Consider the following 72089-nt stretch of genomic DNA (forward strand, 5'->3'; position numbering starts at 1 on the left):
CCCTCCTCATAGTATCGTGACTTTAACGAAAAGTCCTTAAGAAGTTTTGATTTATTTGATGGTTATCCATGACAACTACGACGATCATTCTCATTATTTCCGATGTTTATTTGAAAGTAGGTCATGTTTTTTTTTCAGGGTATGTATTATTCTTTATAATAAATGTAGTGATATATTGTACGATCATGATGTTTACTCTGAGGTCATGAATCTAACAAGAGGGCCATGATGGCCCTGAATCGCTCACCTGACTAACCTTGCTTCATAAACTTAAATTTTATTAGACCCATATACAATCCCAAGCCAAATTTCATTAATTAATACATTCTGACAAAATTTCATTAAGACGTGATGAAAACTGTGACCTCTTTCATATACACAAGGTTTTACTAGAATTGGCCCGGTGACTTAATTTTTGACCCCAGATGACCCATATACGATCCAAAATCAGATATTATCAAGATAAACATTCTGACCATATTTCATTAAGATCATATGAAAACTATGACCTCTATTGTCTTCACAAAGTTTTTATATGATTTGACCTGGTGACCTAGTTTTTGACCCCAGATGACCCTAATACAATCCCAACCCAGATTTCATCAAGATTAATATTCTGGTCAAATTTCATAAAGATTTAATGACTGTGACCTCTACTGTCTACAAAAGTTTTTTTTTAAATCTGACCTAGTTTTTGACCCTAGATGACCCAAATTCAATCCCAACCCAGATTTTAACAAGACAAACATTCTGACTCTATTTCATTAAGGTCTGATGAAAACTGTGACCTCTATAGTCTACACAAGGTTTTTCTATTATTTGACCTAGTGCCTAGTTGCTGACCCCAGATGACCCAAAAACAATCCAAACAGGGCTCCCCTGGCCCAAAAATTTCTGTAGCCAACTTTTTAAACAAATGGAATTTTGTGTAGCCAAATTTTAGAAACTGTAGCCAAAGTTTTAGCAAAGCATTTGCAGGGGTCAAAGTTGGATATTTTGAAAATCCTGAACTTAAAGCTGCGGGCCAGGGGGCCGCAGGGCCCTCAGTGGGTCCAGGGGACAAGGGGGCCGGAGGCCCCCGGAAGCTCCTGGATTCGACGCATTAAAAGGGTGCCTGTACCTGTTCTGGTGATTCTATTTTCTTAAAAAAAAAACATACACATATATTTGAAAATCTTCATGTATTTGATAAGGAACACACAAAAGTTAGTCAAAAGGCAATTCATTCACATGCACCCACTGTCTGGCATGGACTCGACTGCATGTGTTGCTTTTGAAGAACCCGGTCAAACCTGTATCAGTCGTTACAAATTATTATATTTTTCACACATACTTTAAAAAGTCAATAATACATGTTTAATAAATGCAGAATCAAATGTTTGTCACCATTTATATTCACAGAATCATGCTTCCAGAAGCCTCCACATTCACCTAAGAAAATTGGGTATGGTGGCTTCTGCTCAACAGTTAAAATTGAAAATTTCAGCATGGATTCCCCTAGTTTTTATCCCTATCGTTTTGTTTGAATGCTAAATAATTGTATCCCGGTGTGACCCAAATTCAACGATGTAATGGTTACATGAAGCAATATTTAGCAAATAATTAAAGAAATAATGAAATGTTAAATAGCACAAAATAATAATTTTAAACTCGGCTGTTTTACTTTGAAATGATTCCAAGACAATAATTATCCATTTAATCGATAAAAATAGAACATCGTCGAATTTGGGTTACGGTAGGTTGCCCATGTTTGTTTTACAAAAAGTAAAAAAAAAAAATTCTTGCTGCTGGGCTCATATGTTGGGGACAATAAAACATTTTATTTAACTAAAAAAAACCTGTCCCTGTCAGCAAAAATGGCGTATTTGATCGTATTTTCAATTACTGTTAAAATTCTTTTCCTGTTTTATGCTTTATTCAAAGGTCAAAATATTTTAAAAGCTCACAATCAATGAATCAAACGTTATTAATAAAAACAATTGGCAAATTTGCTAGATCTATCTTGCTGATTTTTGATGCAAAAAAAACTAAACAATAAACTTTAGCAACAGAAAATACGACCAAATTCGGGGTGTTAGTTTAAAAAAAATAAAAACCCTACCTGGTTGGTCTTGAGGGTCCTTATATTCTGTATGTGATTAGGGTCCTCTGCGTGGAAACGACATGCCTTCTTCCCACAATACTGATAATTTAGGGTTTTCTTACAAACTTCTCAAATCGCTTTTCCACAAGCTTCCACTTTTATCAACTATTTCCCTCACGCCCGTAGACTACAGCGTAGTCTTTCTCGTGTAACCATTCCCAGCGCCACTTATTTTATGCACCTTCAAGATCTTTCACCTTATATCCAACAGGCAAGTATCTCGTTGCCATTTTTGTCAACTTGAGTCTAAACACAGCTTCCCATTCGGCATTAAATATATGCAAAAAGTACTCAAATTGATTTAAATCGGCAGCAATCTTTAATCTTTAATCAGATGTAATTGTTTATTTAAGCCGCTTCGATGTACAATTTGTTTTCACATCAGTAATTTGTCTCGATGACCGGTGTGTATGCCGACTGCGTATCAATTTTTCAGCTCAATAACACGGCGATGTATTGAAGCACAATCTACAGCTTAAAGCGGTTAATATCTGGGACTGCATGTCAGGAAAAAAATCAATACCGATATTTCGCATTGTTCAATAATTAAGCAACGATTAATAACACTTATCCTTTATGGATTTTCATGAAATAAAAACCATAATAAAGAAAATTTTATTCTCTTTAATCTGATTTTAAATTATTATAATACACTTAGTAAAAAACAATTAATTATGCTGTTAAAGGTTTTTCTATTATTTGACCTTGTGACCTAGTTTTTGACCCCAGATGACCCATATACAATTCCAACCCAGATTTCATCAAGACAAACATTCTGACCCAATTTCATAAAGATTAGATGTAAAATGTAACCTCTATTGTCTACACAAGGTTTTTCTATTATTTGACCTAGTGATCTAGTTTTTGACCCCAGATGACCCAAATACAATCCCAACCCAGATTTCTTCAAGATAAACATTCTGACCAAATTTCATACAGATTGCATGAAAAATGTGGAAGATTTTTGAAAATTTTCACAAAATAGGCAAAAACGAATAAACATGCAAAGTTCAACGAGCTCCTGCGGCCATGTTTTTTGACGAATCAAATTTCTTTGAACAACTTTTTCAGGGACCCTTCAAATGTCATCCCTGTGAAATTTTTTGAAAATCTGATGAGCGGTTTCTGACAAGAAGATTTTTTAAGGTTTTTACCATATATGGTCATGGCGGCCATCTTGGTTATGTGATCAAATTTTTTTTAACAATTCTTTTGTCCCATGACCTAGGGATGCTCCACATGAAATTTAGTTGAAATTGGCTCAATGGTTTAGTAGAAGAAGATGTTTACAAATTGTTTACAGACAGACAGACGGACGGACGGACGCCGGACGCTGAGTGATCACAATAGCTCACCCCGAGCTATCGCTCAGGTGAGCTAAAAATCGGTTGGTGAAAACAGGAATTAATTGATCTTATTTTCTCATAGCCTTATCAATAAAGCAACTGGTTGTAGGCCTTAGGGAAAGAAAACAGTTTTTGATTCGTATGTATCAAGTTAACAACAGACAGATTTTCAAATTTGCTTTAGCGAAACGAACTTGTTTCTAAAGTTTCAAGATAAACAACTTCAATCAATATTTTGGGTTATTTCAGTTACTCAGGAACGTTATAGAATTTATAGCGTTAATTTAAATTAGGGATGCAAGCGGTTACAAAAAACATTAACCGGTTAACCGTTTGCAGTTACCGGTTATTAATCGGTTAACCGAAAAACCTTTAGCAGAAAAAGTGTTTCAGTATACGTTAAACATCGTATACCGCTCGTACATGTACTCTATAGAAAAGAAAGTAATCGCTTACGTTGATAACATATCATTTTCTTAACAACAATTTATTATAACATTTATTGAAATAATTTTGTAAATGTACGCTTTTTTATGTGTGTATTTTTCCTGCGTTAAAGCATATAAGTTGAAAGTAATAAAAACTACACCATGTTCATGTTTACGTGTCATTAATTTATTGTTGGTTGGGCCGCTTTTATTACGTTCGGGTCGTATCGCTCACAATATTGTGCTTTGTTCATTTTGTTTTAATTTCTTAATCTTAATAAACTTACTATTAAAATGTTTAAAATAATTGTTAAGCAACTGCAAAACTATCTAACAGTTCAAATAAATCAGCAAACATACATGTTTATGCAAAACATGCACAAAACAACAGTGTTCATTTGGTCAAGAAAATGATTTTGTCCAGTAGCTTGTGGCTGATTCGGTTGCGAGCATTGGTAACACGTTTACGATAACACTCACCCAGATGATTTTATTTCCCTCCCCCCCCCCAAAAAAAAAACATTAACTTTTGTTAATTGATATTTATTAATAAAATGAGTTTAAAAAATTAAATAACTGATAATAATATTAATTTCTGATAAAACAAATACGACGTCAGCTCGACAAGTATTTAACTACGAATGCATTTTTATTGAAAATGTTACTTATAAACATTTTATTTTCGCAATCAATGTGTTGGATATTTTTAACAAAATATCAATATAAGTCGTCCAATGTTTTAACTGATTTTTATCGCGTGTTAAATAGACGTGTCAATAAAGTCTTCTCTAATTGCCCACACGCCCCGCAGTTCGCTAGTTAAATTTTCGCGATAAAAAAACGATAGCGCCAACTATTAAAACATACTCCTTGTTGTAACCACAAAGGTACTGATTTACTGCTTTATAACTTTGTTTGTGGACACGTTATTTATTACCGACGATGGTGCGGAATGTTGTTCTAACTCGTCGCCAGCGCAAGTGGGCTGTCAGTCGCACGCAAAACGTCAAATCGTAGAAATTATTTAATGAAAATTCATATTTTCTTTCAGGTTAACCTTTTCCCGAAAATGTAATCGGTCAACTGGTCGTTCCGGTAGGTAAACCAGTAAACCGGTTAACCTCTTGCATCCCTAATTTAAATATATGTATATACATAAATTGTTCCTTGATGTTTAAACTGTTCAACATAGAAAGATTCAGAAAATACAACATTTTGATGATGAATCCTCTATGTTTCTGTAAATGAGACCAATTTACAAATGCATGGTATCTGCAAACAGTGAGCCTCAGTGTTAGTTTAAAATACACGAAATTACAGCTGGTATGCAATTTACTGTAAACCAACAAAATAAGCACACTTCTCCTGCGTCCCTCTATCAACCCAGATACTACACTTTGAGTGCATTATACCGCTGAAACTTAATATTTTCTGTAGAACGGTAATGGTTCAATCTGTAGTTATACCCTTATTTTTGATTCTGTGGATATAAACGCTAGTTGTTCAAACCCCTCATGCCCATTCTTGTCTTGTGTACAGTGGTCATCGGGGATGTATTATTATCCGCTAACACGCGGCAGTTGGAAGACAATACATTTTATTTCTGATCAACACCAACATGAAAGAGTTTCTGTGATTTTTTAAGGTACAATTTAAAACAAATGGATTTGTAATAGGTTGTTTGGTCAAAACTATTTGCCACTTATTTTGCATATGATGAATAATGCCAACTTTTTTAATAGTTACTTCCCTACGAACGTTACTGTGAACTATAACTAACAAAAATCAAGGACCTGGTATCAAAGGACATGTTCAAAGAGTTTGGTAAAATAAAATTTTACAAAATCAGCGTCCCAATTTAAAAAAGGATGTTTGCATTATGAAAAAAAAACAACACAATCTCACTCTTTACAAAGTAAATGTTAACAATGTGGGTTCCTTATTGGAAAATCATTATTGGAAATCTGTTAAATAATAAACGTTACGTGTGTAACGCTTTGCTTCGATAATTTGCAAAAATACTTCGAGTATTATTATAGCGGTAATGATTAATTGTTTATAACGAAAGGCTGCGTGGTGCGTTTGGAGCGCATTGGCTTTTGTTTCCAGAGGACCCAGGTTCGAACCCTGAAGATAGCTATATTTGTTTAATCTTTTTTTGTCTTATTATTATAATAAGTCAAGACGATTTATAAAAAAAATATATATTTGTTTGTAAACACATTTATAAGTTTCAAATTTGTGAACAAGCCAACTAAATACATTGCATCAATGAAAAATATTATTCATCTAGATCCAGCATGATTTTAAAACAATGATGACATGTTTTAAGCTCAAATTGAATGAAAAAACCATTATTTGTAATAACATTAAAAACAATACTAGAAGAATTAATACCGATTGTACATAAAGTTTTGACTTATATAGTATTAATTCATTTTCTGTCACAAAACAAATTTAATAACAATATGCATACATTGAAATGTCCATAATGGCTACACAATTGAACTTATTTGAATTAAACTTCTTTATTGTATGCTTTCCGATGGTTTATAGAGAAATATCAGTGAATTAAAACTGATATTTCACTGTTTAAAACAGTGAACATTAACAGTGGAGATTACCGATAATTTTCATTGTTTTTCCGGAACTATTTTAAGATATATTTTGTTTCCCCATTGTGACCCCCGCCACCCCCCCCCCGATTTTACCAAGGGTGACTACTCTGCATTGAATGCTGATAAAAAATACTTACATTATATAAGATAATGAATGTAAGTAGAAAGACTAATTTTACTGGCTATTTGTGTATAATAGTCTCCTGTATTTCTGATTTAGATTGGCCAATACAAGTTGTTATATATTTTGTGCATTGAATACTTGTATTATAGATGTTGTATAACACATGTATTGGATAAAACTTGAATAAACTAATAAACTAAACAACAAGTAATTACATTTTGGGGCGCCAAACGAAGAATTATAGTGTCCAGAATTTCAAAAAAATACAAAATAATAGTATGTACGAATAACATAAAAATTGTTAAATTTTGTGGAATATCGATTTTTATTCACCCGTGATCATAGACAAAATATGTTCACTATTAGCTGCGCCACTCCTGGAAAAAATATTTGTGTATGATCATTCGTGAATTAAAATCAATGTTTATCTAAAGCCAACAAATGTCCTCTACATCATACATGGTGAAATAGTTATTTTTGCATCCAGCCATAGGGCTTCATAATATTCACATTAAACAAACACATTCGATAAGGGATGAGGCAGTGTATAAGTAAAAGTAAATGATTATTGCATAATATGGTTAAAATTAGATAGCAAAATGTTAAATTTTGATAAAGATGTTTACATTTGTTGTACTTACATTCCATCACCTAGTTCAAAAGTCTTAAAAGATGTAGATTTTGATTTTTTCGAATAAATTGAAAATAACATAGAACAATATTGCACCTTAGGATACACTTTTATCGTAGGAGATTTAAATTCAAGAACTGGCTTATTATCCGATATATAAGAATACAATAAACATTTAGATGATTATAACAACGTTAATACAAATTCAAGTGAACTAAATTTTGGACACATTCCGAAGCGAATGAATGAAGATCATATAATTGACTTTCAAGGCCGAGCTTTAATCTCCATGTGCAAATCAACCAACCATATCATAGCTAACGGTCGTATGCCCGGAGATAGAACAGGTAATTACACTTTCACCTCAACACGTGGTCTTAGCGTAACCGATTATTTACTAACACACCACGACACATTCCATCGGAATGTCATTCATGAATTTGAAATACTTGATTGGACTGAATTCTCGGATCATGCTGGGCTCTATTTTAGTTTTCTAACAGTAAATAATATTAACTTACAAAACAACAAAAAGGAAACAAAACAACAAGAATTAAAAATAATATTTGATAATGACAAATCACAAGAATTTAACTTGTTAATAGATGAAAATATACAAGTATTAAATTCAATTTTTACTGAAACTAATGTTAATAATCAAATTAATATTCTTACACAATTTTTACACGAAAATAGCGTTCAGACATTTGGAAAAGTGTTTACGATTAATAACAATAAAAAGCCGCATCAAAAACCGCCAGAATGGTTTGATAATACTTGTAGAACAGCAAAATGCAATTTCCGTAACGCAAAAAACATTTTTAATAAGAATAAGTCCAACCCAAATAGACAACAATTTGTACATTACAGAACAAATTATAATGTAATTCGAAGAAAAGCAAAATATAGATACAAAATGAATGAAAGCACGAGGTTATATAACATTGCAAAAACACAACCAAGAACGTTTTGGAAAACACTCAAGAAATGCTATAAACCTAATAATAAAAATACAAATCAACCTAAAATTAACGAAATGTTCAATCATTTTAATGACTTAATCGGAAACGAACCAAGTGACAGTATAGATAATGAAATAAACGAACATAATTTAAATACACCACAAACCGTAATTGAACAACTCGATTCACCAATTACAGAGTCGGAAATATATCAAGCAGTTTTCAAACAAAACAATGGCAAATCTAGTGGACCTGATGATATTTCAGCTGAAATAATTAAAACAGCATACAATTCTATTAAACCGTACCTCAAAACCATATTCAATACAATATTTGATACTGCACAATATCCTGAAAGCTGGGGAAGTGGGTTACATCACACCAATATTTAAAGGCGGAGATCCGAGCGATACCAAAAATTACCGTGGAATAACATTAAATAATATTTTATCAAAGATATATTCTCAGGTACTTTTAAACAGAATGACTAAATGGTGTGATGAAAACAAAATTATATCTGACTGTCAATTTGGTTACCAAAAGGGAAAGAGCACAGTCGACTGTATCTTTATACTGAACAGTATAATCAACAAAGTGTTAAACTCTGGTCAAAAATTATATTGCATTTTCATTGAATATGCTAAATGTTATGACAGTATAAATCGTTCACTACTATGGCAAAAGTTAATCACCGAACAAATAAGCATTAAAATGATTTCTGCACTCAAAGCGATGTATTCGTCGGTGAAATCAGCCGTCCGGTTAAACAATGAAATATCCGAATATATCAATTCATACTCTGGTGTTAAACAAGGAGACCCTTGCTCAAGCATCCTATTCATGATGTTCGTTAATGACATTATCGAAAATATTAATTCTAATATTGAAGGAATCATATCGATCGACGATATAAAATTCTTTTTATTATCGTATGCTGATGACCAAGTCCTATTTTCAACTTCACCCACATCAGCCCAACTAATGTTAAATGACATTGAAAACGATTGTAATACATACAAATTAAAAATAAACATTAGTAAAACAAAAGTTGTTATTTTTTAAAAATGTAACCGACAAACAAGTTTCAACTTCACTTTATATGGTGAACCGTTGGAAATAGTCGCATCATTCAAATATCTTGGTGTAATTTTATTTAAAAACGGAAACTGGTATAAAACAATAAGATCAATATCAGAACACGGTAACAGAGCACTTCATCGCCTTTTTTTCTGTTGTAAACCAATATGAATTCCCTACTAAAGAAAAATTAAACCTTTTTGATAAATTAGTAACCCCCGTTCTTCATTACTCTGCGGAAATCTGGGGACATGATTCAGGAAAAGAATTAGAAATTATACATACAAAATTTTTAAGAAAAATCCTTTGTGTCAACAAATCAACAAATCTATCAGCACTGTATGGAGAATTAGGACGATACCCTTTATCAGTGATACGAAAATTACACATATTTAAATATTGGTTTAAATTAATATCATGTACAAATGATAATCCCATAAAAATAACATACTCATTCATGTTCAATGACGCAGAACAAAACATAACATACAACAATAGAAATTGTGCTTATCAAATCAAATCAATACTCGAGCAGCTAGGTTTAACTTATGTATGGAATAAACAAGAAACCCTGACAGAAAAATCTGAACAAACATACACTTATAATCTAATTAAACAACGATTATTTGATCACTATAAACAGCACTGGTACAGTGAAATCATTAATTCGTCAAGACTAAACACATACTGCCGCACGAAGAACACGTTTAATACCGAACCATACCTGGATATCATTACAACGAAGAAATTTAAAATAGCACTTACTCAATTCCGCCTATCATCACACAGATTAGAAATAGAACGAGGTCGATATCACAATATTGCACGTGATAACAGAAAATGTAAATTTTGTAATCTTAATGTTGTAGAAAGTGAATACCATTTCTTATTAATTTGTCCATTATACAAAGATATAAGAAAAAAATATTTAAAGTCATATTATCAAGCATGGCCAACATTAAATAAGTTTGATATGTTAATGGGAACACAAAATAAAAAAGAAATCATTAATCTTTCAAAATACATATATAATGCGAATTGTTTACGGAACAATTTAGAGACACATTAATTAATCTACGTAGACTATTTTTTTTCTCAGAATTCGATGAGCACTGATACGTATCGATGTTAAAGTGAAAATAATTTCGCAAAATAATGTATTCTGTGTCACATGATTTTATTACCAACAGTCATTATCGATGTTAAAGGAACATATCTTATGTTATAAATCAGTAAAATATTTGTGTCACATGATTTTATTACCAACTGTCATTATCGATGTTAAAGGAACATATCTTATGTTATAAATCAGTAAAATATTTGTGTCACATGATTTTATTACCAATTGTCATTATCGATGTTAAAGGAACATATCTTATGTTATAAATCAGTAAAATATTTGTGTCGTATCTTATGTTATAAATCAGTAAAATATTTGTGTCACATGATTTTATTACCAATTGTCATTATCGATGTTAAAGGAACATATCTTAGATTTTAAATCAGTAAAATATTTGTTAACTTCTTCCATTGCATAGTTTTCATAATTATAACCTTATTCTCATAATTATTATCATCCATGTCTTTACACGTGTATATTATACATTTGGCTAAAAAGCAATTTTATGCTTAAAAGCTAATAAATGTTGTTGTTGTTGTTGTTGTATAGTAATGAGGTCAGTCGATCAGCCTAACAAGAACATCATAAATCAGAAATATTGTTTGTTTAATTACGTGGCCCTGAGCTTTTAAATGATATGTTTGCGGGAAACAAATTATTAACATTAATTATTTTCTTTGTACAGTTGAGATTTCATTTAACAACATATTTTGAACACATGAATATGTTTTAACAAAATCATAAACATTACCAAATATACTGTTAGTAATAAAACAAATACAATACCAAAACTATGGTGTAAAAAGTGTTGATGTCTTAAAACACTATAAACAACAATGATATTTAAATAAGATTAATTTGGGACTTTATAACTGAATATGTAGCAAAAATGTAAAAGCGTCTTACTTTTTGTGGCCGTTTGGAAGTGAACATATAATATAGACTTAGACGAGATATGAGATTCCTATGTGATAACCACGTATAAGAAATTGTTGATAACTTTACTTATTTCGGTTTTGTCTTTTCCTCAGGGGGCTCTTTTTCTAAAACGTTTGTTAGTCTGTGAGGGCAATCTTTGAAAGCTATTTTTAAATTAAGAGAATAGCTGTCCAAATTTTATAACATTAAAATACAACACAGATTATAAATGTTTGATAAATTTATTTATCCGGTTTTAAGTTATGGGTCCGAAATATGGGGTTTACAGAGCAGTATAAAGATAGAACGAATACATTTAAATTATTGCAAATTATTATTAGGAGTCCGAAGGCTAACACAGAATAACTTTATATATGGAGAACTAGGAAGAACGTCTTTATCTGTCAGACATAGCATTAATGTAATTAGATATCGGTTAAAGATAGTAAAAACACATGATATGTTCCTAGAATTAGAAACATACCCAAAAAACAGATCTTGGGCCTAAATGGCAAAAAGTCTATTAGGTAATTGTGGTTTTAACGATGTGTGGCTGAACCAAGCGGTAAGGGATGTAGAAATATTTTTGAATTGTTTTTAGAGTAAGAGTTTATGTTTATACAAAATTGGAAAAAACCGAATTGAGTAAATCAACTAGAGAAAAAACATACATATTAATACAGTAGACTCTCTGTAAACCGGACGGTCTCGGGACTGGCCTGATCGTCCGGTTTTCAGAGAGTTCCGGTTTACTAAGAGTATGCATATTGCTGAAATATACATGGTATACATTGTGTACAGAATCATATAGAAATTAAACAAACCATATACATTTACATGTATCATGTGATAACTGTACGCAGGTATTGATGATGTTAATTGCATTTAAAAAAAAATGTGTTTTTAATCGATTAAAAGCAAAAAAAATCCATACTGACTTGTTTTGATTAATCCCAAAGTCAGCGTGGTGCTTTATACATGTACGTACGTGGCATTTGTCATATAGGCGAGTGACGACACAAATAAGATTGCTGTAGATACACGATTTATTATTCAATACATACATGTACCACATTTCATAAAACATACACACAAGCAAAAAACAGCGTCATAATTATTTTTTAAGATATTCATAATCTCAAAACCTACCAATTCTTGAAGTTTACGATTTCACGAAAAAGTCCAAGATCACTCTCTGCTTGAAAGCACATTTCTCCTTTACGATCTTATTTTTTGCAATGTTAAGGAGGGTGTCTGCCGTTGCTAGGAAGTCGCCATCCTTTTCATGTCCATGGCTATAAGATCTTTAAAATACCCGAGAAGATCACAAGAAAGTGATCGTCGCAACGGCATGCATTAATTTTTTAATTAAATTGTTTATCGTAGGCGATAATAAATAATTAATAAACGATCGAGTCAATCACTTTTTGGTGTTACCGCACATCTATTATAGACATTCACAGTTTGTTTTACATTACTTAATCGGACTCCCATAGCGCGGTAACGACTTGAAACCTTTATGGTATTTTTAATCCGATTATCGATAATTGCGCGAGCAAAACGTGTGACACCGCACTCGCTGTGCTGACTAGGTATTGTTATTTTCACGCCTCGGGCATCTTGAGAATTTAGACCGTCCGGTATACTCAATGTATTTTACGTTGAAAATGACCAAATTTACGGAGATACCCGTCCGGTTTCCGGTTTTCAGAGAGTTCGGTTTATTCAACATTTTTTAACAAAGAAATAGAAGGAGAAAATACGGGACTGGCCCGAATCGGGAGAGTTACGGTATTCAGAGAGTCCGGTATTGGCAGAGTCTACTGTATCCGATTTTAAATTTAAATCTTATTTAAGTGCTGTAATTATTCCAAAGTACAGAATGGCTCTCCCTAGATTAAGAGTCTCTGCACATAAGCTTGAAGTTGAAACGGGAAGATGGCAAAAACCAATAGCTATTCCTTATGAAGAAAGAAAATGTACTTTATGCAATGTCTTAGAAGATGAATACCACTTTGTTATGGATTGTACATTATATACTGATGTGAGAAAAGCTTATTTAAAACCTTATTATTACGTAAGACTAAATATGTTAAAGTTTATAGATTTATTGACCTCTCAAAATAGCAATATTGTTAAAAATTTAGGTATGTTTATTTTTAAAGCATGGGAAATAAGAAATACCTATAATACATATTCTGATTATGGTAGGACTTTTGTATATATTTATGCACAGCCTCTCGCTGTATATTGTCTTATATAAAATACCTAATACTTTGCTTTACAATGTACCGATATATTTTTTATGTATATGTTTCGAATGACCTGTGAATCTGTATTTTTAAATATTGTATGCGACATACCATGTATACTCATGGGCTTCTTGCCTACTGTATTATCAAATAAACTAAAACTAAAACTATAATAGTTGTACTCTTTTTTTTATAATCAAAATATATTTAAAAGACATACACGTGTTATTTTAAAGTCATAGTTTGATGCTGGAATTCATGGCTTTTGCGGTTAAATTAAAAAATGAAATTTAACTTATGTTTATGAATTCAATAACATGTACAATTTAATATAATGGAGTGAGAACGGCAATAGCTTCATTATTGAAAACCAATTCTATATTTTGCCCTACCCAACATATCATCAAATCTATTATGCCTCCATTATAACAACGTATATTTAAAAAGTAGAATGTGGTGCAAACAAAAACTACACATTATTGTAAATAAAAATAAGGAACAACCATCAGTTGAAGCACAAACAACTCAATATAATAATTAATGATAAATAATGGAATTGCATATTTATACCGTTTGTTATAACCGATTATGTATAAGTTCAGGGGTCCCATTACAGAATAATTCACAGGATACTTTAAACAAATAGTTTTCAGAATAAAATACAGAAAGTTCGTATGTTTGTTTGCGAACAAAATTATGACAATATAAAACATTTCTTCTGGGAATGTCCGATAGTTAATAATGGAAGAAGCGTTACAAATTCAATCCCTTCCTTTTATCCTACATGGATATTTAGCCTGCTCGAGCCATTTATAATGTTATTTAGTTTTTTAAGCTAAACGTAAAGAAGTCTAAACTGAATTAATATATTCCAACCATTAAATGAGCAAATAAATACACTTAGTATGAATATGATAACTTACGACAAATATAAAAGATTTTGAAAAATAATTAAAAACCCTTTTACAATAAATGGAAACTGTTTAATGCTATTGTTTACAACATAGTATTTAAATTAAATTTTGTTTGGGAAGTGTATACTGATATTGTTTCAAACACTTATCATTCGAATTTGATAATTGGTCTACTTTTTTTAATGCGGAACACATACATTTAATATAGTTCCGTTAATCAAATGAAATTAAATTTAGGACCTCTGCGTCGTAAAACACAATTAAATACATTTATCAATCATTGTATATGTCTTTTTCATATGTGGTTACAATTTATACATACATGTGCTTGTGTTGTGAATACATACTAGGATAAATCTTTTTTTTCTTAAGTGTTTTCCAACACAAAATTAAATTCAAGTGTGTTATACTAAAATATTTTGCCAGATTAATTGACGTGATAAATTACGGTAGCTAAAACAAGACAAGACAAGACACTTTATTGAGACTTGTACAGAATACATCGTCTAAATACATCAATAACATATACATACATGATGTCACGTTTTTAACATTTTGTTGAACATTGGGTTAATGGTTAGAAATAGGTTTACAATACACAAAAAACTACATATATTATATATTTATACATAACTCCATTTTACTTAGATTGACGTCTAAATAAAAAGTTTTTAAATTTAATTAAAGGGGCCTTTACACAGATTTTGGCATGTTTTGAAGTTCGTCATTAAATGCTCTATATTGATAAATGTAAAAATTGCATCTAAAAAGATCCAGTAAAAAACATGAATACAATTAAAAAAAAGAAAACAGTAACCCTCAGCAGGGCTCGAACCACTGACCCCTGGAGTCCTGGAGTTAAGGGAGATAAAGCCGATATGACCACTCGACCATCCTTCTTCTGTTTTTTTGTAGTAAAATGGTTATATATATTTCTTTCTGATACTGATATGTTAAGTACATTTACATACAAAGTGGAACTCATCTTCTAAATCTGATTCGTTACATAATAGGCAATGCCGCTCGTTTCTTGGGTTGTTTTGAGTAGCATACCTACCAGGCCGTATTCTTAGTGGAAGAACTGACAATCGTAATTTAGTAATGTATACCCATCAGGGATTAAGGAATATGATCAAGGTAATGTTCATATACAAAAACAGGTTTAAATACACAATACATGTCCAGAACCGGGCTGTTGTCGACAATCCTATGCCAGTCCTGGATATACGTTTCAATAACTCTACATTTAAATTGATTTTAAAATATGTTTACATCGACCAAATTCACGTCATCAAAAGCATGTTAAAATTCATATGTGTCTAACAGCCTTTTACCATTAGTAACCCAATTTATAAGCCACTAATGGCTATCTTGCAGGGCTTATAATTTAAATATACACTTTTTATAATAATATTATGAGATTTTGAAATGTTCAACCAGGATTTAACAATTCTAATAAAACGATTAATAAATAAAGGATGCCGACCCAACTCCCCATATACTGCTGCATTACAAGTGTTCTGTTTAACAGTCAGCAATCTTTTGCAGAATTTTAAATGCATTCGTTCTATTTCTTTTGACTTTGTGTTGCCCCAAACTTCGCATGCATAGTTAAGAATTGAACCAACAAAAGCATCAAACAACTAACATACCGTTTTGGGTTTTAAACCAAAGTCTTTACATTTAATGAATAAAATATTTAGTGATTTTAGTGCTTTACCAGCTAGATAGTCTTGGTTCAAAGAGAAGTTACCTGTATAATTATATACTGTACCCAAATAATTAAAATCATTGACAACCTCTATTGGTTGACCACTATATGTCCAATGTTCTGATGGTAAAAGACGACCACGTTTCCGGAAAACCATAATTTTCGTTTTACTAATATTTACCTTTAGTCCCCTGGTATTTCAGTATTCAAGTAAACGGTCCATATGAGATTGTACTTCTTCAGGCGATTTACCTATTATTGCCATATCGTCAACAAAAAGCAACAATATAAGTATAATATAATCAATGAGCAAACCAGAAGAAGAACTATCTTGTAAAAATAATTATAGATCTTCAATAAAAAGCGAAAATAGTAGAGGTGACATTACTTCCCCTTGACGTAGTCCGACAGCATAACTAAAATATTCTGAATAGGATGAACAATGCCTTACATAAGATTTGACATTATGATACATATTTTTTTATAATTCTAAGCAGTTTGCCTACAATATCACACTTGTATACTGTAAGCCATAAACCATTTCTATAAATAGTATCAAAACATTTTAACATATACTGTGCGTCCGAAATAATATTAAAGTTGTTACTCAAGGTTTCAATGCGTGCATTTACAACAGAGGTAAAAGTTTCGAGGGTCTTCTTTACTTTTAACAAGCTTGTAAGCTTGTCTGTTGACGATTATCATCTTTTTTTCTTGTTCTGTCATATTTTGTTATTTCAAACAAATATATACAGTAGACTCTGTGTAAACCGGTCTGGGGACCGACCTGATCATCCGGTTTTCAGAGAGTTCCGGTTTACTAAGAGTAGACATATTGCCGAAATATGAACAAACCATATACATGTAGATGTACCATGTGATAACTGTACTCATGTAAATGTTCATGTTTAAAGTATTCTTCAAAATGTGTTTTATTCGATTAAAAACAATAAACATTCCATACCGACTTGTTTTCAGTAATCCCAAAGTGAGCGTGGTGCTTTATACATGTACGTACATGTACATGCGTACGTGACATTTGTCATATAGGCGAGTGAGTCTTGTTCGAATTAAATAGCTCTGAATTAATTATGTTTTATTTGTTATAAATAGGAAGCGCCAAACGTCGTAGACAATTTTGACGAATTACGACACAAATACGATTGTTGTGAACACGCGATTTATTATTCAAGACATAACACATTTCACAAAACATACACGCACACACACGCACAAAAGAGTCATATTTTCAAGACATTCATAATCACAGCAAGTCTTGTCAAAACCTACACATGCGCAAAGTTCACGATTTCTTGAAAAAGTCCGAAATCACTCTCTGCTTCAATGAACATTTCTGCAGAAGTTTACAAGAAAGTGATCGTCGCAACGGCATGCATTAATTTTGTGATTACATTGTTTATCATGAGCCAAATAACACGATCGCGTGAATCACTTTTTGGTGTTACCGCACGTCTATAATAGACATGCAAAGTTTGTTTATTATTTAATCGGACTTCAATAGCGCGGTAACGACTTGACACCTTTATGGTATGTTTAATGCGATTATCGATAATTGCGCGAGCGGAATGTGTGACAAAGCACGCGCCGTGCTGGCTAGGTATTGTAATTTACACGCCTCGGGCGTCTTGAGAATTTGGGCCGTCCGGTGTACTCAATGTATTAAACGTTGACTAAATTCAAGGAGATATCCGTTCAGTTTCCGGTTTTGGCAGAGTTCGGTTTATTCAACATTTTTCAACAAAGAAATGAAAGGGGAAAATACGGGACTGGCCGACCGTTCGGAATCGCGAGTTTTCCGGTATTCGGAGAGTCCGGTATTGGCAGAGTCTACTATAATACAATTTGTAACTCATTTTTATCGACAAAAGTAATATTTTCACACTTAAAAGTATATAACATACAGAAAACTTTACATGAAGATGTTTTTGTCGAACAAATCAATTAAAGAAAACATGTATGTAGCCCCAATATAGTTGCTTTACTTCGCTGTATGTGATTTATTTCTATTGAAATTGCTTATTTCATAGGTTTCTTTTTCATCACTTATTGCATTTCATAAGTGTGTATTTTTCATTTTTTTTAATGAAAATGTATATGTATGAAAATGTATATTTATGTTTTGAAGTCCTTAAACTGTGTTGGAAAAAAATCATTATATCTGGAAATGGCCACCGCAAAAACTTAGTCATGCGCCTTCCCGCTCATACCTCGTAGGGTCTGAAAATGGAACGAACATTGGCCGTTTTGAGAATGTGCACTAGATAAGTCGGGTCAAAATTACAAGCGGGAAAATCAAAATCATCATTAGTAAAATTACGACCCAATCAAAGTCATCATCTGATTCTTTGACACAACTATCTTCTTAAAAGTTTTTTTATGATTTTTATTCATCCAGGTAATAGTAGTAAACACATGATTACCTTGCAAGTTGATAACTCCTTATAATTTAACAAAACACTGATGCCATTATTGACGATACATGTTTTAAAGAAATTTAGTAAACACAAACATACGCCATTGTTCTAAGCTGTACAGGAAGTTGGTAAATCGGAACTTCTCGTCCTTTCTCGAAAAAGCCGAGGTGAATGTATCAAAAGTGTTCATGGATAGGCCAAGTAATTACTATTATGCATCGGGACTCAGCACGCGTAAATCACATGTTCAATAAACTGTTTAACTCCACCTTCGTTTTTTGTAAATGTCGATAGGCGGAGCTATTTGATTTTCAAATAATGTCAGGAGTGCCAATGAGTAACAAGCACACGATTGGTTAAGCTATTTGATCGATATGCAAAAAAAGCCATTTTGTTTGACGAAAACGATGTTGATTTACGGTTAGACAACAGAAAAAAGTCTCCCTTTGATCATATCAAACTGTCAATTTACCTCAGGAAGTGATACAATATGCTTACGTTACAACGTATTTACGAAATTTGTGTTCACAATCAGAGATTTTAGTAGCCATAAAGAAATATTAGGAACTATTGGCTTATTTTGTTTCTGGTCAAGCTAAAAATGAATCTAAAAATTATTTACATGATAGAAAGAGTATATTAACAAGTTCACTATATACTTTAAAATGAATGATTTTAGGGTAATTCATACAAATTGCAAAACGGAGAGGAGGTAGAACAATCAATAACATGTTTTAAATCACTTTGTAAACAACATAATATTCATGCTCAAAAAACCAAAGAGTCAGCCAGGGTCTTATTGCTCCCAACCCCCTTGACATTGCAGAGTGTTGAAGGTCTGCAAACTGCTCTTCCTACGTCAGGGGGTGATGAAGTAGCTGGGAAGTTATACTAACATTCAAGAAACAGTACATGTATCAACAGAAAACAGTAATACTGAACGTTTGCTATGCTCTAAAATATCCATAATATGCATCTTTTGATGATTAAGAAACTTGACAACGTTGTGGTAAATTGACAACATTAAAAAATGTTTCAGATTCGCAAATTTTCGTTGAAGTTACGATATTTCTGAGGAAACAGTAATACTCAACATTTACCGCGCTCTAAAATATCCATTATAAGCATCTTTTGACGATTTAAAAAACTGAAAATTATAAAACGTTGCAAAGCGAAATGATTGAATAATTTGAAGAGTAATGTTGTTGTAGTTATATTTTGTGATACTACGAGGATTGCTTATATAAAGTATAAAATACATCACTCATTGAATGAGCACCGATGGCCGAGTGGTCTTAGCGTTAGACTTTTACTCCTGGGCTCAGTGGTTCGAGCTCGGTTTAGGGTTACTTTTTTATTTCTTTAAAATTATTCTTGCCTTTTTACTGTAGCTTTTTAGATCCAATGTTACATTTATCAATATAAAGCATATACTAACAAACAATACATACCAAAATCTGTGGAAATGCCTCTTTAAAGAATTTGGAAAGTTCTGTTGCTATCGTTTTAAATTGTAACATTACGAGGATCGCTTCTATAATGTATAAAATACACCACTCACTGCATGAGCACGGATAAAATACACCACTCACTGCATGAGCACGGATAAAATACACCACTCACTGCATGAGCACGGATAAAATACACCACACACTGCATGAGCACGGATGGCCGTGTGGTTTAAGTGCTAGACTTTAACTGTAAGGGTCAGTGGTTCGATGCAAGTTGTGGCTACAGCAAGGGTCAGTGGTTCGATGCCAGTTGTGGCTACAGCAAGGGTCAGTGGTTCGATGCCAGTTGTGGTTACATTTTATCTTTCTTTAATTCCATTCTTGTTTTAATGGAGTTTTTTTGTTCCAATATTTACGTTTCTCAAAATTAAAGCATTTAATGACAAACTTCAAAACATGCAAAAAAACTGTGTGAAAAGGTCCCTTTAACGCAAAAGAAACTGACAAAATCGTTATTGTTACATTTTGTGACACTACGTGGATTGCTTATATATATATATATATATAAATATATAAACTCGTAACTCACAGTATAAGCACAGATGGCCGAGTGCTTTAAAACTTTTACTCCAATGGTCAGTGGTTCGAATCCAGTGTAGGATTACTTTTTTTCTTTCTGTAAATTTATTTTTGTTTTATTTTTACTCAGTATTAAGTATACATGTTAACATCTATCAATTTAAAGCAAGTATTGACAAACTTCAATACATGCCTAAATCTGTGAAAAGGTCCCTTTAACATGATGTGTTTACCCCCCCCCCCTGATGGTTTTTCTAGCATTGTGTTATGACACCGTTTGATTTATAGGTAATTTAAGGTTATGACACCGTTTGATTTATAGGTAATTTAAGGGACATAACTCCGACCAATTCATTGCTATGTTCGTGAGCCGTTTCACCCCTTCGTATGCTAAAGCTAGGTTTTTGACATTGAATAAAACTACTTTAAACGGGTATACACAAGCTGTAATCGCAGAATTAAAAAACAACAACACGTGAAACGAATTGCATGACACAGACGACACCATCTGACTGATAGGAGTATTTGAACATACCACGAATCACGATGAAAACAGATGGGATTTGTAGGCGCTGATAAAGAGAGCGATAATGCAAATCGATAGTTTAATCACAGGTGGTTAGCGCGTGGCTATGATATTAATTAGTAAAAACATCATTTTAAATGAAAAATAATCAAATTAAAGCGAAAAGTCAACTATCAAATATATATATATATATATATATATATATATATATATATATATATATATATATATATATATATTACAAGGTATTCAACACAAAATGACCCGAAAGTGAGGTGCATGGCTTTGAACAGCCATGACTTCATCAATAGTGCAGCTATTTCCATGAACGCGGTCTTATTCAAAGCAGAAATGAATTTCCTTTCTGGAAATGTACATATCTTGTAATATTTGTACAAATGCTGGGTCAATTTTTAAGAAATAACACGACACACACCTCGCGTGAACTTCTCGTCATCGATCAGACCCGATTCAAGTATGAAATCTTCAGGAGTAAAGACACACCTTTGCGTTGGACCAATAAAATCACTCTTGTGTTAAAAATGTCGGCCAGTTGACATGCATGTAAATTAAGGTTTCAAACGGCGCTGGACAGTTAGTTTTGATGCATTATATAACTGCAAGAACGGTAAGAATGTTTTTTTCATACGTTTTATTGAATCATGGTAATGAGGTCCGTGAAATTAGCAGGGAAAATGCCCTTTATACTCCATGAATAGTTCAGTCTTGGATCGGGTCTGATCGATGACGAGTAGGTTGTGTATGGTGTTATTTCTTAAAAATAAGGAGATATAAGTTCAACATAATGTGATGTAGATAATGTTAGATTCATTAAGATAAATACAATAAAGTTTTGTTCGTGATTAACTCCTAATATTTCAGTAAGGTACTATAAGAACAAATTACTGATTGAAAAATTGATACGGCCTCTAACTAAATTACAGAATAATCCATGAACGGAACGGATCCGAAGTGATCTTTTATTGCAAATCACTGACATAAATATGTTAGAATGTTGTTTCTTAGTTTACAAAAGACACACTATATTAAACCTTTACAATCCGGACTGATGTTTTGTTCGTTTTACTAAACATCATTCCAACTGTTTCAGAGGTATCATCTTTATATTAAAACAACTTTTAAACAACTATTGAATTTTTTTAACATATTATTATATTTCCATATTCAATTGATACGCTACAAACTAAACTTCACTTGGAAATTAATCAGAAACATCTAAACTTTCTTAAGTATTCCAATAAACGATACTAAGTTTGCGAAGCGGTTATTTTTGCATTAAACTTAAATAGATTAAACGATTAAGATGATCAGTAAAATTCCAAAGCTATATGTTTGACATTTTAAATCGAATGGAATTAGACTCGTTCGGTTGAGCGCTTATTGTTTAAGCGGTTATTTTTACATTAAACTTAAATAGATTAAACGATTAAGATGATCAGTAAAATTTCAAAGCTATATGTTTGACATTTTAAATCGAATGGAATTAGACTCGTTCGGTTGAGCGCTTGTTGTTTAAACGGATCTGTCACGAAGATGCACAACCATAACCTTAAACACACACTACTTTACCTCTGTTTATTTCAAAATGAATTCGGTCCATGCTCTGTGAATAAAGGGGTTTAATGGTTGTGCGTAAAGTGTCGTCCCAGATTAGCCTGTGCAATTTCCGCTGAGAAGAGACTTTCTTTAAACGAAATGTATTATAAAAGCGGAAAGTGTCGACCCTGATTAGCATGTTCGGACTGCATTAAGCCCCCTTTTCCCAGAGCACTGCCACTTTCCAATACAACGAAGTGGTGGCTCTTTCGTCGTAGTAATACTCCTTCAATATAAGCTCGGTATAAATTATCTGAATTCTATAAATTATTACCAATATTACGAAAACATTTTTTATATATAGAATAAGTAGCATCGTTTTGTTTTGTTTATTTATTTTAGTTTTATTTTAAGTAACTTGGTCTCTAAATACATGTTCACCGCCAAACCAGAATAACTTTACAATATTCTCTAGTACGTTTACCGTCATTTTCTGCCACGTTTAATAATGTTAGAACAAAAACACAACGTTATATGGATGCATTTGTTTTATTGATAGCTTTACAAAGTTTCAAACAAAGCCATTCGCCGGCCGATTTAAATGCCCATGGTCGTGTCGAGCCACGACCTGTACGTGGACACTCTGGCGTACACGCTGGGGTACGTGGTGCCACACCCAGACACGCCCCAGGAGGTCACACCAGCCAGCACGGGGGTCGAGCCACGGAAACACACCATCGGGCCACCACTGTCACCCTGCATTCAATATAAGAAAAAAACTAGAACATAATTTTAAACCAAAACACAATATCGTAATGATAAATGACAAGTACTCATACAAACATAAGTGCTTGTGTGTTGACAATGGTTGAACAAATTTACCTGACAGGTGCCAGTGTTCCTGTTATTGATACAGATGTGAACACTGCCAGCGTAATTGGTGCCCCACGATGACGTGCACTCGCTGTTCGTCATGATGACCCCGTTTGTCTCCTGTAGCTGATCGGGAATCTGTTTGTTCGGCTGAGTGCCTTCAATAAAAAGTCAGTATGTTGGACTATGGTATAAAATCGGTTTGAAACAAAAATTGATATAGAAAATATATATGGTTGGTGACTTGTTATATCATGTGATTTCAGACGATGCGTTGGAAATGCGTTCTAGTGCGTAGAAAACGGCGAGGCTTATTTGCATTTACTTATATAAGCGACATTCCACAAAACAGTACATGTAATTCTCACAGTGGTCGGGAATAAACAAACATCAAACGCGTCTAATGTGTGCCGATGGGGGGATGAAATAACACTTTGAAATATTGGGTCAGCGTCTCCAATGTAACTGTGCACTAGTGGCAAAGAAAAATATGTTATTACCGGTGACTGTATGTCCCCATCCACTGATCTCACATGTTTGGCGATCAAACATGTTGCCAGTTCGATGGCCTTGTTGGTTCCCGACAAGTCAGCGTCAGAGGTCAGCTCTAGAAGGGCAATATCGTGGGGATAGGCACCACTTCCCACGTTGTAGTTCGGGTGCTATAGTAGGTTATGCAATATTAATTGATCGCTGTCAAAACCAAAAACCTAGTCGTTAAATAAACAACAAAGATATGAGTCGCGCTCAGATACAACGGAGCTTAATGCATGTGTGCAAAGTGTTGTCCTTGCTTAACCTCTGTGGACTGCACAGGCTAAGAGGGGGCAACACATTCCGCCTTACCTGGATTGTCGAGAAGAAAAGCCTCCTTTTTAATAAATAATACAATAATAGCAGAAAGTGTCGTCCCCGAATAGCATGTGCGGACTGCAAAGGCTAATCTGGGACGATACTTTACGCACATGCAATATGCCCCGTTTAGGAAGAGCTCCTCTCTTATGAATAGTTTATATCTTTATGACTTGTTTATTTAAGAATATATTTGCAACATTATACAATAATCCTGGCACTGTCAAAACTATGTGCGATATTGTTTAGTATGACGCGATGTTATGCTTTATTTTATTGAACCTGTTTTTAATTATTTAAATAACATATCTTACCATGATAACCCGTCTGACGGCGTATGATTTCCTGTTGGGATCTGACAAGAATCCGTTGGTCAAGACTACTTGGAGAGTAGACGCACTGAAATAGTTTTTTAGAAACTATAAAACGTGTTATATCTTTCGGGTTTAACATTTTTCGGTTGAAAATGTTTTTGACGGTGTTGTAAAGTGTTCACTCAAAACAAAGGCTTGGTTGTTAAATACTGTGGAAACATTACATTTTCTAGATGAAAAAAGAAAGAAAACGATGCTCATTTGGCAGCTGCAGCAGTTAGTCAACTTATATATGAGACAACCTTGTCTAACCAACCTGGAGCCTTCCACACAGTGTGCAGCGGTCACAACCCATTTGCTCTTGACGATGGACCCTCCACAAGTGTGGTACCAGTAACCTCCACTGGAGGTTGTGTACCTTTGCAGCGAAATCTGGTGCGGATGGGACGCAATAGTCGTCGGACTTCCGTTGATGATCCGGGAAATCGTATCTCCTACATTCACACAAACCGTAATGATTTCATTTCCAGTTAATAGATAGTGAGTAATTAATTGATTTAACATCAGTGCGAATAAGAAAATATCCTCGAAACTTGCATTATACTTGAAAATAGGTTTTAACCTTAAAACTTGATAATAATTGTTTACTAAATGATTAAATGCATGTGCATTGTTTGTCAATATATATTATATGTTCAGTACAATAAAATAGAATAAGTAGAAGTATTTTACAGTCACTTCCTCTGTTTATATATTTTCATGTCCAATAATATGAAACACCAAATAACATACCATTTGCCGAAGCAATAAGGAAGACGAACGCAAGAAGATACCCAACCATGATGATGCTGTGTCTCAAAGCAAGTATTCTGCCAGAAGCACTGGTTATGCTGGCGTTTCTCTACCCCTTATATAGGACAGGAACACAGCATAACGTAAGCCTTAATGTTAACATACCATGAGAATGCCGACATTTGGATGTTGTTAACTTTTATTTTTGACACGAATTACTGTCAAACTATAGTGGTAAATAACGCCCACTTCTCTCCTTATGGTACTCTTCATTTAATAATCGCTTCTCATAAATTAGCATTAAAGAGACTGAAAATTTACGATATTTACAATGAGCAAATGGCAATTAAACTATGCACAACAAAATACTTGCAAGATACGCGCTTAACGCACATGGTTTTATAATAAATTAATAAAAAATAATGTTATGACTTATTCACATATTACTATAGTGTACAGATGATCTTTATACTGTATTTGTAGATATTAAAATATACAATATGTATTTTATCTTCTTGATATAGTTTTTCGTTTTCTATCAATAATATTTCCATTACTAGATAACCCATTAATGTATAGCGTCTAGAAAAAAATGTCTTGGCAATCAGCGTAGACCCAGATGAGACGCCACATGATGCGGCGTCTCATCAGGGTCTTCGCTGTTTGCTTAAAGGAATTTCTGTAAGAAATATTCTAAATACATAAATAAATATACAAGACATCCCTAATTTTGGAAATAAATTGATCCAATTTAGAAGGGTGGGAGAGTCCACTAGGCATAAATAGGTTAACTTCATGCGTACGTTGCGGTATCAACACAGTGCGCGGAAGTGACGTTTCACGTTTCGTCCACCAGGGATCCTACGCAAAGTTTGGTACCAAACGTTGGCGGATCTGAAGACACGCTTTAGTGATATCTCGAGCTTGAGGGAATCATGTTTGCTTCAGTTAGATTCTTCAAATTGAGATTGCTGGATAGAAAGTTGTTTAAATTATAAAAAAACCTTATAACAATGGTTGATCATGATTTATTTCAGTCTGAACGTTTTAGCGGTAAGTTGTATGTGAGATGCGGTTTTTATGGTAAGAGGTGAAAGAAATTTCGAATGATATAACAAAATAATGATTTGCGGGTGTGAAACGTCGTTCCACGTGTGGCGGCTTTTTTGTTTGTCCGATACACAGGTGTTTAGCGTGTGGTTATGAAATTAATTTGTGGAAACATCATTTTGAATGATAAATAATAATATTATAACGAAAAGTAAACTCTTCTGAAGAAAAAATATTCACTATCAAATATATATATATTTGAAACCTTTGTTTAAATACATTTAAAATAACTGACATTTTAAACACACGAGTGATTTCATTGGTCCAATGCGAAGGTGTGTCTATACACCTGGAGATTTCATTCGTGAATCCTGTCTGATCGCTGTTAAGTAGGTCAGGCGAATTGTGTATCTTTTTATTTCTTAAACTTTGACCCATCATGTGTAGAAATATAACAAGATATATACATTTCCAGCAAGGAAATTCATTTTTGCGTTGAATGAGAACGGGTGCTTGAAAATCGCTGCAAAATTGATGAATGGCTGTTCAAAGCGACGCATCCTGTTTTCCGGTGATTTCGATTTGAATACCTTGTTGAATATTTGAATATTTTGTGATACTACGAGGATTGCTTATATAAAGTATAAAATACATCACTCATTGAATGAGCACCGATGGCCGAGTGGTCTAAGCGTTAGACTTTTACTCCTGGGCTCAGTGGTTCGAGCTCGGTTTAGGGTTACTTTTTTATTTCTTTAAAATTATTCTTGCCTTTTTACTGTAGCTTTTTAGATCCAATGTTACATTTATCAATATAAAGCATATAATAACAAACAATACATACCAAAATCTGTGAAAATGCCTCTTTAAATAATTTGGAGAGTTCTGTTGCTATCGTTTTAAATTGTAACATTACGAGGATCGCGTCTATAATGTATAAAATACACCACTCACTGCATGAGCACGGATAAAATACACCACTCACTGCATGAGCACGGATAAAATACACCACTCACTGCATGAGCACGGATAAAATACACCACTCACTGCATGAGCACGGATGGCCACGTGGTTTAAGTGCTAGACTTTAACTGTAAGGGTCAGTGGTTCGATGCCAGTTGTGGCTACAGCAAGGGTCAGTGGTTCGATGCCAGTTGTGGCTACAGCAAGGGTCAGTGGTTCGATGCCAGTTGTGGTTACATTTTATCTTTCTTTAATTCCATTCTTGTTTTAATGGAGTTTTTTTGTTCCAATATTTACGTTTCTCAAAATTAAAGCATTTAATGACAAACTTCAAAACATGCAAAAAAACTGTGTGAAAAGGTCCCTTTAACGCAAAAGAAACTGACAAAATCGTTATTGTTACATTTTGTGACACTACGTGGATTGCTTATATATATATATATATATATATAAATATATAAACTCGTAACTCACAGTATAAGCACAGATGGCCGAGTGCTTTAAAACTTTTACTCCAATGGTCAGTGGTTCGAATCCAGTGTAGGATTACTTTTTTTCTTTCTGTAAATTTATTTTTGTTTTATTTTTACTCGGTATTAAGTATACATGTTAACATCTATCAATTTAAAGCAAGTATTGACAAACTTCAATACATGCCTAAATCTGTGAAAAGGTCCCTTTAACATGATGTGTTTACCCCCCCCCCCCCCGATGGTTTTTCTAGCATTGTGTTATGACACCGTTTGATTTATAGGTAATTTAAGGGACATAACTCCGACCAATTCATTGCTATGTTCGTGAGCCGTTTCACCCCTTCGTATGCTAAAGCTAGGTTTTTGACATTGAAGAAAACTACTTTAAACGGGTATACACAAGCTGTAATCGCAGAATTAAAAAACAACAACACGTGAAACGAATTGCGTGACACAGACGACACCATCTGACTGATAGGAGTATTTGAACATACCACGAATCACGATGAAAACAGATGGGATTTGTAGGCGCTGATAAAGAGAGCGATATTGCAAATCGATAGTTTAATCACAGGTGGTTAGCGCGTGGCTATGAAATTAATTAGTAAAAACATCATTTTAAATGAAAAAAAATCAAATTAAAGCGAAAAGTCAACTATCAAATATATATATATATATATATATATATATATATATATATATATATATATATATATATATATATATATATATATATATAGTATATTACAAGGTATTCAACACAAAATGACCCGAAAGTGAGGTGCATGGCTTTGAACAGCCATGACTTCATCAATAGTGCAGCTATTTCCATGAACGCGGTCTTATTCAAAGCAGAAATGAATTTCCTTTCTGGAAATGTACATATCTTGTAATATTTGTACAAATGCTGGGTCAATTTTTAAGAAATAACACGACACACAACTCGTGTGAACTTCTCGTCATCGATCAGACCCGATTCAAGTATGAAATCTTCAGGAGTAAAGACACACCTTTGCGTTGGACCAATAAAATCACCCTTGTGTTAAAAATGTCGGCCAGTTGACATGCATGTAAATTAAGGTTTCAAACGGCGCTGGACAGTTAGTTTTGATGCATTATATAACTGCAAGAACGGTAAGAATGTTTTTTTCATACGTTTTATTGAATCATGGTAATGAGGTCCGTGAACTTAGCAGGGAAAATGCCCTATATACTCCATGAATAGTTCAGTCTTGGATCGGGTCTGATCGATGACGAGTAGGTTGTGTATGGTGTTATTTCTTAAAAATAAGGAGATATAAGTTCAACATAATGTGATGTAGATAATGTTAGATTCATTAAGATAAATACAATAAAGTTTTGTTCGTGATTAATGTTAATTTCCTAATATTTCAGTAAGGTACTAATTATTGATTGAAAAATTGATACGGCCTCTAACTAAATTACAGAATAATCCATGAACGGAACGGATCCGAAGTGATCTTTTATTGCAAATCACTGACATAAATATGTTAGAATGTTGTTTCTTAGTTTACAAAAGACACACTATATTAAAACCTTTACAATCCGGACTGATGTTTTGTTCGTTTTACTAAACATCATTCCAACTGTTTCAGAGGTATCATCTTTATATTAAAACAACTTTAAAACAACTATTGAATTTTTTTAACATATTATTAAATTTCCATATTCAATTGATACGCTACAAACTAAACTTCACTTGGAAATTAATCAGAAACATCTAAACTTTCTTAAGTATTCCAATAAACGATACTAAGTTTGCGAAGCGGTTATTTTTACATTAAACTTAAATAGATTAAACGATTAAGATGATCAGTAAAATTCCAAAGCTATATGTTTGACATTTTAAATCGAATGGAATTAGACTCGTTCGGTTGAGCGCTTATTGTTTAAGCGGTTATATTTACATTAAACTTAAATAGATTAAACGATTAAGATGATCAGTAAAATTTCAAAGCTATATGTTTGACATTTTAAATCGAATGGAATTAGACTCGTTCGGTTGAGCGCTTGTTGTTTAAACTGATCTGTCACGAAGATGCACAACCATAACCTTAAACACACACTACTTTACCTCTGTTTATTTCAAAATGAATTCGGTCCATGCTCTGTGAATAAAGGGGTTTAATGGTTGTGCGTAAAGTGTCGTCCCAGATTAGCCTGTGCAATTTCCGCTGAGAAGAGACTTTCTTTAAACGAAATGTATTATAAAAGCGGAAAGTGTCGACCCTGATTAGCATGTGCGGACTGCATTAAGCCCCCTTTTCCCAGAGCACTGCCACTTTCCAATACAACGAAGTGGTGGCTCTTTCGTCGTAGTAATACTCCTTCAATATAAGCTCGGTATAAATTATCTGAATTCTATAAATTATTACCAATATTACGAAAACATTTTTTATATATAGAATAAGTAGCATCGTTTTGTTTTGTTTATTTATTTTAGTTTTATTTTAAGTAACTTGGTCTCTAAATACATGTTCACCGCTAAACCAGAATAACTTTACAATATTCTCTAGTACGTTTACCGTCATTTTCTGCCACGTTTAATAATGTTAGAACAAAAACACAACGTTATATGGATGCATTTGTTTTATTGATAGCTTTACAAAGTTTCAAACAAAGCCATTCGCCGGCCGATTTAAATGCCCATGGTCGTGTCGAGCCACGACCTGTACGTGGACACTCTGGCGTACACGCTGGGGTACGTGGTGCCACACCCAGACACGCCCCAGGAGGTCACACCAGCCAGCACGGGGGTCGAGCCACGGAAACACACCATCGGGCCACCACTGTCACCCTGCATTCAATATAAGAAAAAAACTAGAACATAATTTTAAACCAAAACACAATATCGTAATGATAAATGACAAGTACTCATACAAACATAAGTGCTTGTGTGTTGACAATGGTTGAACAAATTTACCTGACAGGTGCCAGTGTTCCTGTTATTGATACAGATGTGAACACTGCCAGCGTAATTGGTGCCCCACGATGACGTGCACTCGCTGTTCGTCATGATGACACCGTTTGTCTCCTGTAGCTGATCGGGAATCTGTTTGTTCGGCTGAGTGCCTTCAATAAAAAGTCAGTATGTTGGACTATGGTATAAAATCGGTTTGAAACAAAAATTGATATAGAAAATATATATGGTTGGTGACTTGTTATATCATGTGATTTCAGACGATGCGTTGGAAATGCGTTCTAGTGCGTAGAAAACGGCGAGGCTTATTTGCATTTATTTATATAAGCGACATTCCACAAAACAGTACATGTAATTCTCACAGTGGTCGGGAATAAACAAACATCAAACGCGTCTAATGTGTGCCGATGGGGGGATGAAATAACACTTTGAAATATTGGGTCAGCGTCTCCAATGTAACTGTGCACTAGTGGCAAAGAAAAATATGTTATTACCGGTGACTGTATGTCCCCATCCACTGATATCACATGTTTGGCGATCAAAGTTCTCGCCCGTAGTTGCCAGTTCGATGGCCTTGTTGGTTCCCGACAAGTCAGCGTCAGAGGTCAGCTCTAGAAGGGCAATATCGTGGGGATAGGCACCACTTCCCACGTTGTAGTTCGGGTGCTATAGTAGGTTATGCAATATTAATTGATCGCTGTCAAAACCAAAAACCTAGTCGTTAAATAAACAACAAAGATATGAGTCGCGCTCAGATACAACGGAGCTTAATGCATGTGTGCAAAGTGTTGTCCTTGCTTAACTTCAGTGGACTGCACAGGCTAAGAGGGGGCAACACATTCCGCCTTACCTGGATTGTCGAGAAGAAAAGCCTCCTTTTTAATAAATAATACAATAATAGCAGAAAGTGTCGTCCCCGAATAGCATGTGCGGACTGCAAAGGCTAATCTGGGACGATACTTTACGCACATGCAATATGCCCCGTTTAGGAAGAGCTCCTCTCTTATGAATAGTTTATATCTTTATGACTTGTTTATTTAAGAATATATTTGCAACATTATACAATAACCCTGGCACTGTCAAAACTATGTGCGATATTGTTTAGTATGACGCGATGTTATGCTTTATTTTATTGAACCTGTTTTTAATTATTTAAATAACATATCTTACCATGATAACCCGTCTGACGGCGTATGATTTCCTGTTGGGATCTGACAAGAATCCGTTGGTCAAGACTACTTGGAGAGTAGACGCACTGAAATAGTTTTTTAGAAACTATAAAACGTGTTATATCTTTCGGGTTTAACATTTTTCGGTTGAAAATGTTTTTGACGGTGTTGTAAAGTGTTCACTCAAAACAAAGGCTTGGCTGTTAAATACTGTGGAAACATTACATTTTCTAGATGAAAAAAGAAAGAAAACGATGCTCATGTGGCAGCTGCAGCAGTTAGTCAACTTATATATGAGACAACCTTGTCTAACCAACCTGGAGCCTTCCACACAGTGTGCAGCGGTCACAACCCATTTGCTCCTGACGATGGACCCTCCACAAGTGTGGTACCAGTAACCTCCACTGGAGGTTGTGTACCTTTGCAGCGAAATCTGGTGCGGATGGGACGCAATAGTCGTCGGACTTCCGTTGATGATCCGGGAAATCGTATCTCCTACATTCACACAAACCGTTATGATTTTATTTCCAGTTAATAGATAGTGAGTAATTAATTGATTTAACATCAGTGCTATTAAGAAAATATCCTCGAAACTTGCATTATACTTGAAAATAGGTTTTAACCTTAAAACTTGATAATAATTGTTTAATAAATGATTAAATGCATGTGCATTGTTTGTCAATATATATTATATGTTCAGTACAATAAAATAGAATAAGTAGAAGTATTTTACAGTCACTTCCTCTGTTTATATATTTTCATGTCCAATAATATGAAACACCAAATAACATACCATTTGCCGAAGCAATAAGGAAGACGAACGCAAGAAGATACCCAACCATGATGATGCTGTGTCTCAAAGCAAGTATTCTGCCAGAAGCACTGGTTATGCTGGCGTTTCTCTACCCCTTATATAGGACGGGAACACAGCATAACGTAAGCCTTAATGTTAACATACCATGAGAATGCCGACATTTGGATGTTGTTAACTTTTATTTTTGACACGAATACTGTCAAACTATAGTGGTAAATAACGCCCACTTCTCTCCTTATGGTACTCTTCATTTAATAATCGCTTCTCATAAATTAGCATTAAAGAGACTGAAAATTTACGATATTTACAATGAGCAAATGGCAATTAAACTATGCACAACAAAATACTTGCAAGATACGCGCTTAACGCACATGGTTTTATAATAAATTAATAAAAAATAATGTTATGACTTATTCACATATTACTATAGTGTACAGATGATCTTTATACTGTATTTGTAGATATTAAATTATACAATATGTATTTTATCTTCTTGATAGAGTTTTTCGTTTTCTATCAATAATATTTCCATTACTAGATAACCCATTAATGTATAGCTTCTAGAAAAAAATGTCTTGGCAATCAGCGTAGACCCAGATGAGACGCCGCATGATGCGGCGTCTCATCAGGGTCTTCGCTGTTTGCTTAAAGGAATTTATGTAAGAAAAATTCTAAATACATAAATAAATATACAAGACATCCCTAATTTTGGAAATAAATTGATCCAATTTAGAAGGGTGGGAGAGTCCACTAGGCATAAATAGGTTAACTTCATGCGTACGTTGCGGTATCAACACAGTGCGCGGAAGTGACGTTTCACGTTTCGTCCACCAGGGATCCTACGCAAAGTATGGTACCAAACGTTGGCGGATCTGAAGACACGCTTTAGTGATATCTCGAGCTAGAGGGAATCATGTTTGCTTCAGTTAGATTCTTCAAATTGAGATTGCTGGATAGAAAGTTGTTTTAATTATAAAAAAAACTTATAACAATGGTTGATCATGATTTATTTCAGTCTGAACGTTTTAGCGGTAAGTTGTATGTGAAATGCGGTTTTTATGGATAAGAGGTGAAAGAAATTTCGAATGATATAATAAAATAATGATTTGCGGGTTTGAAACGTCGTTCCACGTGTGGCGGCTTTTTTGTTTGTCCGATACACAGGTGGTTAGCGTGTGGTTATGAAATTAATTTGTGGAAACATCATTTTGAATGATAAATAATAATATTATAACGAAAAGTAAACTCTTCTGAAGAAAAAATATTCACTATCAAATATATATATATTTGAAACCTTTGTTTAAATACATTTAAAATAACTGACATTTTAAACACACGAGTGATTTCATTGGTCCAATGCGAAGGTGTGTCTATACACCTGGAGATTTCATTCGTGAATCCTGTCTGATCGCTGTTAAGTAGGTCAAGCGAATTGTGTATCTTTTTATTTCTTAACTTTTGACCCATCATGTGCAGAAATATAACAAGATATATACATTTCCAGCAAGGAAATTCATTTTTGCGTTGAATGAGAACGGGTGCATGAAAATCGCTGCAAAATTGATGAATGGCTGTTCAAAGCGACGCATCCTGTTTTCCGGTGATTTCGATTTGAATACCTTGTTATATATACAAAATGTATATATTTGATAGTGAATGTTTTTCAGAAAATTTGATTTTTCGTTATAATATGATTATCATTCAAAATGATGTTTTCACTAATTAATATCAAAGCCACACGTTAACCACCTGTGGTCCGACAGGATAAAAGGGAACTTGTCTTTAATCAATTAAATTAAATTAGATGTTTGCGTTCAAGTTAATGACATTTTGCAATAAATGTTCAATTCACTCAGATTAGTTTTCTATACTTTCTTCGTCACTCCGTCCTAATCCCCTCGTGGTGAAAGTCACTATGCTAGTGGAACGGCGATTCATAACTAAATAATGATGATGTTGGCGTACAGCGTAATTAGGTATTTGTACAAGTTATTTGCTTCAATTTACATATGTTATCGTAGGAGAGCAAGTATAACTATAATTATCTTAAAACACATCAACATATTAATAGCTCAAAGTCAAATAATGTTCCTAACGTCAACATGAAAAAGAAACATTCTTGATAAGTTGTCCAAAAGGGTCATCGTAAAGAACAGAAACAATTATTCGGCATGCGCTTTGGCTTTAGTACAAGTTACTGACCATTTATTGACCATATAAACAAGATTAATTCGTCTTGTCAAGCGTGGTTTCGAGCATCTGGAAATCATGGTTATTTAGTTATGTTTCTTAATCAGTTGAATGACCACTTTTATTGCCATAAAAGGAGCCATAAAGTGACGAGTATAACGATACAATTATCACTTAACCCATTCATGCCTAGCGTCCTGAAAAAAGGACATTGCAAACAGCGTAGACCCAGATGAGACGCCGCATGAGCTGTTTGCTTAAAGGAATTGTAGTAAGTTATATTCTAATATAGAAATTAATATACTAGACACCCCTAATTTTGGAAATAAATTGATCCAATTTAGAAGGATGGGAGAGTCCACTGGGCATAAATGGGTAAAATAAAAATGCAATTTCAAATCTGATCAGCATGTATAGCTTGACAATATTTCACAGGCACTCCTTAACTCCATAAGTTAGAATAGAAAAGTTCCGCCTGAAATGTTACCTATTTGCCAACAGTCTCGTTCGTGAACGTTTTGCACAAGTTTAAAGCAAGTATATACATTATTAAATAAAAAAGACTTGACATAACTTTGATCATTACAAAACTAAAATAAAAGTTCAGATGAAGTAGTACCGGCCATCGACCAAATTACAACTTAAAAACATTTCAAATATTATTTTGTACAGTCCATAACACATTCATGTACACAAAACATGTACTCTATTCGAGGATCCTCTTTTGTGTCGCTGCGTTCATACGACATGGGCAAACTTTAAACGTGTCGGCATCGGCCTCAAGTGGTTCCTAATGAATCGTTTTGATGCAGCTATGTTATATTGCGATTCATTTGTTGGTTTAAGATTACAAAAATGAAATGTTGACATTAAAATCTTTTATACAAACTTTCATTGAGGCCATGACACAAGAGAGGTACGCTTCAATGCATTTTAAATTTATTAGAAAATATTCGTGCTAAGATTGCCTTAAAAGGAAATTTTCACAGATTTTGGCATGAATTGAAGTTTGTCATTAAATGCTTTATTTTGATAAATGTAAACATTGGATCTAAAAAGCTCCAGTACACAAAAAACAAGAATAAAATTAAAAAAAGAAAAAGGAAGCACTCAACTGGGCTCGAACCACTGGCCCCTGGAGTAAAAGTCTAACGCTCAGACCAATCGGCAATCCGTGTCCATACAATGAGTGATGTATTTTATACTTTATATAAGCAACAACACAACTCTCAAAAGTATTCAATCGTTTCGCGTTGCAACGCCTTAAAATTTTCATGTTTTTAAATCGCCAAAAGATGCCTATAATGGATATTTAAGAGCATAAATAATGTTCAATATTACTGTTTCCTCAAACATATTATAACTACAACGAACATTTGCGAATCTGAAACATGTTTTTTTTTTAATTTTGTTAATTTACCTAAACATGAAAAGGTCCCTTTTAGCCCAATGAAAGGAAATAACAAGTCCTCATTTCCACCCAACAGCCAAACCGGTCAAGGGGTTAATGATGATGTTGATGATGATGATTCACTTATTATTCTTGATGGACGTGTATGCCTTCTGACGCTGAAAATAATATATCGTAATTTGAACAATATTTAAACATATTGTAATCGACATGATTAATGCAAGAGAGGTTTCGTTTCTGATTCTACAAAACGTACACAGTGTAATACCCATGCCGATTATTTAACAAACGATCTATTTTGATGAAAAGACACGCTTTAGGACAGTTTGTTTGAATAATCAATATTGCATACATGTTCACTTCCATATGTGACCGTCTTCTAACAATCTCACGGTTTAAGTGGATATACGTGCTGCATATTTGTTATAAGAAGTAATCATAATATCGAGTGTTGTAATAAAGTTATTAAAATGACATGAATGCTACATTTTAGGCAGATGGCGGGATACATTTTGTAGTTTAGTTGTTCACATGAACTTGTAACGACGTTCGTAATAAAATTGGACCATCCTTAAACAAGAAATATCTTTTTAAAGATATATTTCGTTCATTTGAATAGTTTTTTACGATCGTCAATACAAATTAATAACATCAAACAGTTATGACTTATGACGGGAAAGTTGTTGTGTTCTTTTAAGAACAATATTTAGCCGCATGATATCTTTATATCTTATTGAGACCGAATTTATGTAAACGCACAACAAAGGCTAGTGATTGTGAACACAAGCTTGAAGATGAAAATGTGGCGTGGCACACTATTTATCAATCCATTTGTCCACCACATGCGCTCCAGGCACGTGTTCAAATTTATTCTGCCACGCGTGTATGGCGGTGGTGGTGGGTCAACATCGGTATATGATATTTATGAACGCATTGCTTCAAATTATTCCTGAGCCTGCTATGTACGACTTGTTGTTTTTCTTATTGGGTAACTGACACACGGATAATTTTGATCAATACCCGTAGATCAATATATTTGTGCGGCTTGCTAGAAAACAGTCAACAACAACAACACACTAAGATCTGCTAAAGTTGTGTATTGCTTAAAAAACATGTGTTTGATAAAAATCTGTATAGTAGAGAAGGTCTGTGTTCTGTCATCTCTCGATTGAAGCTTCTATGCCCGGAGGACTTATCTGTTGATAAGACCTGAAACAGCGAGTTGAGTAATTCTGTCTGTGCCATGATAAAGATTGTATATGGGCCGCGCTCTGTGAAAAGGGGGTTAAATGCACTTGCGTAAACTGTCGTCCCAGATTAGCCTGAGCAGTTCGCTAATCAGGGACGACACTTTCGGAATAAATTGAATTTTTGCTGAGAAGAGACTTTCTTTAAACGAAAAATATCATACAAGCGGAAAGTGTCGTCTCTGATTAGCCTGTGCGAACGGCACAGGATAATATGGGACGACAATTTACCCAAATGCATTTAACCCCCTTTTCACGGAGCTCGGCTCAATTATGTATGTATTATACAATATTAATACAATGTTAATACTAATATGCATTTACTCATTATTAATCAAATACCTATTCATATTTGAAATCGCTGGTTTGATATTCAATTGATATCAGCAAATGACAATAATGGTTTAAAATATTATAATAAATATTACGCTATATCGATATGTATCTACATTACCCTATCCTAATGTGTGTATTTCTGAATAAATCGGACAAGACCCAAACTGAAAATAATCTGTTTGCCATATATCTCAAATGTATATCGTCAACGACGACTTGTCTATACATCAGAGAACACACTTTTTGTTCAGATCGGTACACGTTTAAAGAATGGCTATATGTTTGCATGTACCGAATTTCGCAAAGCATTTTATTAATCGCAAGTTGACAGTATTTGCGATCGCAAACATAAATTATATGTCAAATGATTTACAATTTAACACAATACATGCTCTTGCGACGCCCACATTCAGAAAAGTGACTGAACCTTTATTACAGTCAACCCCCAACTGTTCACCGATTTGATTCAAAATGCATACAGTGACCTTGCGTTCTTGTTATTAAAGCATTACTCAATAACATTGTCAAGCCCTTCTTCAAGATAATTGTCAAACCCGTTTTTACTAATCGCTATAGGCCTTTGGAAGCAGATAGGGTCAAGCTTTCAAAACTGTTATCCCCTTCTTCTCAGTAGGTTAAACCGCTAAGCATTCATGAGATCACTGCACATGTTAATTTGGTAGAGATTCTCCCGGAAATACAAACCTACCAGCACCGACTGTAGGCCCGCGTTGTAGTCGCAGGCGACCTCGGGGCGCTGGTAGTTAATGAAGACTTTAATACATGCGAAAATCTGTTAAAAGGTTCCTTTAACTACACGTGTGACATTAAACTTTTATATGGAACACTGCTTGTTGGGCACACAATGTCATCAGATGTTGGTAACTATATTTGCTAAGTTATTTCAGAATCATAAAAGGGAGTGTGAAGTTATTGTGCGGACACCAAATATGCACAAAAGTTTACTATATTTAAAGAATTTTAAATTAAACTTTGACTTGGACCTTGGAACTGGGGATATTAAAAGTGTTTTGTCTTACTATGGTGACCAACAAATGTGTCATGTTCTCCTAAATTACTTTAATAATGTGTCATATTCTCCTAAATTACTTTAACGCATAAAGAAGCTATATTCCTGGTACAAAAAGACCTTCAGACATAAACTGTGACCTTGACTTTGGATGGGTAGTTCTTGCGCGCTACACATTGCCTTAATATATTGCTCATTTTATTAACTTCTGTTATATTGGCATCATGCATAAATAAGTTGTAGGCCTTATCACAAACAAAAGCTTTTGTTTCGCTATATTCCTATTAGAAATATCCATTTCATTACATTAAAAAAGTATAGGGTGCATTGATTTTTAAGCTTAGGGGAATGTAACATATTTTTTTCTTTATTTTTTGTGTGTGAAAGATTTCGGCCATACAACATACCGACACTCGGCCCATGTATATTACAAAATATCTTTTAAGTTCTTTTAATCTAATTTACAATATGGAATGAACAAAAGTTAACATAGAGGATATTTGTTGGATTCGGTGGATTATCCATTTTTATTCACGAGCGATCATAGAAAATAATATTTTCACGAGTGGCGCAGCCACGAGTGAAATATATTTGTTCTATGATCTCGAGTGAATTAAAATCGATAATCCACCAAATCCAACAAATTTTCTTTTTATGTAATGCCTTTTTCACAGTTTATATACATTGTTAAAGAGTTTAACTAAAAGGAAACGTCTTGAGGGGCATAACTTTGGACAAAATAATACGTTGGATGGTTCAGCAACGAGAAAATTTCAAAGGGCCATAACTCTCTAAATAAATCATCTAACAAGAACCCACTAATAACATGCGCATCTCCTCAAGGTAGTTTAGCTTCTTATAAAGCTTCATTGTATTCCAGTCAGTAGTTGGGGAGAAATAGCCCGGACAAGAATTGCACCATATGTACAGTTTATAGAAAATTTCAAAGGGCCATTACTCTGTGCAAAATCATCCGACCATAACCTGCTGATAATATGCACATCTTATGTTGGTAGTGAAGCTTCCCATAAAGTTTCATTGAAGGACAAGGGACGTTTAGGGTCGTTATTTGCCTTTATCCATATTATTTTCAACCTACTATCAACATAAAGTGCAGAAAGTCATCTTTTCAAAATATCCTCAATGCATGTATTTGTTCAAAACACGTTATCTCCAGCCCGAAACAAAGATGCCAACTTTTTTTTCCAATTATGACGTCGTTTTACGTTGCTTTTTACGGCAACGTCACAACTACGAATTGTATTGACGCAGATTGCCGCGCTTATTATTCAATCAGTATAATGATGATCCACAATGTGATAACATAGTTCGTGCCGAGCACGATAAACTTGATATTTATCCAAAACTAACATAATATTCTATTTATCCTATTATTTCCTCACAATTTTCCATTAATAACTGTCAAATATGGCATTATTTGACGATTCAGTTTTTCCGTAGTTGACAAAAACACATTCTCCTATTTTTGGAAAACCCCAAATCTGATCTAAAAATAGCGATAGTATATAGCTCATGTTTATACGATCGTTGTTATGCTAACGATTTTCATCTGGAAATTGTTCACAATTTTCCAATAATGACAGTTGATCATCATTATCATCATCTACATCATAATAATGAATACCACCACCATCATCGTAATCAATATTATTATCGTCATCATTATCATCATCTACATCATAATAATGAATAGCACCACCATCATCGTAATCAATATTATCATCGTCATCATTATCATCATCATGCGGATTATAATCGACCTTATCGTCATCATCCACAAAATCATGATCATGATCATAATCATCACCATGATCATGATATCATCATCATCATCATCATCATATCATCATCATCAAGTTGGTTTCCTACATTTTGTTTTGTTTGATATTTTTTTAAATGTTATATGACATGTTTGAATGTAACCAAACCTTAAAATCCTCAGTATTTTGATTGATGATGTGTTTCAGTATATTTGCATCTGAGTTTTTGCCATCCGCCAAGTACGGTCCCAAAATAGATATATGTAGCCAGTGGTTGACACAACAATCATTGGTTTGACAAGTGGCCTGTGCTTGTGCATGGAGTACGACCGACGTGCGAAAGAAAAGTTTGTATATATATATATATATATATATATATATATATATATATATATATATATATATATATATATATATATATATATATATATTCACACATATGGCCAGTTACGGGGTCTCTGATTTAGAAATAGGTTATGGGGTTCCCACTTTAAATACATGTATCTCCATACCCTTTTTTATCCGATATAAACACGAATTAAGGTATATAGGGGTACCTACTATTATTATTGTATATAAATACGTCATTTATTTAACGTCTTATACAAGGAAATATATAGCGAACTTATTTGCGAGGTATATACAATTTCAATTTCAGACCTGATTGTGGTTTTCGATTTAAGACCTTATTGTGAGATTTGATTGCATTACCTCCCCTACACCCCCCTCATAGTAATTAAAGGAGCCTAGATTGCGGGGTTGTATATAGACCCCGTTTTTTATATTGACCTCGTAAGTACAGTCTGAAAACTACAGAGACCGTGTAACTGGCACTATGTATTGGTATATATATATATATATATATATATATATATATATATATATACATATATATATTAACAAAGAAATCAAATATTCTGACCTTATCACAAATAGAATTATATTAACCTCTTTATTCTGCTGTTTTCACCTACGTTAAATAATTCTATGTTAATCCAGAAAGAAAATAAACACCTGACTGTTCAGTATAATACAAACATGGATATGAATAAAATGAACTGTATATAAGCGTTGGCTTTCGTAATGTGTTACAATGTTTCTTTCAACCAATACCTATTATTCTTTCTGATCTAGTGAATGGTGCCTTATTATAAGCTTAATATTCATCTTAACAGTTTTCTGTATGCAAGCATTTCATCAAAACATGATTTATATATCGATGAATGGGACAACTGAACATTGGAATGACATTTTCAGAGGTGGCCTTTTTCACGTTTTTTATTATTGTATTCATAACTAAATATCTCTTTACCACGTTTTATAAATCATGGGCAACGATATAACTAACTAATTGGAAAGAAACAATAAATAGTGGAAACTAGTTATTGAGACATGGGAACGACTAAAAAGGTCGTGGGAACGACATAGCTTACTTATAGGAACGAGTTCTTAACCCTTTGCATGCTGGGAAATTTGTTGTCTGCAAAAATGTCGTCTGCTGAATTTCTAAAATTAGCATTTTCTTTGATTTTTTTCAAAGAATACTCTCAGAATAGCAAACAGTTTGGATCCTGATGAGACGCCAAGTTCTGTGGCGTCTCATCTGGATCCAAACTGTTTGCAAAGGCCTTCAAAATTCGGTTCCAGCACTGGAAGAGTTAAGTTGTTGGAATGAGTAAACAAGTCAAGGAAATGACTAATTTACTCGTGGGAACGACATAGCTTACTTATAGGAACGAGTTCTTAAGTCGTTGGAATGAGTAAACAAGTCACGGAAACGACTAACTTACTCGTGGTAACGGCATTGCTTACTCGTTGGAACGAGTAACTTAATCGTGGGGACGGCATAATAAACCAATTAAAATACACGTTGATTACGTGTATCTCATTATAATTTAGCTCGTCAATCGTGAAAATGAAAGTCGAGGAAGCCTCGATTGAACGCCGTGCAAGGCCGCCTTGGAGGTGATGGTGTTTATAAAGGGCGCAACAGCAATCCCTTGCCACGTTTATTTTTTTAAATCGGATTGATTAACATTTAACAATATTTTGATCGAAGCATATGAGATGATTATCTACAAAGCTTAATTGACCTAAATTTTTAAGCAGTTTTTGCAAGAACTTAAAACAAAGCTTATAGCCTAGTACCAATAAAGACACACGCATATACTCGAGGTTTAATATATAATAGGAATTGCCGCGCGATACGAAAACTGTATTCCATTCATGTCGAATTAGTAGTGAAGTACATGTTTACTAATGTGTGGGTTTGATAAAAGACGCTAGACTTAAACCGGCTCTTAAATAAAGAGGAACCCTTAAAATTATCGACATGTTTTATATGGGATTTGTAAGCAAATATGAATTACAGGTCAACCTTGTAAGCCCGTGTTATATATCCTCCGTTCTGAGAAAACCACCAAACCCATCGGATGCACTTCGTCGCAATATTTATCCATTCAGGGAAAACATGCATGAATCTCCTGAGATTGACTTCATTTTAACCTTATGCATTCTTTTGTTGCGTTAATGGTGGTTGGTTTGCTATGTGTATGAATTATTTCAATTGTAAACAATTACATGATTATTTGAATGATATACATGAAATCACACGGACCTATTAATATGATAAATCAAACACCAAATCAATTTTATTCGGTAAATGATATTCATTTACCAAACACATTACTGATTAAGCATGTGTTTATGTGCTGTACGTGTTTCGTTCTTCGGGAACAAGTAATTCAAAATTCAAACCATACAATTACATATTTCTCCGGCATGAACTCAGCTCTTCAGATTATGAAATCTTTACAAGTATTTCAAAGTTTAATTGTTTGGTTAAACCAATGGTTAAATATTTGAACATGTTGACATATTATATACATATAATGAGCACATAAATTATATACACAAAAATACGCGTAAAGAAGCACACATATACATTAATAAAAAAAGCTGCATGCATACGAGTCAAACATTATTATCCACATTTCACCATCGACATCGTTTCCAGCCACATATAGTTTTGAAACTTAATTTATGTATGATGCGCTAAGTATATGATAGAAATTAACTCTGAAAAATGCGGTTAGTAACTCCGCCATGGACGGTCCCAAGCCCGGATGAGAAAGGAGGAGGGTTGTGCGCAGGGCCAGCACCCCAGCCACATTAAAAACCAACACGCTACAGAAACCAACACCAAAGAAAACAACAATACCGGACCAAGGATGGAAGCACGCCAGGAAACTGGACCTAGGACGGATAATCACCCGATAGCAGATATCCTTTGACCAAAGTCATCACGGCGGGTGGGCTGCTAGAATGTTAGGACACTCTACCAGACCGGAAAGCTAGCCCTAGTGGCGAAGGAGATGGAGAGTTATGGAATCAGCTTGTTAGAAGTAAGTGAGGCGAGATAGATAGGCACTGGAAGGAAAGAGACAGCTTGCATCAGAACAAACCATAGCCTTCTCAGGAAGATCAGATGACCAGCATGATCAAGGAGTAGCACTGATTATGGATCAAGAAGTACACAAAAGCCTGATAGAGTGGAAGCCTATCAACGAAAGACTAATGTCAGCAAGATTAAACGCTGCATACGCTAAACTCACAATTGTAGTTTGCTATGCACCAACAGAGGTTGTGGAAGCTACAGAAAAAGACGCCTTCTACGACCAATTACAAGAAGTCATTGAATCAACACAAAAACACGATCTCCTTCTTCTCTTAGGAGAATTGAATGCGAAAGTCGGAAAGGACAATACAGGTAAGGAATCCGCAATGGACACACAGGGATGCGGAATAAGGAATGGCAATGGTGAGAGATTGGTAGAGCTATGCGAAGAAAACAACATGGTTATTAAGGGCACAATTTTTCCACACAAGAACATCCATAATCCATGAGGTAACATGGACATCGACAGATGGACAAACCGATAACCAGATTGACCATATCATCATCAACAGAAGATGGAGGGGCAGTTTGCAAGATGTAAGAGATATATGAAAACTCAAAGATCCAATGGTCAAGAGAAATTTCCAGATTGAGCTGAAGAACAGGCTGTTTAATGACCAGCAGGAAATGGATGTTAGTTCATTCAACCAGGAGATTCTTGAAGCTGGACTGAATATTCTTGGCACAGTACGAAGGAAGAAAGAACAATTGATATCCCAGCAGACATTGAGCAAGATTGACGAACGGAAGGAGGTGAGGAAGAAGTTGTTTCAGACAAAGTCGGAGCGGATAAAACAGTAGCTGAAAGACATTTATGCAACCTTGGACAGAGACGTGAAGACACATGCTAAAGCAGACAAGAGGAAATTCATTGACAATCTGGCAACTGAAGATGCAGCTGCACGGCAAGAGCCGCAAGATATGGGCACGCTGTATAGGATCACAATGATATTGACAGGAGGATTAACTTCTACAGAAGTTCCAGTGAAGAATTTGCAAGGGGAAATTGTTTCCACCGACGTAGAAAAAGTGAGTTGTTGGAAAGAACACTCTGAGAGAGTACTCAACAGTGCGGATTCATCCACTGAAGCAGTTATTGCTCCTGCAGAAATCCCACTTGACATCAATACAGAGCCACCAACTATACAAGAGATCAGACAAGCCATCAATAAGTTAAAGAATGGAAAAGCCCCAGGTATAGACAGGATACAAGCAGATTTGTTTAAAGCGGAGGAGCAGATAACTCCTACAGTACTTGCTAGTATACTACGGAAAGTATGGATCTCATAAACAGTACCTGAGGATTGAAAGGTGGGACTAATAGTTAAACTGTCGAAAAAGAGTGACCTTAGAGACTGCAACAATTGGAGAGGTATAATGCTGCTGTTAATGACCAGTAAGATCTTTAGCAGAATTGGGCTTGACAGAATTTCAGCTTTTGTAGATAAACTGCTGCGGAAAAACCAAGCCGGTTTCAGGAAGGGTAAGTCATGTTCAGATCAGATTTTCACACTTAGACAAATCATAGAGCAAAGTCACGAATGGGACGCAACCGTCTATGCGAATTTTATTGACTTCCAGAGAAAGCATTCGACAGCGTGAACAGGCCAGCATTATGGAGGATTTTAGCCCATTATGGAATCCCAGGCAAGATTATCTCTGTCATCAAAATGCTTTATTCAGATTTCAGTGTTAAAGTAATCTGCGAAACAACTCTCACAGAGAACCTTGAGATAAGGACAGGCCTGAAGCAGGGGTGTGTACTGTCCCCTCTACTATTTTCGTTGTGCATCGACTGGCTGATGAAATAAACCACTAAGGATGCAGTTAAGGGACTCCAGTGGACGTTCACAGAAACACCGGAAGACCCTGATTTCGCTGACGACATCATGCTTCTCGCCCAACGAAACCAAAACATCGAAACAAAGACGGACAAGCTAGATTCTCTTGGGAAGCAGATTGGCCTCAATATCAAAGTAAACAAAACAAGTGATGAGATTAAACACCATAACAGAGCAACCAGTTACCATCAACAATTGCGCTATTGAAGAAGTAGATGAGTTTTTGTATCTTGGGAGTAAAATCAGAAGTGACGGAAATTCAGAAGATGTCAATTACAGATTATCCAAAGCAAGAGGTGCTTATGCGGCATTACAGAACATCTGGAAGTTCTCCAAGCTAAATTATACCACCAAGATCAGGATTTTCAAGGCTAACGTACTTTCGGTCCTGCTGTATGGTTCAAAATCTTTGAAAGTTACAAAGCTTATTTGCTTCAAGCTTGATGTCTTTCAAAGAAGGTGTCTCAGGCGGATTCTCTAAATCTTCTGGCCAAACACTATATTCAATACTGAACTCCACCGCAAAACAGGTACAACCCCAATATCAACACAGATCAAGCGCAAACGATGGCGCTGGATTGGTCATGTTCAAAGGATGGAGGAAACAGCCATTCCTAAGGTACAGGTTGCTATGCGATGGACACCAATTGGATGTAGAAAAAGAGTTCGACCAAAAGAGACATGACGCCGGTCAGTTGAAAAGGAGATGAGGAAGGAAAATTGGAGCTGGGGCCAGGTGCGGACATGGGCAAAGGTCCGGTACATTGGCGAGCTTTGGTGGAAGCCTTATGCGCCAATATGCGCGAAGAGGACTAAGTAAGTACGTATGCGGTTAGTATTATTGTGTCGATAAGGAATTATCGATTGGAAAAGGAAATTATATCGGGATATATTATATTTATATATATTCCCTATGGCATCATTATCAGTACGGGAAAGTGAACCAGCTTGTCAGCTAGTATCTGCACTGGCTGACCCTGTTCGCGTGCTCGGCGTTCAAGATTTCAAATCGTAGTTTATTCGCCTCAATTAAAATGGGATCTGAGCGATTTGAATGTTGACTTGAAATGTTCACTTGTGTGACCTGAATTCAAAGGTGAGATTTATCTTATTGAGCACTACATATATAATATAATTTAAACTAAAATGTAATTTGAAACACGTGTTTCTGGAAAATGATGATTCCCAAATCCAACGTTTTAAATAACATGCCAACAGTGCTCAATTTTCCTTTAAAATTGCACAAATAATTATTATTTAATTAGTGGTAGTATCGATTGATACCTATGGTGTCTATAATGTGGGAACCGTGCATTACGATGAAAGACGGGTGCCAAATTAAAGTTTAATGTCATTGTTATCACATTTACCCAAATAAATATGTCATTTTTACACTTTTGTGTAATGTCTTGTGTGTAGTATGTAAACATAATATTTTTAAACAGTTTAAAAAGTGTTTCTTCGGCATGAGAATGATCATGATAACCTTAAAAGTTATTCGAATGTATCGACTTATCCCGAGATCTGTAATTATCATAACACCGTGTTGATATATGCCTGATATAACGTTGCCTGATATATTTTTTATATCATGGTCAACAGAAAGTTCCTATATCAGTCAATGTTTGGAGTTACGTGGGATTTGCAATAAAGTCAAAAATTTCTATCAACATGAATCAGGTTCAACAAAACAAGCAATTTGATACCAGGAACGTACATATTTTATCCTAGTTTAAAGTTATTAATCACAAAAACGTTTATTATTTTTTAAAGTCACCACAGGCTGCACTACAGAAGTTAAATGACGTCATCAATTGGAAATAAATCTTAAGTATCGATATAGTAATTGCACTCGCAAGTGTTGCACAGAAAGTCAGGACAAATGATAACTGTATGCCAATCCACAACTATTTAAACAAACGAATTAACACGCTCATGTTTATATTGACACACTCTACAAATTTGCGTCTCCAAACTATTCGTTGAAGTATGTTCTTCGATTACGTTTGTCGCTGCAGTCCATTCCTGATCTCCAATTCAATACGTTTATAATTAAAGCGGGTGTACTCTTCCCATTCGTAGTGCAAACAACTTTTTATTCGATGTTTAAAATAAGCGATTATTCGTGTCGTCTTTTGAAACGCCGTTGCTACATGTATGTCAACGTGTAAAAGCCGGATCAGCAAAATCATCGAGGATCCTTACATTTGAAATACAAAAAATGGATTGTTTTGCATATATAGATAATAACAGGTTACTGTCCCATCGTTTTGTAACATATCAGGCGAGGATTAGAATAATATAACGGCGAGGCTTGCCGAGCCGTTATTTTATTCATGCCGAGCCTGATATATTCCAAACGATGGAACAGTAACCTGTTTTTCTGTTTATCATACCACATTTTCCTAAAATCTGCAAAACAATCCATTTTTTATATTTAAATTGTATGTTGATTTTGCTGATCCGGCTTTTACACGACTTCAACTGATCCTATTTAGAAGGAAAGGAGAGTCCACTAAGTTTAAATGCGTTATGCATGATATGAAGAAAAGATCATTGTAAATTTGGTTCCACAATATGGCTTATCTAACAAAATTATTTTACAACGCATTCAACAAAATGAAATATGTAAATACCACATCATATTTCCTTAGCTATTGAACTTGATGAAAAAACAAAATATTTTTTTTTATAATCAATATCCTTTTTTAAAATTTCTTACATAGTATCCATGATTCATTGTTTTAAAGCGTTCCAACCAATGTAAATATAATATATTTAAACGATTAATTTATTGCACATTTACATAATTATTATTACAAATTTACGCATACAACTAAACGCAAACTAATATGCTTTCCACGTTGCATTATATTTTGTTCTTAACAAAGCCAAAAGTCCCGTAATATCTGGAATCAAACGCGAGATCGCCGAGGTAAATATCTCGGATGCGGTTTGCGACGAGCTCCTCAAGACAATCGTAACCATAATGATGGAAGTTCTGGTGGAATTTGTTCACGAAGAGCTTCTTGCTCCTAGCCAGATCCGGCAGATCCCCTGTGCCTATGACGCAGACGAGACGAACGCGTTTGCAATGACACTCTCTTTCGCCCCAATCCTTGAATCGCGCCATGAATGGCTTTATTGCATCGTCCGTCTCGGGTACCCCTGCAGTGTAATCATATTTTGAACACAAACTTCACTGATAAATCATATGTCCTTTACATTGTAAACATAATAATATGTACACATTTGAGGCAAGTATTGGACAGTATTCTTTTAAGTGGCAATAATCAAGTGCATCTACGTCATCTTCTAGAAACACAACTTTAAGATTGAGCATTATTGGTTCTCAAACATGTTCGCAAATATAAACTAGCACTAGGCGGATGGTCTGTCGCAGTTGATGAACATGTATGGACGTTGGTATAAAAATCTCCTCAAGTCAGATTACGATATGGTCCAATTGTGACCGAACCGTTTTGAAAAGAGCGCTATCTTTGATTTCTCCCTTGCTTGGTAATTGATTAAAGATATTCTAAATTCGCTTCTTTTTTGTTTTTTAGGGAAAATACAGATGCATGTTTTATTATCTGTCAAATACATTAAGATATACACATATGACTAAATTAATCAGATATATAGTCTGATTCGCGATTAAAACGTTGGTTTTTGTTTGTGTACGTTACCTTCTTTTCACTTTACGGCTAAGTTTTCTGCTAAATAGCCAATGTATTGGGTTTTAAAATAGATTTGAATGCAATAAACTAACAATATATAACACTTCAAATTGTCAATGTTTATATTTTCTGTTTAAGGTGATTATAGTTCTGTCCAGTTGCAACCGAGACTTTTGCACCAACCGTATTTTCTAAATACGTTTTCAAGAACCATTAGCGAACATACGGCCGTCTTACTGACTCAACTACAGTATACAAATTCCGCAGCCTCAACATCAATTCCCTCGTATCATCGTTAATTTCCGAGTCACATCAGTTATAATAGTACAGATTGCAGCCACTTCAATTATCATCGATAGAAAAGTCTTAAACGCCAAGGGCCGGTCACCAGGAATGATGGAGTAAACATGACATACTTTTCAATTAAATACAGAAATCATGAGAATGATTGTTGAAATGGTCGTTTATAAATAGCAAATCAATAAAAACTTCTGAAGATTTGAAATCATAAACTGTGCAGCTCCCCTTTAGTTGGTTTTCATGTTAAAGTCACGATACAATAAGGACCGATGCAATTAGAATAAGGGATAATATGAATAATGTTAGATCAGCCAATGCCATCAATGTCCCGGAAAAGGCTATAGTGATACATGAAAGGCAATAACGAATCTGTCTTTATTTATACATGTTTGTCTTATCCTTACCGAAATATAGTGCCATTCCATTTTTGCTAGGTGTTTACTGAAGATGAACCGAGTTGATAAACACTTGCGCACCTACCTAAATAAGAACCCGGTACACCAAGATGAGGGTTATGATTGAGCGTAGAAAAGAACGTTTCATCGGGCACCTGCGTCTGTCGCGTCCAGTTTAAGAGGTCATGGGCTCGCTGATCGTGCAGTACAAAATCCTCAAAGCCTCTATTGACCACAACATGCACAGACCCCTTAAACGCCGTGATGTTGTGAGGTGGTGCACCGGCCTTCTGCCATCGATCCCTGTTGGCTCTGAAATCAGTTAGAATGTCTGACAAATTAAACCCATATTGATGTACGTATGAACATATTTTAATCAGAACGTGAATCTATATCTTTATTTGATTCTCCTCTTCATAGTGTTCGATACACTTGATTGTGATGTTTGAAAGAAATAATGCAGATATATCGAATACTGTGAAGAGATCATTGTTTTAAATACTATATCTACTACTCAATTTAAAACAAGTATAACATGCTTTGTGAAGCCCAAAAACCGAGATCGATTAATAATTAGTATATAAACACATAACAAATAATGTGCATGTCAGTATTTGGATAATTAATGAATGTTCATATAATATAATTCGGATTGCCTAGATTGCGCATAATTTTCTTTTTCTTTTAATAAATGAAGACAAATGTCACTTTTTCTTTTAATAAATGAAGACCAATGTCACTTTTTCTTTTAATAAATGAAGACCAATGTCAATGATGTTGGTGATGGAAAGATAACTCAATGATGTTGGTGATGGAAAGATAACTCAAGCTGTTGGAGAACAGTGCGCTTAACTTTTCTGAATTTTGTCAGAGTTTCTTGACTCCTTTTCCTATACATAACTGTTTGCAAATCAAGCAACTCAATATTGCTTAAAATAAGTTCAGTATTTTTCAAAATATCTATCGTGATTAATAACATTGATTTTAAGCGGAAACGGTTTATTATTTAAATTAACACTATTTTTTATATTGATGGCAAAACAGAAGATCAGCTTGACATGACAACTATAACAAATCAAAATTGTTATTGAACGTGCCGTATTGAACAGTTCACAGACCATATCTAGTTTGTATTTTTATGGTTTAAACACGTAAAGTATTAAGGTTACAAGGTGGTAGGTGATCCAAGATTTAATTTAATCCCGATATAGATCCTTCCTTGAGCTTCATTTTAAGCTGAGAAAGAAAATATGACGAACTATATATATGTATATATATATATATATATATGGCCAGTTGCGGGGTATATAAAATATCAATTTAAGACCTGATTGTTATTTTCGATATAAGACCTTATTGTGCAATTTGAGAACATTACATCCCCTACCCCTACACAGTAATTAAAGATGTCTAAAACGCGGAAAAGTATACAGACCCCGTTTTTTATATTGACCCTGTAAGTATAGTCTGGAAACTACCAAGACCGCGTTACTGGCACTATGTATTAGTCTCTTACATAGTGTTAGGGTATTTATGAGTCCTGGTCGGATCGTGCCCAAATACAACTATGTTTTCATGTTTGTAAATAAACGTTCATGTACGTTAGAGATGTGTTGCGGTGTAAGGGTGGGGTATATAACTGTGTACGGGGATTTCATGTGAAACGAAACTTTACAACATAGTTCTTTGAAAACTAAATATACGTTGAGTTTAGTTTACCTTTTGAAAGTTCCCTCAATATCATTTGATCCATTGTATGCCTGTAAAATGCGTACAAGTTCGTAGTTTGTTCTCAGTGGAAACTCTTGTCCAGTCAGATTAATAAAGTATTTCCACGCTGCACTTTTTTTCCAAAGCTCTCCCATGCAGAGCAATTCTGGCTCGAGAACGGTCATTGTACCCCACTGAACGTTAAATCGTTTTGATGTCATAAACACGTTATCAAAGCACCTCGCAATTGAAGACATAGCATCGTATGTGGCTTGATCTGTTTTGGAGTCAACGTGTATGCAATAAAAGTTCTGTGGTCTGTAAATGGCGCGTAAAAGTCTCTCCGATTGTTCAATGTCTTTGTAAATTAGAAGACTGAACGCTATTGGAAAGTCACGTTCCACTTCTGTTAAATGATGATTAATATATCCACGCAGACGTTTAAAATATGAGCAATTCTTTGTCATTTCTGAGTACTTTTGGGGATACAGGAAGTTTCTAATTTGTGTAATGTTCTCTGAACGTTTTATTTCATTTATATCTCCATGGAATATAGCGTTGCAGTTTACATCAGTAACTATTCTGGAATGATGAAAATAATGTTTGTGTGGTAAGTATATATGTTTTAATTTATTGTCTTGTTTTATATATGGTTTAATGATATTTAACAAATTTGAAAGCCCGCTTAACCTCACTGAACTCGTGGAATTGTTTTTGCCCATTTAACCAAAAAGGTATAGTGTCTCGTCTGTAATATTATATCCGTTAACATGAAACATCGGGTTATTTTCATAGTGAGGCGTAGTCTGAAAGCTCGCTCTTATGTTAACATTCTGTCTATAGCCTTGGGTGAACACATCGAAGCCTTTCGTCACAAGACGAATTTGCTCACGAACGTCATGCGAATAAAAGCTTGAAACATCCTTACCAGATGAAGTTTGATTAATAAATCTTGTAACGTTTTGTAAGGTAAAGTTGTTCTCCAGCAAGTACATACACGTCCCAAGGAAAGCGACGATACCAAACAGAGTTATGTATCTGGTGACATTTGACATGATTCTGACCCCTGCTGTTGCTGCTATCTCGCAATTCTGTAAGAATCAATATTAAATTATTTATTCAAACAGCTGCGCAAATAATGACAACAAAAGAAATATTGAGACAAATTTATCTAACTGGCACTTTTATGCTAAACGTGAATGTATTGACGCAAAATACCGTAACAATTTAGATGTAAGTCCGTACATACAGTGCTAAAATTCTACATAACACAAATAATCGACCAAGTTCTGTCTTATCTGTTTAGTATAAAGTATTAAATATGCATCCTTTCGCAGATATTGCGATACGCAATATATCACCAGATGTAACACTTAACGTGTATGTACATACAGCAAATGTATTCCGAGCGTGGAAATTAATTTAAATCGTGTAAAAGTCGCTCTTTATCTACATATAACTGTTATTTCAAATTGAATCTGAATTAAATGATTTTCGCCACCAAATTATCTAATATTTGAGACCATATGCAATATTTTGGTATTTGCGACTTTTAGTGAGAGAAGGGGTGTTTTCAATGAGACTTAATGCGAAACTAGTTACATCGAATATTAGTTTTGAGGATTTTTGTTTGTTTTGAACGACACGCGCTTCGTTCACCGTAAGGAAATCGTATCAGGTTTTCTTCCGGCGTCCTTATCTAGAATTAATAGTTTTTATATTTGAACACCTGTGCGCTATCCGAAAGTCACATATACATAACTCCTCTTCGGTCTTAAAGATTTTTAATTATCCTGTGAACACTTTGTTAGAAATACGAATCTGTTAGACATCGACTGAGGTTACTGATTATCATAGAATAGACGGGTAGGAGATCTTTATACATCAGACTATCCAAAGACCTATCAATATACAAAGACCTATCAATATACATGTATATTGATAGGTCTTTGTGTTTATATTGATAGGTCTTTGGACTATCCCATTTTTTAATTTTGCGTGTGATATTTTTGTAATGATTACACGTAATAAATGTTAAAGAAGTAAATCGAAGAAGCGTGGCCCAAGAAATGAAGAAGTCGTTATCAAATAGATAAGCGTTGCTGCCTTCACATGTCCAAACGCGGAATTTAACCAATGGTAGAAGGAAATGCATTCGAGTGAAGGTCATGAGATGTATAATCTCATTCGGTATATACCTTAACTATGTTATCACAAAAAGGTTAATAATTGCAAATGTATTCCCGTATAGAGTGAATTTGATAAACTGTTGTTCTTGCTTTAAATATTAAGTTGGTATTCGAAAATGAAAGGTTTTTTATATTGTATTTACTTATATATCCTATAGTCATTCTTTCAACATATTTCTATTGGAAAAAACAACATGTTTATGTGATTGAAAATAGTTTTTATGTTTCAAAGTTTTATATTTGTTTGCAATTATCCGTATTTATGTTGTAACCTACTTAAATGTGTGTTCTGTTTTTTTTCCACCATGGCATATATTTGAAATGAGATTAAGCAATTTTAATCGCCCTTTTATTGTGTTTGAAAAAGTCTCTCGAAATTTGCAGATTAGACATCAAGATAACATGGGGACAAGATGTGAGTGCGCGATATTATTTTGCGAAATTACGTTGCAAAATTTTGCTGCACGACATTCATATTACGAGTTCGGATCGTTTTCGTGTTCTCAACTTTTTCTATCCTTGGGTTGAACATTGAAAAACACACATCGCTATGTATTATTCACGCCTAAAGGAATGTATTTTTTCCAATCGCATCAAACTGTTTGGAGCATTACAAAAAATAATGCATGGTTTATCAATGCTATAGTGAAATAAGTAAAATGATACCCGATTAAACTTCATATAATCATGTTCCGTGAACTTGGACTCTAAGATTTAGAGGATAATACACGGCTGAGCCGGGCCGGGCAGTGATAATCGGTCCGCACGCAGCATAACGGCCCGAGGGCTTTAGCCCGAGGGCCGTTTGCGACCTAGGGCCGATTATCACTGCCCGGCCCGGCTCAGCCGTGTATTAACGTCTATAATACATATCTTACTTTTATACTAAATTATAGATGGGCACAGGTTTTGAGATTCAACTGTATTGTGTAACCTTAAAATTGTGATCCGCACACACATAATAATTTTACGACGACACAGACAGTTACGTGTTTTGCGGAAGGAGCTAAAAAAAAGAGGATATTTGTGAAATAATTTGATGGTTTACGAGCTTAAAAGTTAACAGAGGTAACCCTTTGTCCTGTAGTCGAAACCAGGCAATGCTTTACTTCAGTTAGTGCACTTTATTTGCTCAATATCTACATGTAATAAGGATACTGTGCTATCAATGACAGTGTTGAATAACTTTCATGAATATTGTCAAAACAAGAGCCAATTTTAGCCATATAGATCTACATGCTGCTTGGGTAAGTAAATTCATTCTTTAATGAAATTGTCAATTATTATTTGTTTTAACCTTGAACTAAATAGACAGTCCATTGAATCATGCATGATCACACAGAAATCAATCCTGGTTCCAACCATGTCAAGCCTTTCGATCCAAATTGAAGGCTGTTTTACAGGCCACAGCTTGTAAGTTCTGAGTCGGGCAGATTTATAATTGTGTCGGGCGAGTAACTTGTTCCCTTTTTATTTATATTGATAGTAAATTACAATTTTCAAGACTGGAGGGTAAATTGAAATGATACTTTCAGTAATTTGAAGACTGATGGTCCGAGTCTTGATAATTTTGCCTTTAAACAACCTTTTAGAAGCTGGCATATAGAAAATGTCCGCCACGTTCACTATAGTTGTTTAGTACTATTTACAGTAGGGTTTATGGTAAGGGTTTTTGTTCTAGTTAGGGATTGGGGTTAGGATTAAGGTTAATAATTTGTTAACTTTGACAACTGTCAAAGATAATTTGATGACCTTGTTTTGTATATGTGGTCCTGATTGCTTAGAAAGTCAAGGTTCTTGGTTCCATCTCCAGTTGTAGCCTTGAAAATTTCGTTACTGCAGTCTTAAATTTACAAATAATTTTAACGAACTGTTTCCGCAAACAAACAATTGTTTCACAAAGGCTTCAATAAGGGAAAAAAATTGCTTTTTTCCGCTACCCAGACCGACCGTTTTTTCCCCAGACTCCAGTTATTTCAAACAAAATTTAGAATTTGACATATTCTTTCATGGCATTTTGGTTTTAACAGCATTAATTGATTTGAGAAGGGGTCTATGAGCATTGTAAACATAAAGTATGATAATAACAAAGGTCAAGAGAGTCTATTTTCTAAAAATAAACACTTAGGTAAATAAAAAAAATAAAAAAAAATATTTTCTACGTTACCTACTGACCCTTTATTTTTCAAAGCAGAAAAAGCCATTTTTTGGGGGCCTTTACTTGCTACTTGGTATAAACAAAGAAACTTTGACATTAAATTGTAATAACATTTTTTATTATGTGTATTTTTTCAAAGACAGTTCCAAGTATGCATTTTTTCAATATATACAGTATATAAAAAGAGCAGTGTCTTTTCATGTTGAATTTATTAAATAAAATAATAAATTGAAAGGCTCTGTCGAACAGTTGGCAACATGTAATAAATTCAAACTGAACGCACAACATTTAATATCATATTCTTTTTATCAAATCTGTTTTGCTGAAGTTCAACAATTCACTGTTTTTTGCAGTCTATACACTGCTGATACAATGGACTCAGCATTTGACACCAATTTCTTAGTTTTTGAAAACAAAATTAACTGGGCCATTAAATTTGCAGTTTGAAAACATTTCCCTTGGGCTTTTCAAATTTTGGAAACTAAGTGTTCCACCTGGGCTTTGTCTAACTGGAAAATCAATGACATTTACAGATTGATCATTACAAGCTGGAATTTGCTCATAAGAATTAATATTTCGAAGCGTTTGCTCAATCACTGGTTAACTGGTCCCCCGTTGAATATAACCGTTGATTCCGTTGACTATAATATACAACAGGTACAGGCTAATGTATCGGCAATTTTAATTGGATAACGCAAAGACCAATCGGGACCGCCGACGTTAGAATGTTATGGTTCGCACGCGGGGTTTCCCAGATAATGTTGTTCTAATCTCTCTATCATTCCGTTGATAATTTCAAATAATTTCCACTTTTAAGTAACGCGAGGATATTATGTATCATGCAGTATTCAAGTTGCATATGTATTATGAATCTTATTTGACTAGAACGAGCTTTTATTCTTACCTGTCAGCTGTCAAAAAGTTCGGGAAAATAAACCGGAAATGGTACACGGATTACTTCCCCTGAACATGTTTCTAGAAATAACCGGTCCAATATTGGACCGGTAAAATTAGCCTGTACCGATCCCTATATAGAGAGTATGCGATAGATAAGGGGAGGTAACCAATCTAAATCACTGGGTCCATTTCTTGAGGCAGTCTAAGTATTTCTGCGTCAGACATTTCATTGTCATACGCGACAGTAGTACAAGTTGATGTTGCAGAGCAATTCTTATGAATAATTGAAGACATGTTTTTTTGTCTCTCTGTACTGATAGCATGATAAGAGTTGAGACTCATCAGATTCTTGTGGCCAGACAATTGTGCTACTTCAGTAGGAGGACAGCCAGCATCTAAAAGATTGCAAATAAAAGTTTTCCGGCCAGAGTGGTTTACATGGCGGGCTGTAAATCCAGCGCTCTCGCTCATTTGTTTCGCCAAAGATCCCATTTTATTTTTCCCCATTGGTTGGTTCACAAACCAGCACTGGTATTTTGCTTTTGCTTGGTGGTTAATTCCAAGATAAAATCTTGCTTCTGGATGAAGTGCATTTAAAGGTCTTCTGCTTTCATACTTCTGATACATCTTTACTGGGCAATGTGGATCACCTGTAGAGAAATTTTTTTTTTTTTAATATTTTGGTTGCATGCAGCCATCCCAACTTCAGCCCTTTGGCCCATTTGGCTGTTTCCCCCAATAGCCCCGAACAGGATCTTGCTGGGCATGTTCATTGTAATCTTAGTGGGAACACCCAGTAAAGCATATTTTGATTTTATATTTACTTTTAAACAGATGTGTACCTGGTTCTTCAAATATCTTTGGTTTGAACATCCTGGGATCTGTGTTGATGCCTTTCCTAGTCTTTGTGGCTCTCTCCGTGTAGGACACGTACCTAGTTCCATCTGCCAAGTTGCCCATCTCCAAATCACCCCACAGCATATTTATATGTTCTTGGCGTCCCCTCAATCCGAAATGCATGGTATTATTGAGACAAATAACATTGATAATTAAGCGATTGTGCAGAATCTGAAAATGAAAATAAGGTGAAACTGAAAGTGAAAGTCGAAATATAGCATGGATGACATACATGTACTGTAGTCTACTTGAAATCTGTATTTGCATTTCGAAGCAGATTTAATAGAGGCTTTAAATATATTAAAATCGTGACGGTAGGTCAAAGATAGGATAACAAGAATAAAATGTATTCGAAATGGTTTTGAGCAGTATATTTTTAGCTTTTTGTTTATAGTATCGGAGTGATTCCCCTTGTTGACATGGTGCGATATAAACAATTTAGGCTACATACAACAGCACGATTTGTTTGACAGTTAAATCAGCTGATATTAAATCTGTATTATAAAGTGACTTTAATGTTTAGATTCCGAAATTTACCTGATCCAAGAAGCTTTTTCTGGTAGAGCATCTGTATCTCATCCCTAGTGAAAGGATCTGCCCTCTTCGCCCGATTACCCAGGCCCTTCTCCTTCAGGTCGACACCTTTAGCTCTAAGCATCTCCCTTGAATGCTTGAACAGTTTATCTGTCATGATATCATGGGGGTAGTCCTTATCACTCAGATATCGCTTCATACTGCCCTGAATTCTTTTCAGAGTCCCAGGTTCAAGATCCTTATTGGTCTTGTTATGCTTAACACTCATGAAATATCGAGCTATATTCATGTCAAGCTCCCTTGGTGGCATCTCTTAAAAGTTTTGTTCTTGGTCTTCACGGCCTAGCCAGTCCTTTAAACGTTTCACGTCACTGTTCGTCTTCTTTTTAGTATTTGAATTCTTTTTACTTTCTACGAAGGAGTACGTGTCTTCAGCGGTTACGGATACATGCTTGTCATGATTCTTCTCTATAATATAATCTAAATCCATTATTCTATTGGCGAGCGCTTCTAACGTCTTCTCCGTCGCGGCCATATTGGTCAAGTGATGACGTTACGGGTGACGTTGACGTAACGCGCAAACATTCTGAGGGCGATTATAAATAATCGGCCCTAGGGCCGAATATTTATAATCGCCCAGCAACGGTGATAATAGCATGAAAAACTGTACAATTTTGTTACTATAAATAGTAAGGTATGTATTATATGATACAGACACGCAATCGTACATTATTGTTGATAATAAAGACATATTAATAGAATTATTGTTAAAACTATCTTCAAAACGGTCTGCACCGTAAGTTATTACACGAAAAATGCACGTTGAACAATACTATGGCGTACACATAAGAAAACAAATATTAAGTCGTTAATACAGTATTTTCTTCGCAACAGACAATTTATTTTAAATGGTAATTATAGTGTACCAAATTGAACTATTAAGGGGTTTGCAACCGGAAAGCGACATTTTAAAATAAATCTCGCGGTCTCACAATCTCTAAGTATGCTCACGCGAAATTTTGAATACACGATTTAACCCATTTATGCCTAGCGTTCTAAAAAAAGAACATTGCAAACAGTGTATACCCAGATGAGACGCCGCATAATGCGGCGTCTCATCTGGGTCTGCGCTGTTTGCTTAAATGAATTTCTTTATGGAATATTCTAAATATAGAAATAAATACACTTGACAACCCTAATTTTGAAAATAAAGTGATCCAATTTAGAAGGATGGGAGAGTCCACTAGTCATGAATGGGTTAAAATCGCGATAATAATTCCTGCTTGCGTGTTTGCAGCTTACTCTCATTGCAAATAGAGTTTTAAATAATACATGCATGAATTTAACCCATTCATGCCTAGCGTCTAGAAAAAAGGCCTTGGCAAACAGTGTAGACCCAGATGAGACGCCGCATGATGCCGCGTCTCATCAGGGTCTGCACGGTTTGCTTAAAGGAATTTCTGTAAGAATTATTCTAAATATATATATATATTTATAAATATACTATACAACCCTAATTTTGGAAGTAAATTGATCCAATTTAGAAAGATGGGAGAGTCCACTAGGCATAAATGGGTTAAGGGGAGAGGGGGAACATGGAGCATGTGCCACTTCAACCTCCAGCTGACCCCTATATTAAAAAAAAATTAACAACTTTGTGCGATCATATTGATCAGTATTGCTGATCTAAGACCAATGGCTAACAGAAAGTGTAAAGCGAAAGTGGGGGGGGGGGGGGGTGCATGCAAGTGATCCAAAATCGTAGGTTCATATTTAAATGTTAAACTATCAGATGATGCCCCTTATAGCAGCTGACATCGTGTGGACATTTTTCGATCCGTATCGCTCAAATAAAAAAAATATCGGGACACATTAGGTATCAATGTCGCAGATTACAACAAGTTGATCTTTATCGGTGATTTATAACACCACTTTATCAACACCGTGTGCGGTCGCATGCTTTGATTTGTCTTGTTGGCACTTAAATAAATATTGTTGATTATTTTATCACATGCCATACCCTGTTTCCCATGTAATATAACCATTACATATTTTCTTTAAAATTACACATGTGAAATACAACATTTTAAAGCGTTTTCATTGGCTTAATTTTCGTTTATTGACCTATTGCATGTTGTTATTTTGCTGAAATTACGTTGCAACGTCAAATGACGTCACGAAATGTTAACAACATTTGGGATTTATCATTATGCTTGCGTATATATTTATTTAATTTGCTCATTTAAAAGCACATGATCAAAAAGATCTGACACTCGTTGTCATATCATACCATATTTTATTAAACTCGCCAAAGGCTCTCTTACTTACAAAATTCCTGAACTCGTTTAATAAAATATGGTATTAATGACAACTCGTGAAAGATCCTTTATATATATATATATATATATATATATATATATATATATATATATATATATATATATATATATATATATATATATATATATATATATATATATATATCGTTTAAAACTGTTTTGGGGCGCAATTAATCAAGCACATCCCTCAATAGGAGAAAAGAGCTGCAGTTGATGTCTGAGTGGTTGTGTGGTACCTTCTTGTTGTCGCATGTCCGATATAGTTAAATCAAGATCAATAGTACTTCAGAGATATCAAAATAACACAAACAAACTTCATTTCAAAATATGTTTTCCTGGTTAAAATATTTTTTGATTTATTGATGATTGAGAAAGCTGTTGCCCCTTTAATTGAAAGTACATTGCTGTAAAAATTGAGTAAAGTTATCAATCCTGGTAGCTAAGTTGATTATGAAATGTAGGCACATTGTGCTTAATGTACCGTAACACATACATAAACGTACAAAAATTCCATTTCTGATTTTTATGCGTTTTATTTCTGCTTATTAACACAACACAACGTTTCCAAAATGTTTGTCAAATACAAGATACATGCGAATCCCGCAACGGGCCCATCCCGCGAAAGCCGGCAAAAATGCGACTTGTATGTTCGGCCGTTCAAGTAAGACTCCCCATAAATATAGATATAAACAACGAAAGCTTTGATAATTGTTACATGTACAATTCTGATTGGCCGTTTGTAAAGGCACGTGTCTGCAACATAAATATGACGTATGCAACGAACACCTAACGAATACATTCGGAAATGACCGAAGATTGACACATACGGTAAGCAAATATTCGTGTCCGGTAATTATAACCCGAGGCTATTGATTTGTTGATCCAGATGGCTGCCTATTAAAGATTGTATGAAATGTGACACAAATTTCGATCATTACATAAATTCAACGATGCCCCAAATGTGCGTTTTGTGTGCGTTATGTTACATTAAATACCCTGGCGGAAATGCCTGATTATAGTGATTGTAATTAACCTTGTTATATCAAAATTTTCATTTGGCTCTAAATAGAAAAATAAAATAAAATTGATTACTTTTTGAAACTATTATAATGCTTTCTTAAATACGAGTATAGGCCTAAATCCTTTAAGCGAAAGGACTTGCGGCGATCGTATGACGAATTTACGTATCATGTTATATTATATTGTATCATGATATAAATAACAGTACAAAAGATTGCTACGGTGGTCCTCATTATTATCACAATAATGATTAACGTATGAACAGTCGAAGTCGAATAATATAGGATGGGTATACACAACTGAATTACTCTTTGCATGTTTTTCTCACCAAACCATATAGCACAAATTACAAGTAGAAATTTAATAATCTGAAGATGTAAAAAGGAAGCTCGGGAGAGTGTGCGTTTTATTGCGATTTTCCGACATTTGCTGCTCTAGACGGTTTTTGCAAGAACTTAAACTTTATATGATTATTCAGAACGTTGTCCAAATTACACGTGTTTGAAAATAGGTTGCCAATTATATATTAATTGAAAGATCCCACATCTCGCTTAAAAGACAAGAACTTCCCGGACGAGCATGTGCGGATCTGGCCATGTAATACGATGCGAGCATGCGCAACGATTTCGCATTTTCCCAGCGCTTTTTGATTTTCGATCTTTGGATATGCAAGAGAATAGACCCTTATAAAACGATACGAGGGCCTGAAATAAATGTGTAAGATCGCGACATTGATTTCGTTATCTCGCAGCATAATCTCGCAACCTCTTGTTAATATTTTTCTCATTCTTCGCATGTTAACATGCTTGTTATCCAGATGTCCAAAGTGTACAACAATGAGGTTCATTACTGAACACGTTATGGTGTGGTTGTGCCATTGACATTCCTTCACAACGTCAACAAAGGTCTTTATGGCTGAATAGAGCATTGAAATCACCATTTATTAATAGAACTGTCACATAATGCAACTATTGATCATTATGGTATCTCATTTTACTACAAAGATAGACGTGTATTCATGTAGTTAATGAGTTTGATATGTTTTATTTGTTCAGTTTGCAGGTTGCACTTATAATAACTATTTAGTGTTCCTGCTGAGATCCTATAACATTGTATTAAATTTTTACACCAATAGATGTATGTAAACCGGAACAAATGTCCCAATCTAAAGGAATTTTATTCATTTTCAGAGGAATGGAATACGGAAATAACTTCGTTGTCAGGCATTAAAATTAAAGCAGCTGCGACTTGTAACAATACAGTGACCAATAAATACTTTGAGATTTAAAACAAAAAAGTGAGCATACAATACTTTGAGGTTTAAAACAAAATAGTAAGCATTCAATACTTTGAGATTTTAAACAAAATAGTTAGCATTCAATACTTTGAGATTTTAAACAAAATAGTTAGCATTCAATACTTTGAGATTTTAAACAAAATAGTTAGCATACAATACTTAGAGATTTAAAACAAAACAGTTGGAGATTTGAAACAATATTGTGAGCATTCAATACTTTGAGATTTAACACAATATAGTTGGAGATTTGAAACATTATTGTCAGCATTCAATACTTTGAGATTTGAAAGAATATAGTGAACATTCAATACTTTGAGATTTAACACAATATTGTTGAAGATTTGAAACAATATTGTCAGCATTCAATACTTTGAGATTTGAAACAATATAGGGAACATTCAATCCTTTGAGATTTGAACCAATACAGTGAGCATTCAATACTTTGAGATTTATTATTGTATGTGTGGTAAACATGATTAATTTATATAATATTTCCTTTTTATTTAAAATAGTTAAAAAAGTAGTAGTATTGCATTTATTTAGGGTATTATATGTATTACACGTTGTTTCTGTATGCATGCATAACTCACCATTGAAGTAAATTTGAAAGCAAATATGAGATTCAAAGTTTATATAACACTATTATCAACATTTCATAACACTTTATGTAAACTTAAAACATATGCAAAACTGTCATCTAATGTCAATCTTTACGAAATAGTAAAATCCACTGAGGTCCCTATGGCATTATAGTGACCAGCCAGTCAGCCACAAACCGCATATGGACCGAAGCCGTAGGCTGAGGTCCATATACAGTTTGTGGCTGCCTGCCTGGTCACTATAATGCCATTGGGACCGAAGTGGAGTTCATTATTTCTTAAATTACACCGAAGAGTTTCCCCTTTACCATTGTACAGTGTTGTACGATTGTTTATTGTTGAAAAGAAATACAATGAAGAATTTCTCAGGAATAATGACGTAATTTCGTTAAAAAATGACGTCATTTTACAGTAAAACAGTGCAAATTTAGTTGTGTGTAACCCCGAACGGTCCATATACAAAAATAGTGACCGGTTTATATACTATTAGGTTCCTCTATCGCATTTTACAGACTGAAACCGGTCATATAGATATAGAAGGACCAATATCTCTGAGGTGTAATATTATATAAATGTGTGAGTGCCTTTTTCTGATTTTGGGGGTTAAATAAATTGAAAGCAAGTAACTTCTCATTACTTAACATGATTGTAATGGAGATAATAATGTATTTCATCAATCTGTTAAACTAGCTTGAAACATGGAAATGTAAAGGTGATTATTGATAAAAAATATAGTATTCGTTTGACATCCATATATTTGTTTATAACTCTAAAATGCATGCTTCCTAAATAATAATGCATGGTTTTAAAATAAAGTATTTATTTATATATTTATTTAATATTATGTTCTATATGCTTCATGCTGGACTTACTTTTTCTTTAACAGTACCTCCTCTGAACGTCTCATTTCATATCTGATTTCAGAGCGTTTGCCCAAATGGTTTGAGCAAAGTATATACCTTATACATTAAGATCTAAAAAGCAACCAAGTTGTGTCCATTACTTAACCTGATTCAAATTGAGATGATAACATATTTTATTATTCAATACAATAATTGTGTAACATGAATTGAATAAAAAAGATGATTATTAAAAATAATAATGATCTGTGTCCAGTTATTAAGCTGCCAAACACGCACGTTTTGTCAATGAAATCGAATGATTTTAAAATAAAAAAGTGTTTTACTGGTGCGCAATGTAGCATATGTTTCATGCTGGCTTTACTTGTTCTCCAGTATTAGATTATCTGTACCCTCTATGTCTAAAAATAAACATGATAACAATTAAATCAATATGAACAAACACAATGACATTTCGCCTGATTATTTACATAATGCGAATTCTTCCAACAGTTTAAAGAATCAAACTTGTTTATGACAAGTAAATGCAAATACTATATAGAAAATATGTATTTAAATTACCCAATCAATATACATTCACAATTTTCAAATGTAGACGAATACTAACACCATTATAATTTCCACAATTTGTTCGATTCCAGTGTGCTTTTTAGCAGAAATTCACGTTTTAATCATTTTTGTAATCGGTTCAAATAATGTTTTTTGATCCAATCGTACCGCGTTGTTTTCTCGTGGCGAACCGGTTTATCTGTGGAGACCTAACGATATATCTGTGACAGCGAACACTCTAATGTTAATATTGCTATGGTAAAACAAAATCAGCAAAATTATCACACTAAAAATATTAAACTCACAGAAAATTTCATTATTGTTTTTTGCCTTAAAACCCTGGTCATTAATTGTAATAAAAGTGCTCGCCGTTTCTTAAATGAAACATAAACAAGGACAACGCATTAACATACCTCAAATAATCAGAATCGACCAGCATGCTACATAACTGTTTCTGTCACATGTTTGCACTACACTATCGGTACAACGATGATTCAAATATGAAAACAAAATATCGATGAGATGAACAGCTTCAAAAGCAGGCATCGTACATGTTACACTATATGAAAACATGGACTGACAAAGGGACTGAATCAAATTGGCCTGTATTTAACAAGAAAATGATTCATTTTGTGCCACAGCAGTATATGATTGTTGCAATCACCTACATTAAACATGTCAATGACCATTAAGATAATTGACAATCAATACAAGTTTTTGTGAAACATACAACCACACGAGGGGTCGACGCTACTACTTAAAACTAACGAGTCCCGTGTCTGCGTTAACTTTGAATATCCGAACCAAAGTCACGATTCTGTGGTTTCAACATTACATAACATCCCCAATGATCCTGTCTATGACAATCTGACTAAATATAAAAATATGTTAAAAAATTAATCCAACTAAAGGCATTTCAAGAACCATACGAATTAAATTAAATATTTCCGGCGGTCAGAACATATCCGAATACTTTGTACATTGTGTAAATTCAACAAGAGTTCATATCGACACTGAATTATTAAAATATATTATAACTACAATAAAATGTATATATTATGCGGTGGCATGTATGTCGTTGTTGCCTTTTACACACCGGATACTGAATCATATTCCTGTGTAATATAAGCAAGGGAACACCATTCATTTTCCCAAATGCTTAATGCTTGATTAAGAGATTGCGCTCGTGGTATTTTTTATTTAAACAATATTGTACAAACATAAACAGTCGCACATGGGTGTTCATAACCGAATTGTTGAAAATTGATGTTTCTCCAATTGGGATGTCTTGTATATGTATATTGTATCTATATTTAGAATATTTCTTACAGAAATTCCTTTAAGCAAAAAGTGGAGACCCTGATGAGACGCCGCATCATGCGGCGTCTCATCTGGGTTTACGCTGTTTGCCTAGGCCTTTTTTTCTAGACGCTAGGCATAAATTGGTTAAGATTTCTTTTGGCTTGACATACACAGTCATATTCTAAATTATGTTTCATGTCCGAAAAAAATCAACCATTTACAATGCTTGCGTTCTGTTTTCAAGTATAGCTCGTTAAAACTTACGTTTGTGACAGTTAAGTCAATTCATAAACACCTAAACAATAAGTACGTGTGTGCGGTTACCTCCTTGGAAAGCCTTTTGTAGACACATTTTTAATACGTATAATTTATTAAGTATTGATGTAACACTTACAACAAGAACCCGGTAAATTTTATAAACAATGGTCTCGAACAATCGATGCAATTCGATTGAAAAACGTTTATTTGTTATACTAAAAGCATCCTAGAATGACAAGTTAGCGTTCCTGCTGAGAACCTATTGATATGTTCTTTATACAAACGTATTGTTCTGTAAACGTGAAGAAATGTCACAATCTAAAGTGAAACTTGATAAGTTTAAAAGGAATGATATACTGAAATAACTTCGTTGTCAGGCGTTAAAATTAAAGCAGATGCGACTCCAATTAACCCGTTCATGCCTAGCGTCCTGAAAAAAGGACATTGCAAACAGCGTAGACCCAGATGAGACGCAGCATAATGCGGCGTCTCATCTGGGTCTGCGCTGTTTGCTTAAATGATTTTTTTTATGAAATGTTCTAAATATAAAAATTAAAATACTTGACACCCCTAATTTTGGAAATAAATTGATCCAATTTAGAAGGATGGGAGAGTCCACTGGGCATAAATGGGTTAATTAAATAGTGAGCATTCAATACTTTGAGATTTGAAACAATATAGTGAGGATTCAATACTTTGAGATTTTTTCTAGTATGCATCGTTTCAAAACTATTTTTCATAGAATGTTTCTTTTTCTTTAAAAGTAGTTAAAAATGAAGAAGCGTAGTAAATAGAGGGTATGAAAATAATCTTAAAAATAATATATATATTTGTTAATTAGACCTGAAAGCAGTCGAATACAAAACTCACCATTAAATTAATGTGTTCGCAAATATATTACATCATTATGATGTTATCAAAACGAAATAAGTCGAAGGTAAATTTAAACTTTTTATCTATTTAAAATAATTATTTAATGTCAAGCTTTTTATCTAATATAGATATGTTTGAGAGCCTATTAACTCTGATTTTTAGGATAATTTAGTAGCAAACATGTTACTTCACCTCACTTATCCTGATTCTATTTAAGATGACATTTTTTATCACCAGTAAAATGAAAGTTTACTGACAAAAATGTCAAGTATTTTATTTAAAAAATGTATAAATGCTGATAATTAGTGAGCAGTCATTATGAAACACGCTCGTTTAATAAGTAAAGTGAATTACTTTAAAATAAAGGAGTAATTTGAATATATATGTTCTACTATGTAGCATACGTTTCATTTCGGCTATATGTTTTCTTTAACATCACATTACCTCGACCCCTCATTTCATTACCAAACAACGAAACTGATAACACTTCAATCAATATTTACCCCATACGATGAAATAATATTTTACCTAATCGCTTACATCATACGAATGCTTTCAATACTTTAACCATACAGACGTTGATATAATATACATTCAATTCATTAACAGGAAATATTCATTTATTTCCCATCCAATCAATAAACATTAATTGTCATCACATTTAGATGAATACTTACAACATCATTAATTCCCGTTATGTGAACGATTCTTTTAGTAGTTTTAAACACAAACTCACTTTTCGGTCATTTTTTAAATCGGTTCAAATCACGTTTTATGATGCACGCATACCGCGTGATTTTGCTCTTGACCATCATTTGTATCGGTACAGGCCTAGCGATGTATCTGTGACAGCGAACAATCTAATCTCAATATTTGTTACGATAGTCAAACAAACCAGGGACCTATACAAACAAAGGGATTAGCAACCTCGCGATATCCCGTTACAGCACGCAAAATAAACCGGTGCGCGAGATCAGGGACCTATACTTTAATCTCGATCGATTGGTCCCGGTGTAGCGATAATAAACCGATGCGCGAGATTTGATAATCTCGATCGATTGGTCCCTGTGTAGCGATAATGCGGCTACACGATATCGATTGCGAGGGATTTCGCTTATTTAACGCGTTATGTTTTTTCGGATTCAAATTATATTATGTTAAATAAACAAGTACCTATTCGTTTAATTGTTGTGTTGTTGATCTCAAAATCAATCATTAATTAGTCTTATGAATATTAATTGCCGGTTGTTTCGCCAGGGTTAAATTGCCGTTGTTTATCGCACGTACGTGCATGTACAAAAAACCGGTCTTTTAATAGAATTAAAATGTTACCATGTTTTGTTTAAAATAGCAACATTATCAAGACATGTTAAGTGCAAACAACTCAAAATGTATAATTGTTCTTTTAACCTCCGAAGGAAGCAAATTTTCGAATGTCATTTTAATATTTATTGGGACTCCCTTAAGTCATGGGATGACGACATAGATTTAGATTTGGTATTAGGTGATTATACTGATGATGAGGCAAACAATAAATCGCAAGCAAGCACGAAATAGCTGTGCTATATTTGTCCTATTTGTGGTGCGGAGTATAAAAGTGTATCAGGATTTCGAGGTCATGTCATGAAAACACATCAACAGAATTTACGAGGTAATAAATATTGGATGCATTTTTTTGTTCTGCATTTTGCGTACAAACCAGACAAAAAACAAGAAAGGTTTTCGTGTTTTAGTAGTTCTATATATATATATATATATATATATATATATATATATATATATATATATATATATATATATATATATATATATATATATATAATTCCTAGCAAACAGGGTGTGGTGGGTGGGTTTTAAACAATAAATTTCAAAATTGCAACAAGTTTCTGCAGCGCTGGAGAGAAAAGGAAGTGGAATAGACTATTATTTATACCGTTCCCGAATAATTTCGTCGTTGTCAGCTAATTTGTTTACATGCCGTAGGAAGATGCAAAGAGACGAAAAAGTTCGAAACTTCAACAAAATAACCCGGTTTATTTTTTAAACAAAAAAACCACATTATTTTAGTATACACATTTCGAATAACACAAAATAAAGTTATAACTTCTTTATTTTACCTTTCCTTCGCAATAGCTCATGACTAGAACATATGGACTAGGTTAAAATAATTAACTTCAGTAAGAACAAAACTTTAGTTTGGAGAGAATGAGCCACATCATCAAATATATGAAACTACATGTAAATCAGGAATGATTACACCCAGTGGCCTTCCTGATTTTAAGTAGCTGACAGTCAATGCAAAGTTATTATAAGCAATAGTGAGCAAATCCGCAACATCAATCGCAATATTATCCATTATAAGCAATAGTGAGCAAATCCGCAACATTAATCGCAATGTTATCAAAATCCACAATGTAATTGCAATGCTATCCAAATCCGCAAAGTTCTGCAATGTAAAGCAATTCCGCAATATGCAAATCCGCAATGTAAAGCAATTCAGCAAAGTGACTAACTATCCAGATAATAGTCAAATAAAAGCTGGGAGTTACTTATATCCGATCAAATCCCATCTCCGCAAAAAACTATTTTTTTGTAATAAACTAATTTTTTGCAATAATCAGAAGGTAACCACCAAAGTATGGATTTATACTCAGCAATCCTAAGACAACTGGCCACACAAAATTGCACCCTCAGAATTATTATGATATTTAAATTTCCAAATAATGTTCCTACCAAAGGAGACTGTCAGCTACTTGAAATTTTCCGCCACAAGTAATTTTCGCAAGAAAATTTATCCGCCAAAAATTCAGCTTTAGTTTATTTATTTATAACGAAAGTAAACCAATCATCAATTTTCCAAATCCCCTTGAATCAACAACACAGCAAAATGAACACAAAATTGAAAACTAATTGGTCAAGAGTTTTTTTTCTGAAGGGCCCACAACAGCATCTCGTTTCCGACGTGAGACAATGCCTCGTTATCGTATTAGCGATACGGCTCGTTCTCCGAGCTCTAAATGACCGCGCTATTTTATTACGCGGACCATATTGTTTCCGACTTCTTTGTTTTCCATAAACCTTACGGTAAGTCGGTCGGTTTCCACCGAACATTCTTGATCCAAGTGCTCGTCCAGCTCTATATCCAAAGCTGCTTGCGCAAGCATAAGCTAATAAACGCGCAGCATTGTTGAACAGTAGTCCACAATAAAACATGTTTACTTCATTCACTCACAAATGTAAACTGTATGACTCATAAGCGTGTATATTTAAAACAACTAATGTATAGTCGAGGGAGACAACTCGAATAGGATTACGTCACTCATAGAGTTAAATCATGGGTAACGTCCCTTGAAATCTTATTTTAGCTACTGCTACTGAAGTATTCCATATCGAGGTTCTAAATTATTTATCGAATAATACAAATAACTTTTTAGTGTATTGTTAAACCACCTACTTATTATACATATTCGTGTAGGGCGGGACAAAATCTAAAACTTTGCAGCTAGTACAAAAGCTACCTAAAATATTCAACTTTACAAACAATTCCTGCATGTGGTTCCATTGTTGCAAAAACTTTACCCTAATACTAGGGGTAAAGATTGAGGTATAATTTTATTTTGAAATCTTATTTAGGTGACGAGAATAATAATATCACATGTAAACAACGGAACATGCATACAGCCTTATTCAGCAGGAAATTGGGCAATGTCTGATACTTTATTTTTAAATAAAATAAACTTATCTTTGTAATTATTAACAGCAGAATAATGTCTTACCGATTCACAATCCCAGTCCTGAATTTAAATGAATATTGCAATCGAATGCACACCAATATTTAGCATATGTTTGTAGCCATCAATCGCATTGGAAATTGCAAAATGGCTGCCGTTTGTGTACAGTAGTGGA

The 72089-nt window shown here is 34.2% G+C and overlaps 2 protein-coding genes across 9 annotated transcripts in view; both read right to left on the reverse strand.

Moving 5' to 3' along the window:
- Positions 1-23322: 23322 nt before the first annotated feature.
- Positions 23323-33149, reverse strand: LOC127858759 (chymotrypsinogen A-like). 3 transcript variants are annotated; one of them, XM_052396035.1, is made up of 6 exons: positions 33013-33149; positions 32537-32714; positions 32221-32305; positions 31545-31716; positions 23675-23823; positions 23323-23548 (listed from the first exon to the last, which is right to left on the reverse strand). In XM_052396035.1, the coding sequence occupies exons 1-6, from the start codon at positions 33059-33061 to the stop codon at positions 23390-23392; spliced, it is 792 nt and encodes a 263-aa protein (XP_052251995.1). In that variant the 5' UTR covers positions 33062-33149; the 3' UTR covers positions 23323-23389. The 3 variants fall into 3 exon arrangements, with proteins under 3 accessions (XP_052251995.1, XP_052251994.1, XP_052251993.1); XM_052396034.1 differs by lacking the exon at positions 23675-23823 and adding an exon at positions 31054-31202; XM_052396033.1 differs by lacking the exons at positions 23323-23548; positions 23675-23823 and adding exons at positions 30702-30927; positions 31054-31202.
- A 15952-nt stretch (positions 33150-49101) lies between these two features.
- Positions 49102-72089, reverse strand: part of LOC127858756 (beta-1,3-galactosyl-O-glycosyl-glycoprotein beta-1,6-N-acetylglucosaminyltransferase-like) — a 311044-nt gene continuing 288056 nt past the window's right edge. The window contains exons 1-6 of one of the 6 annotated variants that reach the window (XM_052396025.1): positions 68861-69110; positions 59090-59554; positions 58498-58723; positions 52421-53502; positions 50787-51013; positions 49102-49494 (exon numbers count right to left, since the gene is read on the reverse strand). In XM_052396025.1, coding sequence (XP_052251985.1) covers positions 49196-49494; positions 50787-51013; positions 52421-53133 — 1239 coding nt within the window. In that variant the 5' untranslated portion in view covers positions 53134-53502; positions 58498-58723; positions 59090-59554; positions 68861-69110 and the 3' untranslated portion in view covers positions 49102-49195. Of the gene's footprint in view, positions 49495-50786; positions 51014-52420; positions 53503-54070; positions 54315-58497; positions 58724-59089; positions 59555-68860; positions 69111-72089 lie in introns of those variants that run through there. The other 5 variants (XM_052396030.1, XM_052396027.1, XM_052396024.1 and 2 more) reach the window with 5 other exon arrangements.

Source organism: Dreissena polymorpha, chromosome 14 (assembly GCF_020536995.1).
Source record: "Dreissena polymorpha isolate Duluth1 chromosome 14, UMN_Dpol_1.0, whole genome shotgun sequence".
In the NCBI taxonomy this organism is placed as follows: Eukaryota; Metazoa; Mollusca; class Bivalvia; order Myida; family Dreissenidae; genus Dreissena; species Dreissena polymorpha.

Coding starts and splice junctions, on each gene's coding strand:
- LOC127858759 (XM_052396035.1), bottom strand. CDS start 33,061: ATGGTTGGGTATCTTCTTGCGTTCGTCTTCCTTATTGCTTCGGCAAAT. Junction 31,717..32,220: donor CCGTCAGACGGGTTATCATG/GTAAGATATGTT, acceptor AACCTACTATAG/CACCCGAACTACAACGTGGG. Junction 23,824..31,544: donor ATGGGGACATACAGTCACCG/GTAATAACATAT, acceptor TTTTTATTGAAG/GCACTCAGCCGAACAAACAG.